We start from the raw sequence: 60,948 nt of genomic DNA on the forward strand, positions 1-60,948 counted from the left end.
ATGTTTTTGTTAATTTCCCTATATACTAAAGTTTATACTCATTAAAGTTGTTTAAAATTTTCTAACTGCATTATAAATTTTTATTAATCTTTTATAAACTTTCTTTCATGGTACATGGGCATCTTTCTAATTTTTTAACAATTGTTTTAATAAAACTTTATATGTTGCTTAAATTAGTAGACTAACACTATGAAATCTCTATTCTTCAGGAAACGGAAACAACAAAGGTTCCAAACCTCCTTGACCATTATCCTATTTTAATTTATAATGAAAATATGCATTAAAACAATATTTTAAATTTTTTGATTTTTTTCTCAAAATCTGTGGGTTAACCCCTACGAAAATATTGAGTTTTATTTTAAATGCTTTATATTTTTAAGTTTACACTCATTAGTGTTGTTTAAAATTTTCTAATCACTTTATACATTCTTATCAATGTATGATAAACTCTCTTTCATGGTACATGGGCATCGTTCTAGCTTTTTAACACTTAAGTTAGTAAAACTTCATATTATTCCTAAATCATTGGACTTACCACTATGAAAATTTTATTCTTGAGAGAAACGGAGACAACAAAGGTTCCAAACCTCTTTGACCATCATCCTATATCAATAAGGGATGCAACTATAATTTAAACAAGATTTTCTTATATTTTTATTTTTTTTTCAAAATTTGTGGGCTAACCCCTACGAAAATATAATATTTTTGTTAATTTCTCTATATACTAAAGTTTATACTCATTAAAGTTGTTTTAAAAATTTTAATCACTTTATACATTCTTATTAATGTATGATAAAGTCTCCTTCATGGTATATGGGCATCGTTCTAATTTTTAACAATTAAATTAGTAATACTTAATATGCTGCCAAAATTATTGGATTTACCAATATGAAAATTTTATTCTTGAGAGAAACGGAGACAACAAAGGTTCCAACCCTCTTTGACCATCATCCTATGTCAATAAGGGATGCAACTATGAAATTAAACAAGATTTTCTTATTTATTGAATTTTTTGAAAATTTGTGGGTTAACCCCTACGAATATATATTTTTTTTTTGTTAGTTTCTCTATATACTGAAGTTTATATTCATTAAAGTTGTTTAGAATTTTCTAACTGCATTATAAATTTATATTAATCTATGATAAAATTTCTTCCATGGTACTTGGGCATCTTTCTATGTTTTAAACAATTGTTTTAATTAAACTTTATATGTTGCTTAAATTAGTAGACTAACCACTACGAAATCTCTATTCTTTAGAGAAACGGATACAACAAAGGTTCCAAGCCTCCTTGACCATTATCCTATGTTAGTTTATGATGCAAATATGCATTAAAACAATATTTTCAAATTTTTGATTTTTTTATTTTTTTCTCAAAATCTGTAGGTTAACCCCTACGAAAATATTGAGTTTTAGGTTAAATGCTCTATATTTTAAAACTTATACTCATTAGTGTTGTTTAAAATTTTCTAATCACTTAATAAATTCTTATCAATGTATGATAAACTCTCTTTCATGGTAAATGGGCATCGTTCTAATTTTTTAACAATTAAGTAAGTAAAACTTCATATGCTGCTTAAATCATTGGACTTACAACTATGAAAATTTTATTCTTGAGAGAAACGGAAACAACAAAGGTTCCAATCATCTTTGAGCATCATCTTATGTCAATAAGGGATGCAACTATGAATTTAAAAAAGATTTTCTTATATATTTATTTTTTCAAAATTTATTGGCTAACCCCTACGAAAATATAATGTTTTTTGTAAATTTCTCTATATACTAAAGTTTATACTCATTAAAGTTATTTAAAATTTTTTAACTGCATTATAAATTTGTATTAATATTTATAAACTTTCTTCCATGGTACATGGGCATCTTTCTAATTTGTTAACAATTAGTTTAATAAAACTTTATATGTTGCTTAAATTAGTAGACTAACCACTATGAAATCTCTATTCTTTAGAGAAACGGAAACAACAAAGGTTCCAAACCTCATTGACTATTATCATATGTGAGTTTATGATGCAAATATGCATTAAAAGAATATTTTCAAAATTTTGATTTTTTCTCAAAATCTGTGGGTTAATCCCTACGAAAAGATTGAGTTTTATTTTAAATGCTCTATATTTTCAAGCTTACACTCATTAGTGTTGTTTAAAATTTTCTAATCACTTTATACATTCTTATCAATGTATGATAAACTCTCTTTCATGGTAAATGGGCATCGTTCTAATTTTTTAACAATTAAGTAAGTAAAACTATATATGCTGCCTAAATCATTGGACTTTCCACTATGAATTTTTTATTCTTGAGTGAAACGGAGACAACAAAGGTTCCAATCATCTTTGAGCATCATCCTATGTAAATAAGAGATGCAACTATGAATTTAAAAAAGATTTCCTATATATTGATTTTTCAAAATTTGTGGGCTAACCCCTACAAAAATATAATGTTTTTTTGCTAATTGATATCTCATGATTTTCATTGTTTTTATCTTCTCATTTTAGTTCATATAAGTCATTTTAGATTGCATTTATATGTGTATAGTGCACACATTTGTCCATTTGCATATACAGGGTTGGATTGCACATTTGAGAAGTTTGGGGCCAAATCACAAAGTTATTCTCGCAAATCACAAAGTTTGTGGTCGATATGGAAACCATCAAGAGTCAAGGGATCATTCTGCAAATATGCTGGGTCTATTCTGCAAATTAAAAGTTCAAGCCTTGATTCGGGTGGACCTTGTTGTAACTTCAATAGTTTTGGGGCCGTTATTTAGAGAACAAGAAGTTCAGGGACCTGTTCAGCAAAATTTGTAAACCAGCCATTGTTGTTGTTCGATCTTCTTCTCCGGTTAACGCCGACGACTCTGACGGCCACCACGACGGCTTGAAGCTCGACGAAATGTGCGTAACACTATCAGTTCCTCTGATGAAACAGAAACGAGAAGAAAAACAGAGGAAGATGTAGTGGGCCTGGAAAATATGGGCTTCGGAAGTAAGTTGAACCAAAGCCCAAACATGAAGGCGGTAAAAGGAAACAACACAACAACTTATTCAAAATGCAGTACGGAGAAGATGAGGTCATCGACAGGCTGTGAAGTGGTCCTGAGCAACCAGCCTCTCCTCTTATCATCCAAGGGCTAAGATCATACCACTTGTATAGAGATTAGATGAGAGACCTAGGGTTTACACTTTACCATTCACCTATATAAGTTGTAAAGAGTAGAACTTGTAAAAGTGTCCAAGAAAGTGTTAATAAAATACAAGTTCAGATCTTGAGTTTGCACATGGTATCAGAGCTCTAGGAACCTTAACAGGTCGCTGTAATGGCAGAGCCCCAGAACACCTACCCGTTTCCGACGTCTCTTCATGTTCTCAACTCCGTAACCCTCAAGTTGAATGAGAACAACTATTTGTTGTGGAAGACCCAATTTGAAGCTCTGTTAAGTAGTCATAAGCTACTAGGGTTTGTCACTGGTCAAGTTGAAGCTCCAGCTGCTACGGTCACTACCATCGTCGATGAAGTACCGGTTGTCTCCCCAAACCCTGACCTGGAAGCTTGGAAGTGTACGGACCAGCTCGTTAAGTCTTGGTTGTTTGGCACTCTCACAGAAGAAGTGCTTGGTTATGTTCACAACTTAGCCACCTCACGTGAGATGTGGCTGTCTTTGGCGGATAATTTCAACAAAAGTTCAGTTGCAAGAGAGTTTGACCTGCGCCGTCGTCTTCAGCTCCTCTCTACACGCGGTAAGGACTTTGCTGTCTACTGTCGCGAGTTTAGAGGACTCTGTGACCAACTTAGCTCTATCGGTAGGCCAGTGGATGAGTCGATGAAAATCTTCACCTTTTTGAATGGCCTTTCTCGTGAATACGACCCTATCTCCACAGTGGTGCAGAGTTCCATGGCACGCTACCCTCCACCTACCTTCAGTGACGTCTTGTCGGAAGTCACTGGCTTTCACACTCGCCTGCAGTCTTATGAGACCCAGGCAGATGTGACTCCATTCACTGCCTTTCAAACTCAGACTACCGGTTACAACAGTGGGCAGCGAGGTCGTGGAGGGTCAGGTCGCTTTGGAAACAGAGGACGTGGAGGTGGTTACAACACACGAGGACGCGGCTTCACTCAGCAGGTCAACACGTCTGGTTGGAATCAAGCACAGTCTGGCTCCAACAACCGCCCAACTTGCCAAATCTGTGGACGCATTGGTCATAGTGCCTTGAAGTGTTACAATCGCTTTGACCATGCCTATCAAAGCACTGATGTACCAAAGGCTCTAGCTGCAATTCAGGTGTCTGACGATACAGGGCAAGAGTGGTACCCTGATTCTGCAGCTACAGCTCATATCACCTCTGCAGCATCATCTCTTCAGAATACAGCACCATACCACGGGCCAGAGTCTGTTCTTGTGGGCAATGGTGAACAAATGCCTATCACTCATGTCGGGTCTACCGTGCTCACTACTCCTCAAGGTAGCTTACCTCTCCTTGATGTTCTTGTGTGTCCTGGTATTCAAAAGTCATTGCTTTCCATATCTAAATTTTGTGATGACTATCCCTGTGGTGTGTTTTTTGATGCTAACTGGGTGTATGTGATTGATCTTCGAACTCAGCGAGTAGTGACCAAAGGACCTCGAAATGAGAACCTTTATATGCTGAAGAATGCCGATTTTGTTGCGTTTTACTCCAACAGACAGGTCGTTGCTAGTGAACTCGTGTGGCACCGACGTCTCGCGCATGCAAACACTCAGGTTCTTCAGCATCTCCGAAGCAGCAAGGCAATCACAACAAATAAGAGCAACACTCCCTCCATTTGTGAGCCTTGCCAGATGGGGAAGAGCTCCAAGCTACCTTTTTTTACTTCTTTGTCAAAGTCTGTGGCACCCCTTGATCGAATACACTGTGATCTTTGGGGACCATCACCGGTTGTATCGAATCAAGGCTTTAAATATTATGCTATTCTTGTGGATGACTTCTCTCGTTTCTCTTGGTTGTTTCCACTGAAAACTAAGTCTGATTTTCACCAAGTCTTTGTCTCCTTCCAAAAATTGGTTGAAACTCGCTATGGTCTCAAAATTAAAACATTCCAGAGTGATGGGGGTGGAGAATTTATGAGTCATGCGTTCCGCAGTCACCTGTCTACTCATGGCATCCATCATCAAGTGTCATGTCCATCCACACCTGAACAGAATGGTCTAGCCGAGCGTAAGCATCGCCACCTAACTAAGCTGGCTCTCTCCATGATGTACATGAGCAAGACACCGTTCAAATATTGGGTTGAAGCTTTTTATACGGCTAACTACGTGAGCAATCTGCTCCCTTCCTCAGCGGTTGAGTTCAAAACACCTTTTGAGCTATTGAACAAGAAGAAGCCTGATTATTCTTACCTACGAGTATTTGGGTCTGCATGCTATCCATGTTTACGGTCCTATGGGAGCAACAAGTTCGACCCTAAATCTCTCCAGTGCATCTTCTTAGGCTATCATGCCCAATATAAAGGCTATAGATGCTTGTACCCACCCACAGGGCGAATCTACATATCTCGTCATGTCATTTTCGATGAAGATTTGTTTCCTTTTGAGCGACGTTACAAAGATTATGTGGATCCTCTGTCCACTCCTCTGCAGCAAGCTTGGCAATCTGCTCCTTTGATGCCTCCTCTGCTTCCTACAGTTCCACGTCCTCCTCCTGTTGCGCCTCATGTTCCACCTGTTGTGTCTGATGAAGAGCCTGGTTCGCCTTTAGTCCTGGATATTGAGCGTCCTGAGGTACTGGTTGAGGTTGCAGAACCTGAGGCTCCTCCAGTTCCTAGGACCCATCCTATGACAACTCGTCTGCAGAGTGGTATTCGGAGACCCAATCCTCGATATGCCCTTCTCACCCGAGTAGAAGTCCCTCCGATTCCTAAGACGAGTTTGCGGGGGGGGGGGGGGGGGGTGTGCGTAACACTATCAGTTCCTCTGATGAAACAGAAACGAGAAGAAAAACAGAGGAAGATGTAGTGGGCCTGGAGAATATGGGCTTCGGAAGTAAGTTGAACCAAAGCCCAAACATGAAGGCGGTAAAAGGAAACAACACAACAACTTATTCAAAATGCAGTACGGAGAAGATGAGGTCATCGACAGGCTGTGAAGTGGTCCTGAGCAACCAGCCTCTCCTCTTATCATCCAAGGGCTAAGATCATACCACTTGTATAGAGATTAGATGAGAGACCTAGGGTTTACACTTTACCATTCACCTATATAAGTTGTAAAGAGTAGAACTTGTAAAAGTGTCCAAGAAAGTGTTAATAAAATACAAGTTCAGATCTTGAGTTTGCACACGAAAGGGATAAAACGCAAGGAAGAGAAGCTTGAACCAGCGTTCTCATGGTGAATTGTCGCAGATCTAAGCCATGGCCGTGGAGGACCATCACGAGGGAGACGACGAAGCTCCAGAGGTCGCAGAGGATGATAGCTCGAGATTAGGAGACGGAACTGTTGCGGTGAGGAGCTTTGATTCCTGCGGGTTGCGTGGAGGAGCTGAGCACCGGTGCTTCTGGCCGGAGCACAAGATCAAACACCACCACGAGCGAAGTCTGAGACGAAGAAGGTGACAACTTTGCAGCGTTCGATTCCAAAGCTTCAGAGCGGTTTGATGTAATGAGGGAAGGAGATCGCTGGGAAGTGGGCGTAGTTCACAACGACCAAGGGCAGCGGGGACGAGACATCGCTCGCAAAGACGGGGAACTCACCAGCGACTTGATGGAGCGACTCGAACATGTCGCTGTGGAGAGGACAAGAAACGTTATTTTGAGTTTGACCCGGTTAATTCTGGGTTGACCCGGTTTAATGTGTCCAAACCAGCACGACCTCTACTTCTCTTTAAATAGATTTTGACCTAAAAATATCAGATTTATCTCATTTTTCTCTCTAGACTTTGCTTCCATTGTAAAAGCTTGAATCTTTTTATCAATCTAAGAAGTACTTCATCATATATTTGTGTTTCTCTTGCTCATTAACATGATTTGCCTTGAATCTCATGTAGATTTAAGGTTTCTCATGGAGATTATGGAGTAGACATTATTTTGGATTCATGGGTTAAGGTAGATTATGGTGATTAGATTAGTTCTAGGATGTTTTAGTGTAGATCCTTCTTAATCCTTGCTAATAGAGTATTCATAATGCATCTTCTGAGTTGGCCACTCAAAAGTTGATCTTTAGGCATTTCCCACCCAAAAGGTGTTTCATGAAATGTCTAAGAAAACTCTCCTAGGCTTTTAGTACACTTTGCCAAAGACATTTGTTGTTAAAGGTGCTAAGATAGCTAATAGACTTGTTAGTAATGATTGTTTTCATATTATTCAACCAAAGACATTTGATGTTTGAGATATGTTAGCAAATGAGCATTCATCTAGACATAGAGCTTGCTTAGAATTGTGTCTAGGCTTAAGGTTGATAGTTTGATTGATCATTTGCATTCCTTAGTTCGAAACCTGATCACCTTATATCAATTATCCTTACCCATGGATCCATCCCTAGCTTTTGATTGAGTTCTTGTATTTGTTTCTTGATTTGATTTGAGATCACTTTGTTTTTATTTTTAGGATCTTAGCTTGTCACAAATCATCATCCATCTTCTTGTTTGCTTAGATTAGGAAAGCTTGTGTATTCTTGGTGTTATAAGTCTCTAGTTCTCTGTGGTTCGACAACCTTTCTATACTATCATTTGACTTGGGAGCCTTGAAAACTCCCACCATCACTAATTTCTCTATATACTAAATTTTATACTCATTAAAGTTGTTTAAAAACTTTTAACTGAATAATAAATTTGTATTAATCTTTTATAAAATTTCTTCCATGGTACATGGGCATCTTTCTAATTTTTTAACAATTGGTTTAATAAAACTTTATATGTTGCTTAAATTAGTAGACTAACCACTATTAAAATTATTTTCTTTAGAGAAACGGAAACAACAAAGGTTTAAATCCTCCTTGACCATTATCCTATGTTAGTTTATGATGGAAATATGCATTAAAACAATATTTTTAAATTTTTGATTTTTTCTCAAAATATGTGGGTTAACCCCTACGAAAATATTGAGTTTTAGGTTAAATGCTCTATATTTTTAAGCTTACACTCATTAGTGTTGTTTAAAATTTTCTAATCACTTTATACATTCTTATCAATGTATAATAAACTCTCTTTCATGGTACATGGACATCGTTCTAATTTTTTAACAATTAAGTTAGTAACACTTCATATGCTGCCTAAATTATATGACTTACCCGTATGAAAATTTTATTCTTGAGAGAAACGGAGACAACAAAGGTTTCAAACCTCTTTGAACATCATCCTATGTCAATAAAAGATACAACTATGAATTTAAACAAGATTTTCTTATTTATTGAATTTTTTCAAAATTTGTGGGTTAACCCTTATGAAAATATATATTTTGTTAGTTTCTCTATATACTGAAGTTTATATTCATTAAAGTTGTTTAAAATTGTCTAACTGCATTATAAATTTGTATTAATCTATTATAAACTTTCTTCCATGTTACATGGGGATCTTTCTATTTTTAAACAATTGTTTTAATTAAACTTTATATGTTGCTTAAATTAGTAGACTAACCACTATGAAATCTCTATTTTTTAGAGAAACGGAAATAACAAAGGTTTCAAACCTCCTTGACCATTATCCTATGTTAGTTTAGGAAGCAAATATGAATTAAAACAATTTTTTCTTATTTTTTTTTCTCAAAATCTGTGGGTTAACCCCTACGAAAATATTGAGTTTTAAGTTAAATGCTCTGTATTATTAAGCTTATAATCATTAGTGTTGTTTAAAATTTTCTAATCACTTTATACATTTTTATCAATGTATGATAAACTCTCTTTCATGGTACATGGGCATCGTTCTAATTTTTTAACAATTAAGTTAGTAAAACTTCATATGCTGCCTAAATCATTAGACTTACCACTATGAAAATTTTATTCTTGAGAGAAAAGGAGACAACAAAGGTTCCAATCCTCTTTGACCATCATTCTTTATCAATAAGGGATGCAACTATAATTTAAACAAGATTTTCTAATATTTTTTTTTTTTTTCAAAATTTGTGGGCTAACCCTACGAAAATATAATGTTTTGTTAATTTTCTATATACTAAAGTTTATACTCATTAAAGTTGTTTAAAAATTTTTAACTGCAATAAAATTTTGTATTAATATTTTATAAACTTTCTTCCATGGTACATGGGAATCTTTCTAATTTTTTAATAATTGTTTTAGTAAAAAATTATATGTTGCTTAAATTAGTAGACTAACCACTATGAAATCTATATTCTTTAGAGAAACGGAAACAACAAAGGTACCAAACCTCCTTGACCATTATCCTATGTTAGTTTACGATGAAAATATGCATTAAAACAATATTTTAAAATTTTTGATTTTTTGATTTTATCTCAAAATCTGTAGGTTAACCCCTACGAAAATATTGGGTTTTAGGTTAAATGCAACTATAATTTAAACAATATTTTCTTATATTTTTATATTTTCTCAAAATTTGTGGCTAACCCCTACGAAAATATAATATTTTTGTTAATTTCTCTATATACTAAAGTTTATACTCATTAAAGTTGTTTAAAAAATTTAAGTGCATTAAAATTTTTTTATTAATCTTTTATAAACTTTATTCCATGGTACATGGGCATCTTTCTAATTTTTTAACAATTTTTTTTAATAAAACTTTATATGTTTCTTAAATTAGTAGACTAACGACTATGAAATATCTATTCTTTAGAAAAACGAAACAACAAAGGTTCCAAACCTCCTTGACCATTACACTATGTTAGCTTATGATGCAAATATGCATTAAAACAATATTTTCAAATTTTTGATTTTTTTATTTTTTTCAAAATATGTAGGTTAACCCCTACGAAAATATTGAGTTTTAGGTTAAATGCTCTATATTTTAAAACTTATACTCATTAGTGTTGTTTAAAATTTTCTAATCACTTTATACATTCTTGACAATGTATGATAAACTCTCTTTAATGGTACATAGGCATCGTTCTAATTTTTTAACAATTAAGTAAGTAAAACTTCATATGCTGCTTAAATCATTGGACTTACCAGTATGAAAAATTTATTTTTGAGAGAAACAGAGACAACAAAGGTTCCAAACATCTTTGAGCATCATCATATGTCAATAAGAGATGCAACTATGAATTTAATGTTTTTTGTTAATTTCTCTATACTAAAGTTTATACTCATTAAAGTTGTTTAAAAAATTTTAACTGCATTATAAACTCTCTTTCATTGTACATGGGCGTCGTTCTAATTTTTAAACAATTAAGTTAGTAAAACTTCATATACTGCCTAAATTATTAGACTTACCACTATGAAAATTTTATTCTTGAAAGAAACGGAGACAACAAAGGTTCCGATCCTCTTTGACCATCATCCTATAGCGATAAGGGATACAACTATAATTTAAACAAGATTTTCTAACATTTTTATTTTTTTCAAAATTTGTGGGCTAACCCCTACGAAAATATAATATTTTTGTTAATTTCTCTATATACTAAAGTTTATACTCATTAAAGTTGTTTAAATTTTTTTAACTGCATTAAAATTTTGTATTAATCTTTTATAAACTTTCTTCCATGGTACATGGGAATCTTTCTAACTTTTTAACAATTGTTTTAATAAAAATTTATATGTTGCTTAAATTAGTAGACTAACCACTATGAAATCTATATTCTTTAGAGAAACGGAAACAACAATGGTTCCAAACCTCCTTGACCATTATCCTATGTTAGTTTATGATGAAAATATGCATTAAAACAATATTTTAAAATTTTCGATTTTTTTTTTTTCTCAAAATCTGTAGGTTAACCCCTACGAAAATATTGGGTTTTAGGTTAAATGCTCTATATTTTAAAACTTATACTCATTAGTGTTGTTTAAAATTTTCTAATCACTTTATACATTCTTATCAATGTATGATAAACTCTCTTTCATGGTACATGGGCATCGTTCTAATTTTTTAACAATTAAGTAAGTAAAACTTTATATGCTGCCTAAATCATTGGACTTACCACTATGAAATTTTTATTTTTGAGAGAAACGAAGACAACAAAGGTTCCAAACATCATTGAGCATCATCATATGTCAATAAGAGATGCAACTATGAATTTAAAAAAGATTTTCTTATATATTGATTTTTTTCAAAATTTGGGGGCTAACCCTACGAAAATATAATGTTTTTTGTTAATTTCTCTATACACTAAAGTTTATACTCATTAAAATTGTTTATTTAACTGCATTATAATTTTTTATTAATCTTTTATAAACTTTCTTCCATGATACATGGGCATCTTTATAATTTTTTAACAATTGGTTTAATAAAACTTTATATGTTGCTTAAATTAGTAGACTAACCACTATGAAATCTCTATTCTTTAGAGAAACGGAAACAACAAAGGTTCCAAACCTCCTTGACCATTATCCTATGTTAGTTTATGATGCAAATATGCATTAAACAATATTTTCAAATTTCTGAATTTTTCTCAAAATATGTGGGTTAACTCCTGCAAAAATATTGAGTTTTACGTTAAATGCTCTATATTTTTAAGCTTACACTCATTAGTGTTGTTTAAAAATTTCTAATCACTTTATACATTATACATTCTTATCAATGTATGATAAATTCTCTTTCATGGTACATGGACATCATTCTAATTTTTTAACAATTAAGTTAGTAACACTTCATATGCTGCCTAAATTATTGGACTTACCAGTATGAAAAATTTATTCTTGAGAGAACGGAGACAACAAAGGTTTCAAACCTCTTTGAACATCATCGTTGTCAATAAGAGATGAAACTATGAATTTAAATAAGATTTTCTTATATATATTAAATTTTTTTAAAATTTGTGGGTTAACCCCAACGAAAATATATATTTTTGTTAGTTTTTCTATATGCTGAAGTTTATATTCATTAAAGTTGTTTAAAATTTTCTAACTGCATTATAAATTTGTATTAATCTATTATAAACTTTCTTCCATGTTACATGGCCATCTTTCTATTTTTTAAACGATTGTTTTAATTATACTTTATATGTTGCTTAAATTAGTAGACTAACGACTATGAAATCTCTATTCTTTATAGAAACGGAAACAACAAAGGTTTCAAACCTCCTTGACCATTATCCTATGTGAGTTTATAAAGCAAATATGCAATAAAAGAATTTTTATATTTTTTATTATTTTTTCTCAAAATCTGTGGTTAACCCCTACGAAAATATTGAGTTTAAAGTTAAATGCTCTGTATTTTTAAGCTTATAATCATTAGTGTTGTTTAAAATTTTCTAATCACTTTATACATTTTTATCGATGTATAATAAACTCTCTTTCATGGTACATGGGCATCGTTCTAATTTTTTAACAATTAAGTTAGTAAAACTTCATATGCTGCCTAAATCATTGGACTTACCACTATGAAATTTTTATTCTTGAGAGAAACGGAGACAATAAAGGTTCCAGACCTTTTTGACCATCATCCTATATCAATAAGGGATGCAACTATAATTTAAACAAGATTTTCTTATATTTTTATTTTTCTCAAAATTTGTGGCTAACCCCTACGAAAATATATTTTTTTGTTAATTTCTCTATATACTAAAGTTTATACTCATTAAAGTTGTTTAAAAACTTTTAACTGCAATAAAAAATTTTATTAATCTTTTATAAACTTTATTCCATGGTACATGGGCATCTTTCTAATTTTTTAACAATTGTTTTAATAAAACTTTATATGTTGCTTAAATTAGTAGACTAACGATTATGAAATCTCTATTCTTTAGAAAAACAAAAACAACAAAGGTCCAAACCTCCTTGACCATTATCCTATGTGTTTATGATGAAAATTTGCATTAAAACAGTATTTTCAAATTTTTAGTTTTTCTTATTTTTCCTCAAAATCTGTAGGTTTACCCCTACGAAAATATTGAGGTTTAGGTTAAATGCTCTATATTTTAAAACTTATACTCATTAGTGTTGTTTAAAAATTTCTAATCACTTTATACATTCTTATCAATGTATGATAAACTCTCTTTCATGGTACATGGGCATCGTTCTAATTTTTTAACAATTAAGTAAGTAAAACTTTATATGATGCCTAAATCATTGGATTTACCACTATGAAAATTTTATTCTTGAGAGAAACGGAGACAACAAAGGTTCCAAACATCTTTGAGCATCATCCTATGTCAATAAGAGATGCAACTATGAATTTAAAAAATATTTTCTTATATATTGATTTTTTTTCAAAATTTGTGGGTTAACCCCTACGAAAATATATATTTTTGTTAGTTTCTCTATATACTGAAGTTTATATTCATTAAATTGTTTAAAATTTTCTAACTGCATTATAAATTTTTATTAATCTATTATAAACTTTCTTCCATGTTACATGGGCATCTTTCTATTTTTTTAAACGATTGTTTTAATTAAACTTTATATGCTGCTTAAATTAGTAGTCTAACCACTATGAAATCTCTATTCTTTAGAGAAACGGAAACAACAAAGGTTCCAAACCTCCTTGACCATTATACTACGTTAGTTTATGATGCAAATATGCATTAAACAATATTTTCAAATTTTTGATTTTTTCTCAAAATATGTGGGTTAACCCCTGCGAAAATATTGAGTTTTACGTTAAATGCTCTATATTTTTAAGCTTACAGTCATTAGTGTTGTTTAAAATTTTCTAATCACTTTATACATTCTTATAAATGTATGATAAACTCTCTTTCATGGTACATGGACATCATTCTAATTTTGTAACAATTAAGTTAGTAACACTTCATATGCTGCCTAAATTATTGGACTTACCAGTATGAAAATTTTATTCTTGAAAGGAAAGGAGACAACAAAGGTTTCAAACCTCTTTTAACATCATCCTATGTCAAAAAGGGAGGCAACTATGAATTTAAACAAAATTTTCTTATTCATTGAATTTTTTTCAAAATTTGTGGGTCAACCACCTACGAAAATATATATTTTTGTTAGTTTCTCTATATACTGAAGTTTATATTCATTAAAATTGTTTAAATTTTTCTTACTGCATTATAAATTTGTATTAATCTAGTATAAACTTTCTTCCATGTTACATGGGCATCTTTCTATTTTTTAAACAATTGTTTTAATTAAACTTTATATGTTGCTTAAATTAGTAGTCTAACCACTATGAAATCTCTATTCTTTAGAGAAACGGAAACAACAAAGTTTCAAACCTCCTTGACCATTATCCTATGTGATTTTATGATGCAAATATACATTAAAACAATTTTTTCATGATTTGTTTCTCAAAATCTGTGGGTTAAACCCTACGAAAATATTGAGTTTTAAGTTAAATGCTCTGTATTTTTAAGCTTATAATCATTAGTTTTGTTTAAAAAATTTTGATCACTTTATACATTTTTATCAATGTATGATAAACTCTCTTTCATGGTACATGGGCATCGTTCTAATTTTTTAACAATTAAGTTAGTAAAACTACATATGCTGCCTAAATCATTGAACTTACAAACACTATGAAAAATTTATTCTTGTGAGAAACGGAGACAACAAAGGTTCCAAACCGCTTTGACCATCATCCTATGTCAATAAGGGATGAAACTATGAATTTAAACAAGATTTTCTTATTTATTGAATTTTTAAAAAATTTGTGGGTTAACCCTACGAAAATATAATTTTTTGTTAGTTTCTCTATATACTGAAGTTTATATTCATTAAAGTTGTTTAAAATTTTCTAACTCGATTATAAATTTGTATTAATCTATTATAAACTTTCTTCCATGGTACATGGGCATATTTCAATTTGTTTAACAATTGTTTAAATTAAACTTTATATATTGCTTAAATTAGTCGACTAACCAGTAACCACTATTAAATCTCTATTCTTTAGAGAAACGGAAACAAAAAGGTTCCAAACCTCATTGACCATTATCATATGTGAGTTTATGATGCAAATATGCATTAAACAATATTTTCAAATGCTCTATATTTAAAACTTATACTCATTAGTGTTATTTAAAATTTTCTAATCACTTTATACGTTCTTATCAATGTATGATAAACTCTCTTTCATGGTACATGGGCATCGTTCTAATTTTTTAACAATTCAGTTAGTAAAACTTAATATCCTGCCTAAATCATTGGACTTACCTGAAAATTTTATTTTTGTGAGAAATGGAGACAACAAAGGTTTCAAACCTCTTTGACCTTCATCCTATGTCAATAAGGGATGCAACTATGAATTTAAAAAAGATTTTCTTATATATTGATTTTTTTTCAAAATTTGTGGGTTAACCCCTACGAAAATATAATGTTTTGTTAATTTCTCTCTATACTGAGGTTTATACTCATTAAACTTGTTTAGAATTTTCTAACTGCATTATAAATTTGTATAAATCTTTTATAAACTTTCTTCCTTTGTACATGGGCATCTTTCTATTTGTTTAACAATTTTTTTAATTAAACTTTATATGTTGTTTAAATTAGTAGACAAACCACTATGAAATTTCTATTCTTTAGAGAAACGGAAACAATAAAGGTTCCAAATCTCATCGACCATTATCCTATGTGAGTTTATGATTCAAATATGCATTAAAAAATATTTTCATATTTTTTATTTTTTCTCAAAATCAGTGGGTTAAATGCTGAGTTTTAGGTTAAATGCTCTATATTTTTAAGCTGACACTCAAATGATGCAAATATACATTAAAACAATTTTTTCATATTTTTTTCTCAAAATCTGTGGGTTAAAACGAAAATATTGAGTTTTAAGTTAAATGCTCTGTATTTTTAAGCTTATAATCATTAGTTTTGTTTAAAATTTTTTGATCACTTTATACATTTTTATCAATGTATGATAAACTCTCTTTCATGGTACATGGGCATCGTTCTAATTTTTTAACAATTAAGTTAGTAAAACTACATATGCTGCCTAAATCATTGAACTTACCACTATGAAAATTTTATTCTTGTGAGAAACGGAGACAACAAAGGTTCCAAACCTCTTTGACCATCATCCTATGTCAATAAGGGATGAAACTATGAATTTAAACAAGATTTTCTTATTTATTGAATTTTTAAAAAATTTGTGGGTTAACCCTACGAAAATATAATTTTTTGTTAGTTTCTCTATATACTGAAGTTTATATTCATTAAAGTTGTTTAAAATTTTCTAACTCGATTATAAATTTGTATTAATCTATTATAAACTTTCTTCCATGGTACATGGGCATCTTTCAATTTGTTTAACAATTGTTTAAATTAAACTTTATATATTGCTTAAATTAGTCGACTAACCAGTAACCACTATTAAATCTCTATTCTTTAGAGAAACGGAAACAAAAGGTTCCAAACCTCATTGACCATTATCATATGCGAGTTTATGATGCAAATATGCATTAAACAATATTTTCAAATGCTCTATATTTTAAAACTTATACTCATTAGTGTTATTTAAAATTTTCTAATCACTTTATACGTTCTTATTAATGTATGATAAACTCTCTTTCATGGTACATGGGCATCGTTCTAATTTTTTAACAATTCAGTTAGTAAAACTTAATATCCTGCCTAAATCATTGGACTTACCTGAAAATTTTATTTTTGTGAGAAATGGAGACAACAAAGGTTTCAAACCTCTTTGACCTTCATCCTATGTCAATAAGGGATGCAACTATGAACTTAAAAAAGATTTTCTTATATATTGATTTTTTTTCAAAATTTGTGGGTTAACCCCTACGAAAATATAATGTTTTGTTAATTTCTCTCTATACTGAGGTTTATACTCATTAAACTTGTTTAGAATTTTCTAACTGCATTATAAATTTGTATAAATCTTTTATAAACTTTCTTCCTTTGTACATGGGCATCTTTCTATTTGTTTAACAATTTTTTTAATTAAACTTTATATGTTGTTTAAATTAGTAGACAAACCACTATGAAATTTCTATTCTTTAGAGAAAGTGAAACAATAAAGGTTCCAAATCTCATTGACCATTATCCTATGTGAGTTTATGATTCAAATATGCATTAAAAAATATTTTCATATTTTTTATTTTTTCTCAAAATCAGTGGGTTAAATGCTGAGTTTTAGGTTAAATGCTCTATATTTTTAAGCTGACACTCATTACTGTTGTTTAAAATTTTCTGATCACTTTATACATTCTTATCAATATATGTTAAACTCTCTTTCATGGTACATGGGCGTCGTTCTGATTTTTTAACAATTAAGTTAGTAAAAATTCATATGATGCCTAAATCATTGGACTTACCATTATGAAAATTTTATTCTTGAGAGAAACTGAGACAACAAAAGTTCCAAACCTCTTTGACCATCATCCTATGTCAATAAGGGATGCATCTATGAATTTAAACAAAATTTTCTTATTTATTAATTTTTTTCAAAATTTGTGGGTTAACCCCTACGAAAATATAATTTTTGTTAGTTTCTCTATATACTGAAATTTATATTCATTAAAGTTGTTTAGAATTTTCTAACTGCATTATAAATTTGTATTAATCTATTATAAATATCTTCTATGGTACATGGGCATTTTTCTATCTTTTAAACAATTGTATTAATAAAACTTTATATGTTGCTTAAATTAGTAGACTAACCACTATGAAATCTCTATTTTTTAGAGAAATGGATACAACAAAGGTTCCAAAACTCCTTGACCATTATCCTATATGCAAATATGCATTAAAACAATATTTTCATATTTTTTATTTTTTCTAAAATATGTGGGTTAACCCCTACGAAAATATTGAGTTTTAAGTTAAATTATGTTTATTTTTAAGCTTATACTCATTAGTGTTGTTTAAAAATTTCTAATCACTTTATACATTCTTATCAATGTATGATAAACTCTCTTTCATGGTACATTGGCATCGTTCTAATTTTTTAACAATTAATTTAGTAAAACTTCATATACTTCCTAAATCATTGGACTTACCACTATGAAAATGTTATTCTTGAGAGAAACGGAGATGACAAAGGTTTCAAACCTCTTTGACCATCATTTTATGTCAATAAGGGATGCAACTATGAATTTAAACAAGATTTTCTTATTTATTAAATTTTTTCAAAATTTGTGGGTTAAAACCTACGAAAGTATAATTTTTTGTTAGTTTCTCAATATACTTGAGTTTATATCATTAAAGTTGTTTAAAATTTTCTAACTGCATTATAAATTTGTATTAGTCTATTATAATTTTTTTCCATGGTACATGAGCATCTTTCTATTTGTTTAACAATTGTTTTAATTAAATTTTGTATGTTGCTTAAATTAGTAGATTAACCACTTTGAAATCTCTATTCTTTTGAGAAACGGAAACAACAAAGATACCAAACCTCCTTTACCATTATCCTATGTGAGTTTATGATGCAAATACGCATTAAAACAATATTTTCATATTTTTGATTTTTTCTCAAAATATGTCGGTTAAACTTTACGAAAGTATTGAGTTTTAGGTTAAATGCTCTATATTCTTTAAACGGAGGCGTAACTCTCGTTCTCTTTGAACTCCACATCGTACTTCACACGAGTGTGGTTCATGTTGAACCTCCAGGAACCTTGTCTTCCTCATTCCCAATCTCCGACAACCATCCTTATTAGATGTCCCATTCTCTGTAACCCAAAAAAAATAGGTTTCATAGTCAATAGAGAACAAAGAGGATTAAAAAAAAATCGGAGATCGATCCTTACCTTCTCACAAGAGAAAACGATTGCTGTCAATCGAGTTTTTAGTTTGTCAAACTCCTACTCACAGTTTTCGTTCTAACTCGTTTTCTTCTCCAAATTTCTCTCTGGAGAGCTAAGTTTCAAATTGATGTTAATATATAAAGTTATTTTTATCTTTTTAGATATGTCTGTTTTTTCACTTTTCCAACGCAATTTGGCAGTTAACATTCACTATGTCGTCACACAAAACAAAGGAAATATGTGGAGGAGAATAGAAGTAGCTGCCGCCTATCTCGGTGAACAGAAACCTACGATATCTCCTCAAGTATATTCAGGTGTCCGAAACAGCTGCATGTTGCATTTAACAGGGACATGCCCCAAGGACTCTATCGCCATTTCTCCTCTCTAATTGTATGTTTTGGACTCAATCCATCACTTCAAGTGTGGATCTCCAATTTAGGCTTCCTAAGTGGGCATATGGCTAATTGCCCCTTGTGTTATATCTCCAATTTAGGCTTCCTAAGTGGGCATATGGCTAATTGCCCCTTGTGTTATTGGAATCATAGTTTTATTAATCGATTTTTACCATGACCGGTAAAAAGTGTTCTGTATAACACCACTTCTTTCAATTTCTTTTGCCCTTTTCTCGTGGCTGGGCAACCAACGGGCATTGTCTGCTTAATATGTAAAGCTCATATTGTATTTATTATTTATTTGAACCAAACCCCTATAGTTCTCTCACTTTGGCGGATTCTCCGGCATTGTGAGGCACTATGGTGTTTCGTTGACTTATTTAGCTTCTAATTGGGTTTGTTTGACAATAACCATAAATTTACTTAAGATTTATTATTTGAGTTGTTTGGCATTTATATTATTTTTCTTTATTAACATTGCAGATTTCATTAAATACAATCAAGTAATATTAATAGCACATCTATATTGGGCTATTTTTTGGATCCATCCCACTACCCACATCCGATCTCTCTTGAACCATTTGGGTCGATTAAGAAATCAGATCCAATTCTCACATTTTTTTTTTCATTTGAGTTATTGAGTCCAACTTCAAATAACATTTTTTCAACCATTCTTAATATTTTGTGTATTATTTTGTGTAGTGAACAAAAATTAAACACTTAATTATTATGTTTTTTTATTTATATAATTTAAGCATTCATAAAAAAATTGAATTTTTTCATTGAAAAGTATAAATATTTATTAAAAGTATATTTTATTAAAAAATTAGCCACATAATAAAATTAATTTATCAGAGTTATACCAACTTAATTCATTAAAAATAAATACAAAGGAATATCCTTAATTAATACAAAGAAAATGCTCCTCAGTAAGAGTTAAAAGAGTTAAAATACTAATATGCTTCTGCTTTAATAGTATATATAAAATTATAAAATAGATTATTAGCGATGAACCAAACCTTCATAAGAATAGTTACAAAAAAAAATTATAATGTTATTTGCACTAAATTGTTTTCTTTATATCATCTGCAAGGATATTCACACTGACAAACCTTCCACTTGTTTTGTTTCATCATTCTTGTGGTGGTATTAAAGGGTCTCGTTGTAATGCCTGTAGTATTCTTGTTCTCACAATGGCATCGAAAAGGTTTTACTCCATACCTATTGGTTCTCGTGTCTGTTATGTTTGACTCTGCAATGCATTTATTAGGATTGCTGCAAGTTCCTTTGTGCCACTCGGTGCCATAACACACTGGCTTGAGCTTAGCTTGCACATCTAGAAATTGATAACATCCGTAAACATTTAGTAGCACAAACAAAAAAAAAATTGTTACTCATAATAAACTGTACTAGAAACCATGATCACAATACCAATTCAATATAAATTTATAGAAGTTTTCTTTACTTGGAAAACGTTAGGTTCAGTTCGTCAATTCCATTATGTTCGATTTTTGTTTTTCATATTTTCAAAAATTGGAACCAATTTTTTCAAAATGTTTCAGTTTGGTTCGAATTTGGTTCTGATCGAATTAGCTAACCATTTGGCATTTGTTTTGGATGTTTTTGGGTATTAATAGTTATTTTCGAATGTATTCAAATATTTTCGTGTATATTTCTAAGTATTTTGGTACTTTTGTTTTTTTCCGGTTATACGAGATATTGCTCTTCTTGGTTCACTTCCAGTTTTTTGGTTCTTAAAAGATGAAACCATTAAGATATTCTAAGTTCAGTTCAGTTTTGATTCTGTTTTTATTATTCAACTCAGCTTGGTTCAGGTTGATATGTTTACCATTAGAAGAAACTTAGTATTCGCTTAGTTTTTGTAAGAGATGTGTTTTCTTCCTATCATCTCTTTTGTAGTAAATCTCTGTTATACAATCTGAATATAGGGGATTCAATAAAACCAACAAAGATATTGGTAACCAAGTCAAAAATCATACAGTCTGAATATAAGCGATTTAGGGTTGTGTCGAAATATTTTTATTCATTATGGATATTTCATATTCATATAGTTGACCAAGTAAAAAATAAATACGAAGAACCATTTGGTTGCATAAAAATGAGTTATTCAACTAAGCTTATAAAATACTCCCTCCCCCTCCAAAAAAAATGATTTACTTGCATATAAAATAGGGAAAAATTAATATCAAATGAAATATATTAAAAAAGAAATAGAATATTAAAGAAATAGCTAAAGGAAACCACTTCGAGAATTATATATTTATTCAAAACTAGTGTTATCGTAATTGCGTACTTTAGTAAGATTAAAATATAAATGATACTTCCTCTGTTTTTAATTGTAAGTAGTTTTGCCTAAAATCTCAAATATTTAGAAAGTTATTATTGTTTAAAAAGTATCAATTAATTAATTAATTCAACCAATTATAAAAAAACATAATATTAATTCATTGGTCACATAATATCCTATAAATGAAAAAGATGTATTGAAATATGTAAACTACCTATATTGTGAAACAAACATTTTTTACTAAAATACTAACAAATAGAAACAGAGGGAGTATATTTTTGGCTCTGAAAATTATAAATGATGTTGTAGTTTTTGATTCAGTTAATGTAATAATAATTTCGAAGAGCCAAGATTGAATTTTAAACCACATCGTTTTTTCAATCACAAAACAACGCTCTTGGTTAAGTAAAAAAAATATCTTAAATTATAAAAAATGGTATATTACCTTGAACATGACTCAAAACAAGGGATATGCATATACAAGAAACCATGAACAAAGTACCAGGCCTCATGATTCACTGTAGATTCTAGAAACTAGTTTTTTTTTTTTACTTTTTTGTAACTGATGTTTTTTTGTTCTAATTCTATCACCCCCCCCTTTTTATATGCAATACACTCTAAACATAGGCAGTTCAATAAACCAAAAAAAAAAGATTGGCCATTCATTTTTATAGAAATTTTAATTTTAGTAAAGAAATATTACGAATTCATATAGCTAATTGAGCAAGTAGAAAAAATCACAAGAACCTCGTACTCGTGCCCATTTCAGGTTGGAGAAAATACAGTAAAAATAGAAAATAAATTAGCAAAAAAGTGGTTCCAAGATGGGACAATTATGGACGAAATTGGACCAGTCTCTCCTTTTGCCGCGCGTGATACTGCAGAGAGGAAGATTGTACAAAAAAATACTATACTATATTTACTAAACAAGTAGTATAAAAAAATGGATTCATATTAATAGCATAAATAATAATATAATACTTACAATTATATTATGTATGCCTATTATAGAATAGTATAATCATTTATTTATTAACTGCACTAGTTAACCCAAACAAAAATAAAACACTTAACCCTCTGAAACATAGCGAGGCCTAAACCATACTACAATCCCTCATTATCAATTGAGGTAGTCAACCCAAAACAAAAGAAAGAGAGAGAGAAAGCGGGAAGGAAAAAATGTGGATGCTGAAAAGATGAGAAAAAAATAAGAAGAATGAGAAAACAAGAAGGAATGAAGAGAAGAAAAATGTGGAGAAAGATGCAAAAAATGACACATATTGTGATATATTGTAATATATTTGTAAAGCAAAATCTCTTATATATTAATTGATGAGCATTACAGCTTTTGAGTGTAACCACGTGTTATCACCATATTGATATTCTGAGAATTCTTAGAAAAATAGATTGATCCATATAGATATATATTATACGGTTTATTAAAGGGCAATTCTCCATAATAGCACTTTTAAAGTTTTTATCACCAAAATAGCACCAGTGGAGAAAAATCACATAAATAACATTCATTTATTGATTAAAAGACTACAATACCCTCACTAATTTAATACTTTATTTACAAAAGAAAATACATAATAATAAAAAATTGAACGTCGGCTTCAAGCTGCCATGGACATCGTCATCGAGCTCTGTCATCGCCGGAGACAAATCGCCAGGACTCGCCGTGGACGTTCCAAATCGATGATCGGCAAAAGCCCATGGGTCTGAAGAGGTTATTGCATTTCAGGATCATTTCGTTTGATTTAGACAATCTGAACCGACTAAAATTCCCTCTGAGACACGATGACTCCGCCACTGCTGAAGCTCGCCAATGGATACCGAATTTCTCCGAACCTTAGATCGCCAGATTCTCTTGGGCGTCTTCGTCGCTTTCGTCGCAGTCAGTGCCAGTGCTGCTTATTGTCTCTCCTCCTCCAAGAAACGCAGAGGTTTGATCCCAAAATTGGAAACTTTTCAATTCATTATTCTCTGGGTTCCAATTTCAATCTACTTAAGGTCAAGATTTGTGTAGAGATTTGTCTCTGTTTGAAAGGTTGAATAAAGATTGAGCCTTTGTGGTACTTATTTAATGTAAGTTGAAGATTTGAGTAAAGCTTGTGTCTTTGTTGGGTTTGTAGGGTGTTTAGATCCAGAGAATTTCAAGGAGTTCAAGCTTGTAAAGAAGCAGCAACTTAGTCACAATGTCGCCAAACTCGTTTTTGAACTCCCTTCTTCTACTGCTGTTTTGGGTCTTCCCATTGGACAACACATCAGTTGCAGGTTTTGCTCTTCAATGTCCTCTTCATTGGTTTATCTCTGTTTCGTACTCGTCTCTGTAAGTTTATTTCTATGTTACTCATCCTAAACCATGCATCTTAATATGACATTTAATCCTAGAAAATGAAAGATATCTCTGTGTATTTATAACGTGAAAGCTAAACCCGAACTGTGTTCTTAATTGATAGTTGACCTTTTGTATTGTATCATCTAGAAAATTCAATTTTTAATAAAGTAATCTTGCTTTGTATGTACGTGTTGGAAAGGTCTCATTCTCATAAAACTCATGATTACATAAAGTTGTACTGTTTCATCAACCATATTCTTTTAACGTACAGTTGATATATGTGTTTAGCAACGGGCAACGGTCCCTTGTTGGAGATCTCTTTGGGCTTCTCTCTGCAGTCTCATGTGGACTATTTACAGGTTAGAAAAATTCTCTTACCAGTGCCTTACTCTTTACAAACGTGATATTGTCAAAGAGTAATTCCCTTATTGAGATTGTTTGGTCCAACAGTTCCTCCTTCCTTTATGTGAAGTTTGGGTTGAAGGTGTTGAGTTACAGTGATCCATAAGAAACGAATGACAAGGAAGAAGAGGCGGGGCCAAGTGTGCTTAGGCTCCTTCTTCAGCTTCACTTGTTTATTGTCTCAGCTGCATCAGAAGACTCCAAGAAACCCTCTAGAAAATTTAGCGTGAAGAAGACATTGAAGCTCAATTAACTAAAGAACAAAGGTAACTCATTGAGTTTTTTAACTTTGATGTTGTCTTGGACAAGTAAAAAGTTTATAATGAATGATGACGACGTTTGTTTCATTTATGTTGTATTAAAGAAATTCTTGGAAGTCTTGAAGCATATTGATATTTTTGGTAGGCTCATGAATTTGCTTATGACATTTCTAGTCGCTTGTTTTTGTGAAATTGTGTGGTTTTGTTAATTTCAGGAAGGATTTGTGTAGTTTCAGGAAAACTTTCCAGAACATTTCATATTAGCATGTTTACAAAACATTTTACTTGGAAGCATTTAATTCATTGTTTACAAAACAGAGAACACATATGAAAGAGTGAACATGGAAATATGATAGCTTGAAGCCTTTTCAGTAATTCTATAAAGAAAATGTTAAATGTGGTATGATTATAAAAGACATATGTTATCTAAAATAGCTTTTGGAACTTTCAGGATGGGTTTCCGGAAAATAAAATGAGTATATTTTATTACATAAATCTGTTTTCGAAGAGAATAAAAAAGCGTGTAAAAAATGTTAGACAATTCTTGTTCTGGATGTCTATCCTGAATTGGAACTTAATCTTCAGAACAACAAAAAAAACAACATAATCAGAAATTAATTGGCTATAGAAATCTCCAAATATAGAACAAATATAAAAGAGAGAACATGGAAATATGATAGCTTGAAGCCTTTTCAGTAATTCTATAAAGAAAGTGTTAAATATGATATGATTATAAAAGACACATGTTATCAATGATAGTTTTTGGCACTTTCAGGATGGGTTTCCAGAAAAATAAAATGAATGTGTTTTCTTATATAAGTCTGCTTTCGAAAAGAATCAAAAGCGTGTAAGAAATGTTAGACAATCTTTGTTCAGGATGGATATCCTAAATTGGAACTTAATCTTCCAAAACAAAAAAAAACATAATCAAAATCTATAAGAAAATTCAGTGGCTATAGAAATCACCAAATTGAGTTCATTGTCTACAAAATCTAGAAAACATTTCAAATAGAGAACATTAAAATTGGATAGCTTGAAGCATTTTCAATAATTCTATCGAGAAAATGTTAAATGTGGTATCATTAAAAACATATATGTTATATAGTATAGCTTTTGGCACTTTCAGGATGAGTTTCCAGAAAAATAAAATGAGTGTGTTTTCTTGCATAAATCTATTTTAGATGAGAATCAAAAGCGTCTAAGGAATGTTAGACAATCCTTGTTCAGGGTGGCTATCATAAATTGGAACTTAATCTTCCAAAATAAAAAAAAAACATAATCAAAATTTATAAGAAAATTCATTGGCTATAGAAATCACCAAATATAGTTCATTGTCTACAAACTATAGAACACATATCAAACAGAGAACATTCAAATTGGATAGCTTGAAGCATTTTCAATAATTCTATCGAGAAAGTGTTAAATGTGGTATCATTAAAAACACATATGTTATATAGGATAGCTTTTGGCACTTTCAGGATGGGTTTCCAGAAAAATAAAATGAGTGTGTTTTCTTGCATAAGTTTGTTTTAGATGAGAATCAAAAGCGTGTAAGGAATGTTAAACAATCCTTGTTCAGGACGGCTATCCTAAATTGGAACTTAATCTTCCAAAACAAAACAAAAAACATAATCAAAATCTATAAGAAAATTCATTGGCTATAGAAATCACCAAATAGAGTTCATTGTCTACAAACTATAGAACACATATCAAACAGAGAACATTCAAATTGGATAGCTTGAAGCATTTTCAATAATTCTATCGAGAAAGTGTTAAATGTGGTATTATTAAAACACATATGTTACATAGTATAGCTTTTGGCACTTTCAGGATGAGTTTCCAGAAAAATAAAATGAGTGTGTTTTCTTGCATAAATCTATTTTAGATGAGAATCAAAAGCGTGTAAGGAATGTTAGACAATCCTTGTTCAGGACGGTCATCCTAAATTGGAACTTAATCTTCCAAAACAAAACAAAAAACATAATCAAAATCTATAAGAAAATTCATTGGCAATAGAAATCACCAAATAGAGTTCATTGTCTACAAACTATAGAACACATATCAAACAGAGAACATTCAAATTGGATAGCTTGAAGCATTTTCAATAATTCTATCGAGAAAGTGTTAAATGTGGTATCATTAAAAACACATATGTTATATAGGATAGCTTTTGGCACTTTCAGGATGGGTTTCCAGAAAAATAAAATGAGTGTGTTTTCTTGCATAAGTTTGTTTTAGATGAGAATCAAAAGCGTGTAAGGAATGTTAAACAATCCTTATTCAGGACGGCTATCCTAAATTGGAACTTAATCTTCCAAAACAAAACAAAAAACATAATCAAAATCTATAAGAAAATTCATTGGCTATAGAAATCACCAAATAGAGTTCATTGTCTACAAAATATAGAACACATATCAAACAGAGAACATTAAAATTGGATAGCGTGAAGCATTTTCAATATTTTTATCGAGAAAGTGTTAAATGTGGTATCATTAAAAACACATATGTTATATAGGATAGATTTTGGCATTTTCAGGATGGGTTTCCAGAAAAATAAAATGAGTGTGTTTTCTTGCATAAGTTTGTTTTGAAAGAGAATCAAAAGCGTGTAAGGAATGTTAGACAATTCTTTTTCAGGATGACTATCCTAAATTGGAATTTAATCTTCCAAAAAAAAACATAATCAAAATCTAAAAGAAAATTCATTGGCTATAGAAATCACCAAATAGAGTTCATTGTCTACAAAATAGAGAACACATATCAAACAGAGAACATTAAAATATGATACCTTGAAGCATTTTCAATAATTCTATAAGAGAAAGTGTTAAATGTGGTATCATTATAAAACATATATGTTATATATGATATCTTTTAGCACGTTCAGGATGAGTTTCCAAAAAAAAATGAGTGTGTTTTCTTGCATAAGTCTGTTTTGAAAGAGAATCAAAAGCGTGTAAGGAATGTTAGACAATCCTTGTTCAGGATGGCTATCCTAAACTGAAATTTAATATTCCAAAAAAAATCAAAATCTATAAAAAAATTCATTGACTATAGAAATCACCAAATAAAGTTTATTGTCTACAAAATAGAGAACATATATCAAACAGAGAACATTAAAATATGATAGCTTGAAGCATTTTCAATAATTATATCGAAAAGTGTTAAATGTGGTATCATTATAAAACACATATGTTATATAGGATAGCAAGTAAAATATTTAGGAAGACCTTCCTGAAATTGTAATATTTAATTAAAATTAAAATGTTAGGATAACAAATAAAATATTTAGGAAGGATTTTCTAGTAAAATATCTAGGAAGACCTTCCTGAAAATGTAATATTTAATTAAAATTAAAATGTTAGGATAACAAATAAAATATTTAAGAAGGATTTTCTAAAAATATAATTTAATTAAAAATTGTTAGAATAGCAAATAAAATATTTAGGAAGGACTTCCTGAAAATTTAATATTTAATTAAAAATAAAAATGTTATGATAGCAAGTAAAATATTTATGAAAAGCTTCCTCAAAATTTAATATTTAATTAAAAATAAAATATTAGGATAGTAAGTAAAATATTTAGAAAGTGCTTCTTGAAAATTTAATAAAGAAAAATGTTATGATATCATATATTAACAAGCTTACATATATATCATATTTATGATAGTATGTAAAATATTTAGGAAAGACTTCTTGAAAATTTATTATTTAATTAAACAGAAAAAATTGTTAGGATAACAAGTAAAATATTTAGGAAGGGCTTCCTGAAATACTTAAAAAGGAAAAAAATGTTAGGATAGTAAATATTGAACATTTATAGTAAATAATGTTGGTTATTGAACATTTCAAGTTGACTTAATCCATCTGTCGAAAACCTGTTAAAAATATCAAAATCAGAACAATTCTATAAAACGCGTAAGAAATCCTAAGGAATTATTTTTTTCTGGATAGCTATCCTAAATTTGAACAAAACATTCCGAAAAAATTCAAAAAACTAACGAGAAAATCTTAAAACAATTCTTGTTCTGGATTGTTATCCTAAATTTGAGAAAAGTCTTATAAAACAATTCAAAAATAATTTACAAAACAATTCAAAAATAATTTACAAGGCAATCTTAACGCAATTTTTGTTAATGATGGCTATCCGTAGATCCACTTCTCAGCGTTGTTGGTGTAAGAGACAAGTTCTTGAGGCATAAACCACAGATTAATCTCATCCTTTGCAGTCTCTGGTCCATCACTTCCATGGATTATGTTCCTGATGCAAATTCACATTTCAGTTACCAAACCAAATCTCGATAATGTCCTAATACGAATACCAAGAAAAGAAAAACGAACATACCTCCCAACAACAACTCCAAGATCTCCTCTGATTGTCCGAGGCTCAGATTTCTGAGGATGGGTGGCTCCAATCAGTTTACGTCGTATCTGATCACACCTTCTCCTTCCCATACCTACAACGAGCCAGTGTTATGTTAATCAAATTATTCTCTGAGTTTGTTATCAAATTACACAAGTTTGAGGAGAGAGTTTTTCTTTACCATGGCGATAACAGGACCAGAGCTAAGGAAGACACACAAGCCATTGAAGAAAGGTCTTTCCTTGAGATCGTGGTAATGCTTCTGTGCGAAATCTTTGGAAGGAACAACAATCTTGAACCCCTTGCGTTCGAATCGAGAAATGATATCTGATATCTGTTGGTTCACGAGATAAGATTTGCACACATATGAATAACAAACTATACATATATACACATGACAAGACCAATTCAAGACTAACTAGAAACCGATGTATATCATAATACTCTTTATCTTGCAATGTAAACTCAAAAGTCATAATGAAACTCTTATCTAACACAAATTAAACTCAAACTCAGACCCATCAATCACTAAACACAAGAGCAAAGCAACACTAATATAGGAACACCAAGTAAGCTCAAGCAAGGGCAAAAGAAGACGAACCACAATCTTCTCGTTCAGCGTATCTCGTTCCACAAACGCCGGAGTCAGAACCCGAATCTAATGTTCCTCATCTCGCCGCTACCGTCCAGAAAGTCATCACCCAAGAGCTCTTCGCTGTCTTCGTTCTCTTCTCCATCATCAGAGGCGTAGATGATGCAGATCGAGGACGATGCGGATCGAGGATGCCTCCGACGGCGACAGACGGCGATACGGAGGCGAGAAAGAGACGACGGACTGCGCTACGGAGACGACGGCAAAACTTACGAAAGGTTTTCAATCTTTTTTTCTTTTGTTATTTAATAATTAGATTAAATTAAGAATGGGGTAAGCTGGTAATTTGATCACTAAATGAAACCTATTTTTGTGACTTTTGATCTTGACTGCTAGTTTGGGAACAAAAACTTGGTTTAGTGTCATTTGACTCATTTTCTCTTTATTAAATGAACCATCAAATTGATTAGTAATGCATTAAAATATATTCTCAATTATTTCCTTAAATAAAAGCTACGAAATTACCTAATATAATTAACATATAGATGACAATTAATGATTTTGAAAAATAAAGTTATAATCATAATTTGTGTATCCTCCATCGTTTTTGTTTAATTTATATTATTAAAAATCTATACTATAGAAAAAAATTTTGAAAACAAAAACTAATATTTTATTTTTTAACAGATTTCAAAATTTAGTTACTTTTGTTCATGAAAATTAAAAAAAAAAATCAGAAATTTAATGTTAATATTTTGGAGAGAAAATGAAAGAATCAAAATTGTAACGCTTCATTAAAATGTAAGAATCGTAAGCTTCAACGCTTCATTAAACCATAAAATTTAAAGAATCAAAATCTTGGATTTTTTGGATGAATATGGAGAGAAAATGAAAGAGAAGTTGTTTGTAGTTGATAAAAATGAATAAAGAATGAGTAGAGTAACGATTTTGGTGTATTGAGAGCTTCAAATTGGTTGTTTATGGTGGTTGGTGTATTGATGGCAATGTCAATTTTGTAAATACATGAAAGTTATGAGGTTGAGAGAGTAAAATAGTTATTTTAGAAAAAAAAAAAAACAGTTGTATTTTCGTAAATAATGTTAACTTGTGGGCTGAATATGACAAAAAAATTCAAAAAAAAAACATATGTTAGTTTTGTAGTTGATTTTATGTTATTTATGAGTCACTTTTGCAAAAGCCTAATTAACTTTTAGTAAAATAGATATGTTTATACAAATATGATATATAAATTGATGTAAAAAATTATATTATTATTTATATTTAGCTTACTTTTATTAATGTAATATATATACCAATTGAATAGTGATATATAAGTTATTAATATATTTACTTGTCTTGCCTCTAATATTTATATAAAAAATTACATTAATGATAATGTAAAATTTAATAGTTACTACCTTATTTAAAAAAAATTACCAAAAATATAAATTTTTATAAAGAAAATTATATATGTCACAATTAAATTAGTGTCATGTTATTTGTTTTGTTGAAATTAAATGTCATGATGACACTTATACAAATCATTTCACGAATAATAACTATATACAGGATGGTATCATGTATTATTTGATGATCAGTAAGCACCAAACATTTATAAATACTGCAAGCGTTTCCATATACGTATACTGCAAGCGTCCACAAGCTCTCCCTCTCTAAATAACTCCCTTATGTTGACATACGTCTCATATAATTAATTTTATACATTCATTGTGTTGACAAGAACATGCTCTCATACAAGAACATGCTCTCATAAAATTAATTTTATACACTCATTGTGTTAACATGCTCTATTTCTCTTTCTTGCTTTTTGAATTTTTTATATTTTTAATCTTCAGAACAATGGTGAGAGTACGACACCATTGTGCATGCTTTTAGGATGACTGCAAGAAAACACTAGTTAACGAGCCAATACCTTCTAAGAGAGCTTCTCATTTCTTCATCTTCCAGTAGGCACCATCCCTTTTTCAAGATCTGGACAAACAACTTAGGGAGTCCTTTAGTTGATCCTATTATTATAGGTAAGATCATCAATCTTTGTTTATATGTAGAACTTGTTTTTACTGATCCTCCGTTATAATAATAGGTTCAACGATTTTTTTTTTATTTTTTTTTTTTGAATAATACCATATATTATGTTAAATAAATGATTATAAGGCTTCAAACACTTAATCAAACAGATCACACACGACATGTATCCAAAAACAAAAGAAGATCCAAAACAAGTCAATGGAACACGTAGCAAAAAAGGTGCTTGTATAAAGCGAATGAAGTGATCTCAATACATCCATGACAAGTCTTGCCTAAAAGATACAGACGTTGCAGCACCATTAACACCTTTTCTTGAAACCTGAGGACAATCTTCAAGCACAAGCAACTCCAGTTTGCGAGTCTTAGCAAGTGCTCTAAGTCCATCGTCAGTGACTCCCAAACACTTTGATAGTTTCAACACAGTGAGGGAGGGAAACTGGGTCACCAGAACCAACCCCTCGTCGCTCACTTCCTGACAGTGTACAAGCTCCAAGATCTCTAGATTCTGAGCCGTACACAGAGCTTCCATCCCCACGTGGTCAAGAGAAAGCTCTCGAATGGGGCATTTCTGGATCAGATTGATTATCCCTTGAGGGTGAAAGAGAAGAGAGAAGGAAACTCATCGTCTGAGAAAGACCTTGAAGGATTCGAGCTTTGAGCAGTGTTGAGATATGGCAATGAGGCTTTCATCGGTTAATCTCAGGGCGACGTTGTTCAAGAGAGGCAGAGTGAAATCAGACGGAACACGCAATGAGATGCACCTTAGGTGTTTAGCTTTCTCGACCAATGCTATGATGTCCAGATAAAGCTTCTCCAGGTTCTTGCATTTTCTCAGCACACAAGCGAGCCCTCTCCCTCTCCCTGGAGCTACGACGCAGATTATCACAAGGAACCGACTGTTTCCGCCATCTCTCCACAGCTACCTGATCATAATAAACCTTCATGTTCCTGTAGTTTGCATCTACCTCGAACTTCAGAACACGAAGCTTCCTCCAGCTAACTCCCAGCTTCCCCAACCCCTCTGCAGTTCCTGATACAAAGCTCTTCAAGCTTTCCGAAATACTACAACCACTCAACGCTCGCCACGTTTAAGCATCGAATGAGATGAAACCTCCTGAGTTTCTTGCACCCTACAGCTAGTGACAACAACGCCGCAAGTGTTGATAAGTATGTAATTATTTAGAGATAAATATGTGTTTATAAAGTCGGTTAGAGTTAGTTAGAGATAAGCCTTATCGGCATCTCTTGAGTTGTATATATTTGACGTAAAGGTTAATGAGAAACACACAGAAACATTTACACAAAACTTGCTTTACATGTTTTTACTCGCATGTTTAACTTTCTCAGACCCAGAGGAAGTGGTAGTACTATTGGCTGATATGGGCAACACTGTACCGTCCTTCACCTCCTCTTTTAACTCTGATCCTTCACTCTCACCACCATCCATCTGGGCCATTAGCTTTCCTAGCTGTTAGTCTCAATTAAACACATTTAGTAATTATGTCTTTATACGACACAGCAGGTTGTATACATGTTTCTTTACCTGTTCTTCCAAGCGCTCAATCTTTTCATCCTTCACCTGAACCGCCTTCTTCTCTCTACAAATCCAACCTCAGTTTCATCAAATGACGAATAAACAATTCAATCCTTAGTTCCTCATGCAACATACCTTTCTTCCATTTCGGTAATCTTGGTGCCTCATACGTCCTTATTTTTCATCAGATTTTCGTTCAACTACAAATAAGCGAGAACATCAAGTCAGTCCTCTACTGAAAAAACTACCTCTGCACAAAACCTATATATGTATACTCACATCTTCAAGAAATTCCTTCTCTTTGAAACATCTGTCACGTCTGGCTTGCAGCTTCTGCAGTCTCTGGCTTATTGCCTTGCTCGCAGCCTCTGAGACTTTCTGTTCCGTTTCCTCCTTTCATTTTGTAGCAATTTTTCAAAATACTAACGGGAGAGGAAACGATGAAAAAACACAAGGGTCAGTAAACAATGTAAGTGAGTCCAAAGCACGGGAAAAGGTCGGGTGGTGATTGTAGGGTCAGTAAACAATGATTTCGAGCTTTGGAAAAATTAATGACCGACTGTCGGATGGGATGGGGCCCACGGGCCGAGAGAGCGGGCGTGGGTGGCCCATTAGCCGTGGGCGGTCGGGGTGTTACAAGTGGTATCAGAGCCAGGTTAGCCGTCTCAGTTCTGACCTGAGAGGCATCTTGAGACATGTCGTGGGACGCAACGCCCTCGTTGCGTTCTTTGAGATGGAGTGAATTGTAACATCCCGAGTTGTGATATGTGAAAAGGCTTAAGAGAATTGATTTGACTACCTATGTCACCAAAGTTGACTTACCTTTTCCGTCACACATCCGTTTAGAACTCCAGAGTTAAGCATGCTCGGGCTGGAGTAGTGAAAGGATGGGTGACCTATCGGGAAGTGATTCGCGATACCGTGTAAGTGAGGCCAAAGCACGGGAAAAGATCGGGTGGTGATTGCAGGGTCAGTAAACAATGATTTCGAGCTTTGGAAAAATTAACGACCGACCGTCGGATGGGATGAGGCCCACGGGCCGAGAGAGCGGGCGTGGGTGGCCCATAAGCCGTGGGCGGTCGAGGCGTTACAGAAAGACCAGTAGTTATGGAGACAAGAAATGCAAAGGGAATCGTGCTTACTTGTTTTTGGTTCTCTAGTTGTGCTTGGAGGAGTTCGTTGTACTCACTGATGATCTATGGTTTGAAAATGAAAAGAAAATGAGAGAGAGAGAGAGAGAGAGAGAGAGAGAGAGAGAGAGAGAGAGAGAGAGAGAAAGCAATAAAGTAACTTAAGAGTTGCAAATTTGAACATGAAACAAAAGTAGTACCATGTCCGAGCTTTGGAAAAATTAACGACCGACCGTCGGATGGGATGGGGTCCACGGGCCGAGAGAGCGGGCGTGGGTGGCCCATTAGCCGTGGGCGGTCGGGGCGTTACAGAAATACCAGTAGTTATGGAGACAAGAAATGCAAAGGGAATACGTGCTTACTTGTTTTTGGTTCTCTAGTTGTGCTTGGAGGAGTTCGTTGTACTCACTGGCCTCCTTGTTCCGAAGCTTACTCGAATCGTTCCTCGTCGAGTTTTGCCCCGCGGATAGTTTCCGACCTCTTCCTCCGATGACCGGCGACGGGAGAGCCGTCGATCTGTTTAATCTTTTCCTCAGCGTGAGTCGCAGAGGCGATGCCGTTTCGTGGGATGAAGTTGCTCGAGAGTGTGGATTAGGGTTTAATAACGCATCTTCTGCGAAGTTGATCTATGTTAAGTATCTTGATGCACTTGCTAGGTGGTTGAACAGAGTTGGTTACGATAGCGTTGAGTTGTGTGGAGTCTCGGATGGTTTGATGGCTAGTCTTAAGGATTTTTTATGTGAGGTTAAGAGGAGGTATGGTACTACTGCTTCGAGGGAGTTAGGAGCTGAGCTTAAGTGGTTTGTATCAAAAGCTAAGAGAAGTTGTGGTGATGATGATGATGATAAGAAGGTGGATAAAGTTATGAGACTTGACTGCTCTTTTTCGCCTGGGAAGAGGAAACGGGAGTGTCCTTTGGAGACGTTGAAATGGTTAAGAGAGGCTGCTAAGGATCCATGTGATACTTGTTCTATTGGTTCTTTGCCTGATAGATCAAAGTGGGAAGCTTATGGAAGGGAAGAGCCGTGGAAGGAGCTTCTTCTGTTTAGGGCTTCAAGAACAAACACTGATCCGTCTTGTCAAAAGATTTGGCAGGTGTGTATATATATATATAGTTAGTTATTCAACAAGTTTGCATTTGCACTTGTTTTGAAAAAGGCCCATATGATTTTAATTAAATGCACTAACTTTTTATTATTCAATGTTTGAGTTTAATCGTGAAGATGAGATTTGAGTCTTGAATAGCATGTTTTAAAGCTTTTTAATAGGAATTTTTAGTAGCAACTTAGGAAATGAGAATGCTTTAGCATTAGGCAATGATAATGCTTTAGCACCTGGTTGTGAATGTTTTCTCTCTGATTTCACCACTCTTATTCCATGTTTATGCCATTTCAAGTCTTGTGATCATTTGCTTGTACGTTTCAGAAAATCCAGAAGATGCATCCATCTCTGTATGAGGATAGTACTGGACCTAGTTACAATCTGAGAGAGAGACTCAGATTTGATGGGAGTGGCTCGGCTTCAGATAGTTCATCAGATGAGGAGGATAGACCATGTGCTCGAGTTGGCTCACAGTTTCAGGCTGAGGTACCTGAGTGGATTGGCCTCAACACCGAAAGCGATGCAAAGTGGTTGGGCCCTCGGGTCTGGCCGCTGAGCAAAGAACAAAGCAACAGTAATCTTCTTATCGAAAGAGATCCTATTGGGAAAGGAAGACAAGATCCATGCGGCTGCCAAAACTCAGATTCTGTTCAATGTGTCAGATTCCATATCAACACAAAACGGGAGAAACTGAAACTTGAACTTGGTCCAGCTTTCTACATGTGGTGTTTTGATAGTATGGGTGAAGGTACTCTGCAGTATTGGACAGACTTAGAACTGAAGAAAGTAAAGCTTTTGATGGCATCTCCACCTACACTTAGCCCATCTTTCTTCAGTGAGCTGAAGAGTATCCTTTCTTCAAAGAGCAGAGAAGAGATTGTGAGCTACTATTACAACGTGCATGCTTTTAGGATGACTGCAAGAAAACACTAGTTAACGAGCCAATACCTTCTAAGAGAGCTTCTCATTTCTTCATCTTCCAGTAGGCACCATCCCTTTTTCAAGATCTGGACAAACAACTTAGGGAGTCCTTTAGTTGATCCTATTATTATAGGTAAGATCATCAATCTTTGTTTATATGTAGAACTTGTTTTTACTGATCCTCCGTTATAATAATAGGTTCAACGATTTTTTTTTTATTATTTTTTTTTGAATAATACCATATATTATGTTAAATAAATGATTATAAGGCTTCAAACACTTAATCAAACAGATCACACACGACATGTATCCAAAAACAAAAGAAGATCCAAAACAAGTCAATGGAACACGTAGCAAAAAAGGTGCTTGTATAAAGCGAATGAAGTGATCTCAATACATCCATGACAAGTCTTGCCTAAAAGATACAGACGTTGCAGCACCATTAACACCTTTTCTTGAAACCTGAGGACAATCTTCAAGCACAAGCAACTCCAGTTTGCGAGTCTTAGCAAGTGCTCTAAGTCCATCGTCAGTGACTCCCAAACACTTAGATAGTTTCAACACAGTGAGGGAGGGAAACTGGGTCACCAGAACCAACCCCTCGTCGCTCACTTCCTGACAGTGTACAAGCTCCAAGATCTCTAGATTCTGAGCCGTACACAGAGCTTCCATCCCCACGTGGTCAAGAGAAAGCTCTCGAATGGGGCATTTCTGGATCAGATTGATTATCCCTTGAGGGTGAAAGAGAAGAGAGAAGGAAACTCATCGTCTGAGAAAGACCTTGAAGGATTCGAGCTTTGAGCAGTGTTGAGATATGGCAATGAGGCTTTCATCGGTTAATCTCAGGGCGACGTTGTTCAAGAGAGGCAGAGTGAAATCAGACGGAACACGCAATGAGATGCACCTTAGGTGTTTAGCTTTCTCGACCAATGCTATGATGTCCAGATAAAGCTTCTCCAGGTTCTTGCATTTTCTCAGCACACAAGCGAGCCCTCTCCCTCTCCCTGGAGCTACGACGCAGATTATCACAAGGAACCGACTGTTTCCGCCATCTCTCCACAGCTACCTGATCATAATAAACCTTCATGTTCCTGTAGTTTGCATCTACCTCGAACTTCAGAACACGAAGCTTCCTCCAGCTAACTCCCAGCTTCCCCAACCCCTCTGCAGTTCCTGATACAAAGCTCTTCAAGCTTTCCGAAATACTACAACCACTCAACGCTCGCCACGTTTAAGCATCGAATGAGATGAAACCTCCTGAGTTTCTTGCACCCTACAGCTAGTGACAACAACGCCGCAAGTGTTGATAAGTATGTAATTATTTAGAGATAAATATGTGTTTATAAAGTCGGTTAGAGTTAGTTAGAGATAAGCCTTATCGGCATCTCTTGAGTTGTATATATTTGACGTAAAGGTTAATGAGAAACACACAGAAACATTTACACAAAACTTGCTTTACATGTTTTTACTCGCATGTTTAACTTTCTCAGACCCAGAGGAAGTGGTAGTACTATTGGCTGATATGGGCAACACTGTACCGTCCTTCACCTCCTCCTTTAACTCTGATCCTTCACTCTCACCACCATCCATCTGGGCCATTAGCTTTCCTAGCTGTTAGTCTCAATTAAACACATTTAGTAATTATGTCTTTATACGACACAGCAGGTTGTATACATGTTTCTTTACCTGTTCTTCCAAGCGCTCAATCTTTTCATCCTTCACCTGAACCGCCTTCTTCTCTCTACAAATCCAACCTCAGTTTCATCAAATGACGAATAAACAATTCAATCCTTAGTTCCTCATGCAACATACCTTTCTTCCATTTCGGTAATCTTGGTGCCTCATACGTCCTTATTTTTCATCAGATTTTCGTTCAACTACAAATAAGCGAGAACATCAAGTCAGTCCTCTACTGAAAAAACTACCTCTGCACAAAACCTATATATGTATACTCACATCTTCAAGAAATTCCTTCTCTTTGAAACATCTGTCACGTCTGGCTTGCAGCTTCTGCAGTCTCTGGCTTATTGCCTTGCTCGCAGCCTCTGAGACTTTCTGTTCCGTTTCCTCCTTACATTTTGTAGCAATTTTTCAAAATACTAACGGGAGAGGAAACGATGAAAAAACACAAGGGTCAGTAAACAATGTAAGTGAGTCCAAAGCACGGGAAAAGGTCGGGTGGTGATTGTAGGATCAGTAAACAATGATTTCGAGCTTTGGAAAAATTAATGACCGACTGTCGGATGGGATGGGGCCCACGGGCCGAGAGAGCGGGCGTGGGTGACCCATTAGCCGTGGGCGGTCGGGGTGTTACAAGTGGTATCAGAGCCAGGTTAGCCGTCTCAGTTCTGACCTGAGAGGCATCTTGAGACATGTCGTGGGACGCAACGAGGGCGTTGCGTTCTTTGAGATGGAGTGAATTGTAACATCCCGAGTTGTGATATGTGAAAAGGCTTAAGAGAATTGATTTGACTACCTATGTCACCAAAGTTGACTTACCTTTTCCGTCACACATCCGTTTAGAACTCCAGAGTTAAGCATGCTCGGGCTGGAGTAGTGAAAGGATGGGTGACCTATCGGGAAGTGATTCGCGATACCGTGTAAGTGAGGCCAAAGCACGGGAAAAGATCGGGTGGTGATTGCAGGGTCAGTAAACAATGATTTCGAGCTTTGGAAAAATTAACGACCGACCGTCGGATGGGATGAGGCCCACGGGCCGAGAGAGCGGGCGTGGGTGGTCCATAAGCCGTGGGCGGTCGAGGCGTTACAGAAAGACCAGTAGTTATGGAGACAAGAAATGCAAAGGGAATCGTGCTTACTTGTTTTTGGTTCTCTAGTTGTGCTTGGAGGAGTTCGTTGTACTCACTGATGATCTATGGTTTGAAAATGAAAAGAAAATGAGAGAGAGAGAGAGAGAGAGAGAGAGAGAGAGAGAGAGAGAGAAAGCAATAAAGTAACTTAAGAGTTGCAAATTTGAACATGAAACAAAAGTAGTACCATGTCCGAGCTTTGGAAAAATTAACGACCGACCGTCGGATGGGATGGGGTCCACGGGCCGAGAGAGCGGGCGTGGGTGGCCCATTAGCCGTGGGCGGTCGGGGCGTTACAGAAATACCAGTAGTTATGGAGACAAGAAATGCAAAGGGAATACGTGCTTACTTGTTTTTGGTTCTCTAGTTGTGCTTGGAGGAGTTCGTTGTACTCACTGATGATCTGTGGTTTGAAAATGAAAAGAAAATGAGAGAGAGAGAGAGAGAGAGAGAGAGAGAGAGAGAGTAACTTAAGAGTTGCAAATTTGAACATGAAACAAAAGTAGTACCATGTCCACTTTACTGTTCAAGAGAGCATCAGTCATTCCACTATCAGAATATTCACAGCTTCCACAACCATCCTTGCTCAAACTACCGTGAGAACTCAACTCTACTAGCTTGCCATCAGTTTTGGATTGAATAAGCCGGTGAACATAATTGTCACCAGCATAATCCCAAACACGCTGTGTTTCAAGCTCAAGTGAATAGCAATGATCCGTCTCCTCCCAGTGCGTTCTGGCATGTCCTCCCTTGTACCTTCAATGAGTAATTAACAAGGAGAAACCATTAACCTTGTACAGACGAGAAGGAAACCAAAAAATAATTGTCACTAGACTCCGTGCTAATTGCAGTCTATACCTTCCGCAGCCAACAACCCCACAAATAACACACATCCAGAGATTCTCCGTTGTTTGGCAAACACAACATACTGAATTTTCAGGCTGCTGCTGGCAATATCGACAAACCTGAAAACAAAAAAAAAACAACACCACATTAGGGAAAATTGACATAGGATCCGAAAATTGGCATGAAAAATGAAAAAGAAAAAAAGAACCGTACTGGGCAAGAAGAATCTGGCCAATTAGAAATACATGAACAATGGAAGGAGTGATTGCACATAGTTGTGAGAATACCACCAGTGTCTTGGTCCAATCTCTCTGAAAACATGAACAAATATCAAAAAAAGGTTTAAGGAGAAAACGAAACTAAATGCACAACATATTGTTAAGCTAGATGGGCTTCACACTTAAAACCAATTGGTGATAAGAGGAGTGGTCCATCCACCTTATATATTACTAAGGATCCCTTCCAACTACCGATTTGGGACAACTATGTGTCTAATACGCCCCCTCGAGATGATGGCTCTTTGAGCGTCAATCTCGGAATGTTCGGGCAAAGATCGATGGGCCAACTTTGGGCCAGATCGATGTGGATCGGGTTGGACTGCGTGGATCGGGCTCTGATACCATGTTAAGCTAGATGGGCTTCACACTTAAAACCAATTGGTGATAAGAGGAGTGGTCCATCCACCTTATATATTACTAAGGATCCCTTCCAACTACCGATGTGAGACAACTATGTGTCTAATACATATGACACTAACTACACTGTCAATCTAAACACCACCTAAAGTCTACACTTCCAGCGCCAGACGAAACCATATCAAACTTTAAGGGCTTACCAAGACAAACAGGGAAAGTAGGTTGCTCAATTGGGCCAGCAGAAGAAGGCTGAGTATGGTCAATAGATCCACTATAACCGGTAAACTGAACATCTAGAGTAAAAAGCAGGCGACAGACATCATCATGTACACAATTGGCAACAGCTAATCAATCACAAAGATAAAATGTAACTATAGACCAGCCTTAGGGTGTCTCAAAACAAAATCATACCTCAAGAGAATTGAATCGTGTGACAGGAGTATTATGTCGCTATATTTCTCAAACCGCCTTTGAAGTTTTATGATTTGGTTTTTTATATTTTTGTCTTAAGATAATTATTGGACAATTTCCATATGTGTTTTGGAAATACGTTCTAGGTTTTTGATATATAAGGCATCGCCTCTGTAAGCTTTAATAATAAGAATTCAATTACAAACTTCTCAATCTCTTATTACTTTCTGAACAAGTAACATCATTATTATCATCAACGTTCTTAGGTTCTCTGAGCTGATCCTTCTTTCTTAGTGGTCATCTCTTAGATCTTTGAATACCCTTCCTTCTAACCTGCAAGTAAGGTTACTAGTTTGGGAACCTATCTATCCATCACTTCTCCTGTCTCATTGGTATCAGAGCATAAACTCCTCAGGACCATGGAGATACAAGATCAACAACCGCTTTGAACGACATGACCAAGCAAATCGATGAGCTCCGTTCTTTGCAAACTCAACAAACAGAAGAGATCCGCAAGGAACTCCACGATAACATCAACAGACTTGAAGCACTCATGGAGAAGTACTTCGCTAATGCTCGACCTCCTGTTACTCAACGCGAAGGAAAACAAACCGAAGCACCCTCCTCTGCTGTTACGGACGGGTCGCCTCAAACCAAGGATCCACCAGACCGTTTCAACACAGAGCACAGCATATCAAAACCAACTCCCACCAACAACCCACCCGTTCATCATGGCCTATCGTCACGGCTAACAAAGATCGGTTTTCCTATGTTCGATGGTTCTGAACTCAGAGAATGGATCTACCGCTGTGAACAATTCTTCTCAATTGATAGCACTCCACCGGAACTAAAGGTTCGACTCGCTTCTCTTCACATGACGGGCAAAGCTCTCCAGTGGCACCACTCCTACATTGCAAATCGTTACAACCAATTCCCACTATGGCCCGAGTACGTTGCTGCAGTTTCTGAACGCTTCAGCGAGCTGTACGACGATCCTTTATCCGAGCTCGTCAGTCTGAAACAAGGAAATGATAAAATTGATGAGTATTTGGAAAAGTTTGACTCTGCTATGACTCGAATCACGCTTGCTCCAGCTCATGCCTTGAGCATATTTTTGACAAATATGCACCAGCACTTAGCTTTCCATGTGCGTCAATTCAAAGTCACCACAGTTCCAGAGGCAGCAAAAATAGCTAAACTACATGAGCTTTCTTTGTCGCACACGCCCACAAAGACATCTCGCCCCACCTTCAACTCTCAAAGATCCAATTTTGGCCCGCCCACCCAGAATCAACACAGCGTTTCAACATCTTCTACACCTGACACTGGTGGAAATCAAAACAATGAACCTCTACTTTCTAATAAACCACAAAAGCGGGTCTCTTTTGAGGAGATGCAAGAAAGAAAACGTAAGGGTTTATGCATGTTTTGCGAGGAGCCATTTACACCTGGTCATCATCTGAAGCACCGGCGCGCTGAATTCTTGTTCTTAGAAGCTGATACAGAGTTCGACGAGGAAATCACATTGAAGGAACAAATACGTGAAACAACTCTTGACGACACAAACGACAAGGTTCCCACTATCTCTGCACACGCCTTAAGTGGAACCCCAACGTTTAACTGTATGCGTCTAATGGGCCAGTACGGTAAACGAAAGTTGAATATCTTAATTGACCCAGGCAGCACTCATAACTTTCTTGATGTAGATATCGCTAAAGGCTTAGGATGTACTTTGATACCAATCAAACCAACGCCAGTCATCGCAGCAAGTAGAGAACTGACTACTAAGTACAAATGTAACACATTTTCTTGGAAGATGCAGGGATACATGTTTAGTTCTGAAATACGAACCTTGCCCTTGGGATGCAGCGACTTGGTGCTTGGTGTTCAGTGGCTATCTACTTTGGGAGCAATTCTGTGGGACTTTCTAAACCTGCGAATAGAATTTAACTTTAATGGTTTGAAACATGTTCTCAGAGGTATTACACCAAACAATCCCAAAGAAATGAAAAGAAGCAGTCTCGACAAACTCAACTTACAAGATCCTCAGATTGCTTCACTTAATCTTCAGGAGCTGGACAGTACGCTAGAGACACAGCACACCGTCCCTTACCGCAAGCTTCTTCTTTCATCCAATGTTTCAACTCATAACGTCTTTCCTGTGAGTCAACTTAAGCTCTGTCCTAATCCATATACCTCACCACCAGTTCTGCCTCAGTACCGTACGGACATTGGAAGCGTTAAAGAACCTGAAATAATTCTTGAGAAGAAGATGGTCAAACGCCATAACAGGGCTGTCACAAAAGTTTTGGTGCAATGGAAAGGATTTCCTCCAGACCTTGCGACATGGGAGTTCTACCAAGACTTTGCTGCTAAATATCCTGATTTTCATACTTGAGGGCAAGTATGATGTGAAGGAGGGAGTATTGTGACATGAGTATTATGTCGCTATATTTCTCAAACCGCCTTTGAAGTTTTATGATTTGGTTTTTTATATTTTTGTCTTAAGATAATTATTGAACAATTTCCATATGTGTTTTCGAAATACGTTCTAGGTTTTTGATATATAAGGCATCGCCTCTGTAAGCTTTAATAATAAGAATTCAATTACAAACTTCTCAATCTCTTATTACTTTCTGAACAAGTAACATCATTATTATCATCAACGTTCTTAGGTTCTCTGAGCTGATCCTTCTTTTTTAGTGGTCATCTCTTAGATCTTTGAATACCCTTCCTTCTAACCTGCAAGTAAGGTTACTAGTTTGGGAACCTATCTATCCATCACTTCTCCTGTCTCAAATCGTTTCCCTCTAAAATGCTGGTAGAATGTATCGGTAGACTCTTGAGAATCAAACCTTATCAAAATGTTATACCTATTTTCAATCCCATCATTCCTGTAAAGATAAGATGAAAAGCAAATAAACAGACGATCTTTACTTCAGTACTTCCACTTGTATCACAATCTAGCAAAAGAAGGAGATTTGAACTTCTTACCTCACAGTTCGCATTTCGAGTATGTGCTGGATGAAGGAGCCGCAAAACTGGCAAAAATCTGCATACGTCATGTGGTTCGGCACTCCAAGAACGCAAACGAGAGGGTTCCTTCCAATCTAATCAAGTTGGATCTGTCGTTGTATTTCCGGCCAATCTCCGTGATTTCGTCGGTGCTTTACCCGAGCACTTGTTGCACGATGTTTATTTTCCTCTTCTAGTCATTCTTGGAGAGATGCATTCATTTCTTAAGGCACCTTGGCCTGGAGACTATGACATCGTTTCCATCGTGCATCATCCATCGTCAAAATCCAACTTTAGAGTACAGAGAAGAACTCATGTGCATGAGGAAACTCGTGTGCGTATGGGTGGATGGGATAAACAGAAGACTAAATCATCAGTCTACCGAAGTTATAAAAGGTGGTGTAGTATGGAGTCTATTTTAATACAAAGGGCACGGTGGTACTGTGTCAATGTTTCAAAGCATGTTCTGGATACAATGGGTTTTTACTGTATGATATGGAAAAGTAAAATGCTAAAGTGGCATGCCTATCATATCAGAGAAAGACGAATTCTGGAGAAGGAAAATAACAGATCACATATTCTATTAGCGTGTAAGGCTTACTGCAAAAGAAAGCAACGTCAATCTTCACTTCTACAAATAATTTGTCTTCAGCATATGTCGCATATTTCTGCTTATGTAATAAATAATTGTATCTTATTGCTTTGTATACGATTCTGTAACTATGTTTGTACTTCGGTATATCAATAAAATTGAATTAGATGTTTAAAAAAAAATTTGAATATTGTAAACAACTACTGTTTTATCTTTAAATAATATATAACGAGAGTTTATGTAGCACGCCAAACGCGCCATTCGACTCTAATTTATTATTATAGATTTTATCCGTTGAGAATTGCTCCGTAGAAGATAAAAAAATAAGATAAAAGAGTTTTCAAGACGACAAATAAATATGAAATTAATTTTTTGATTCAATTAAAATGGTTTTAGTTTTATATCCATAAAAAGATCACATCCATGAGGCGAGATTACATTTAGACTATCTCTCGATGTTTAGAATAAAATAATCGATGTGAATAATTTATTTTATTAATTCAATTTAATATTATTATTTAACTCGAATAGTATGAAGAAAATAACATATGATGATGAATAAATAAAATAAATCTATTCTCTTTTTCTTATATGACACTCATTTTGTTCCATCAATTTTTATCACATTTGCTTGTTGCAGCATTGAATCAATGTATAACGGAAATGGAAAGTTTCCAAGTCTCTCGCTATGTTCTTACTTCTGTCCTAAGGTCAAATAAACTAATGGATGATAACTAATATCGACTTGTTGGGATTTATAAATCTTAAATTGTATATATTACTGTATGTTATATACATCTAATATATTATTTTGTATGTTAGAAATGTTTTGATCGCTTAAATAACACTGTCATCTAATTATGTGTTTGCGTTGGATTACTGTTCGACTAGTAAATTGTTATTACTGCATTTCGGAGCCATTGTACTCTTTTTTGTTACATCGTGTACTCTTCTTATAAAGGCGATTCTGCTATTTTTTTTGGTCTAAAAAAAAAATGCGATTCTGCTATTTAATAGTACAAACTTGCTAAAACATTAAACAGACCCGCTTAGCAACTTTCAAATTTACCGAGCGTCAATAACGGAGCGAGTGATTTGGTTCACTGTCCACTCATCGTCACCCTGTTTACTTAGTTCAGGCTCAAGAGGACCTTTCCCAACGCAAAACGCTGGCTGTTTCGGCTCAGGAAGAGTCGTAGTTTCGCTTCCAAGCATCACCGTTACAGACGACATCTCTGGTCTGTCTTCAGCACGGTCTTGAACACACAAGAGACCAATATGTATGTATCTTGAGGCTTCATGTGTCTTGAACGTTGACGATGACGACGTAGAATCTATTATGATTGGATCTATGATGTCTAGCGTTTTTCCTTCCTTCCAGTTCCTCCACACCTGTCCATAATTATGATGGAATCTTTTTTTTTATATATATATATAATAATCGTGCAGAAAAAATCAACTTTAAGAGGGTCTCAAGCTTACCCAACCGTGGAGACTAAGGCCACCATATGAGTTGTAAAATCCTGTACTCCTCTTGCCACTTATAATCTCAAGAAGTAAGATCCCGTAACTGAAGACATCTGATTTCACCGAGAATATCCCATTCATTGCATATTCCGGAGACATGTAGCCACTGCATGGTGAAGATTAAATTCACATATAAATCAGGGTTTTTTTAGTTTGGATTTAATTGATAAAAGCTCATAATTTCTTACTAAGTTCCAACCACCTTCCGGGTTTTAACTTCTGTCTCATCCCGTCCAAAAATCCTAGCCATGCCAAAGTCAGAGATCTTTGGAATCATATTTTTATCAAGCAAAACGTTACTTACTTTCAAATCTCTATGGATGATCCTAAACCGTGAGTCCTGGTGAAGATATAACAGTCCTTTTGCAACACCATTTGCAATATCAACTCTCAGTTGCCAATTTAATTTGACGCGTCGGCTTTTGTCTACAAATTATTAGAACGTGTTAACTTATTCGTGAATATAATGAATTTAAAGGTGTTTTAGTCACAAACCAAAGAGATGAGAATCAAGGCTTAGATTCTCTAAATATTCATAGATCAACAACTTCTCCCCCTTGTCAGCGCAACAACCAAGAAGCTGGACAAGGTTAATATGCTGCAGCCTTGCAATGAGTCCAACCTCATTCTCAAACTCATCTGTCCCTTGTGAAGACGTTTTTGATAATTTCTTTACCGCAATTTCTTTCCCACCAAGTAACGTTCCCTATTACCAGCAGACATTTGACTATGCAATAATGAAATCTTGTGTCGTTATAATTCTGAATAGATTTTATGAATTACTTTTTACCTTGTAAACAATACCGAAACCACCTTTTCCAAGCTTGTTGGTGTTAGAAAAATTGTTTGTTGAGTTGGCTATAGCTTCAAAATCCATCAGTTGAAGCTCTAGATCCTCTGTTTTTATATCTCCTATTGTTCGTCTCTTGCTTGATATTACCACTTTCATTATCGAATCTTGGCCTGTCCGATGGATTAATAATCAAGACATGATTATTAAATACTTTACAGATATAATAAATAAAGGCAATGAAAGTTGTTGATTTACCTGGATTTGGAATTGCTATTGATTGCTTCTGCTTCCTTTTCCATAAGCGGAAAATTATAAAGCTTAAAAGAAGCAAAATGCTCACCCCAATACTGAAACCTATTATTTTATTTCTGTTTTTGGTTCTCTTGTCCTCTGCGACATAAACGAAGAATGTATTTTTCTGTTATGTAGATGTCGAAACAAACGAAATTAATTAAAGAAAATTATAAAGAGAAGTTTGTTATATTTAATACAACAAACAAAATACTGTTTTAGACTTTTCTATCAGAAACAACGGTAAAACCTAAATAAAATAGTTGTTATTCGATCTAACTTACACCATACTGATATTAGTTTTTGTGAATAATATAGTAATCAGATGTTTTTCTAAGCGCCTCAATTGCTATTTTTTTGTCATAACCTCAATTACTATTACTACGCCAACCTCTTGAAAACTTTAAGAAGTGTGTTAGAAGGAAAATAAAGAAAACTGAAAACATTTGATTAAATTCAAAGTTTGATAAACAATAACATTGCAATATTAACTAACTCATGTTAATAACTATATACTGAAATCAGCATTAAAACGTCTTTACTTTAGAATAAATCACTAGAAAAATGACCAAGAATCTGTTTGTTTCTCCACCCAGACGAGTCATCTAGATATGGATGAAGATGAGAATTTTGTTTGTTATGAACTAAAAGTATAACTCATCCAGATGGATCATCTAGATGACTTTCGAAAATATAGGCTTGGGTTTAAAGTACATCCAGCTGAAGCGGTAATTAAATTGAACCATTAAATGAACATATATTTAAGGAATTATTTTCTTTTTCTATTTATTAAACAGTTTCCTAAATCAATTTAACTTAATTTCGTATTTAATATGTTTCCTAAAATAAATTAGCTCATTTTTAGGAATATTCATATTTAAAATTTATTTTAACAATATTAAAATTGGATAATGTTACGATTAATTATTTTGAACGAAATTCAAGTTAAATTCGACATTAAACAATATTTTGAATATTCCTAAAATATATGATTAACTTACCATTAATTATTTTGAATAATAAAATCTATATATGCTAAGATTTTAAATATTTTAAACTACTTATAGAACAAGATGAAATATTTGTAACTCAATATTATTTTAATATAATTAAATCTCACCTAAGATTATATATTTTTTCAAGAATTTTTAAAGTATATGTTTAACTATTTTGGTTGCTATTAATTATTTTCAACAAAAAAATTAATACTGAAATTTAAATATATTTGAATTATTTGTAAATCAATGTTTAATGTTTATAACCAAATATATTTTTCTAACGTATCTAAATCTTACCATATTATCTATATTTGATCAAAATATTTAAATTCTCTTTACATTTGGCAAATAATTTTGTGTTACAAGAAATATTATTCAAACTATCAATAGGTCAATATTAATTTTTCAAAAGTTTAATAACAAGCACAGGATACTATTTTTACAGCACATAAACTATTCGATTGTTGTGTTTATAAAAATTTAGAAATATGTAAATATTTAAAAAAATAAACTGATAAACAATTAAATAATATTTATTAATATAAAAAATGAAAATAAATACCCGTTCGGTCGGACGGGTCCAGCTCTAGTTTAAATTAATTGATATGCGCATGTTATTAATAGTGTAGATATATGTTTAATTTGATTGTTAGTCTTTAAGGAAATATGATGACTCAGTAGAGTAGATTACTGGTAAGTATAATTATTAGTGGTAGGTTTTACATTTATCGACTTTTTTTTCTTTTGCCATACCTCGTACTATGGCGTCAAGTAAAAAAAAGGCTTGATTTCAAAAATTCAAATGACGTAGCTTTGTCTTAAATACCTTTCATATTTTTCACATTTATATAGGGAAAATCGCATAAAAAACCCTCAAAGTGTCACTTACTAACACTTTAAACCTTGAAGTTTTTTCACTAACACTTTTAACCTTCAAAGTGACATTTGTATCATAAAAAACCTTCAAATCAAAAAATTGACCGGTTCAGCAGGTAATTTTTTAAAAATAATTTTAATTAATAAAATAAACAAAATAAATAAATAAAAATCCAAAAAATAAATAAAAATCGAAAAGTTCTAATAATATTTACAAAAATGGAAAAAAATCAAAAAATAAATTAAAATTTTAGAAAATTAAATAAATATATTAAAAATTAAATTATTTTCTAAAAATATTAATAAAAATAACTAAAAAGTTAATAATAAATAAGATTAAATTTAAATAGAGAAAAACTAAATAAAAAGTTCACAATTTTTTTTTCAAAATGGAAAATATAAAATTCAAAATCACTAGTGACGATGATGGTTTCTCACATAACCATTAACAATGACGATAATTGTCATATCTCCAACGATAGTTTCCAACATCATCTTGAAAATGACAAAACAAAATCTTTTTCAAACTTTTGAATTTTCATTTTTTTTGAAATATATGAATTTTTATTTTTCTGTTTTTTTAATTTGATCTCATTTAGTTTTGAATTTTAATTTTCTAAATTTTAATTAATTTTCTGATTTTTTCTAATTTTCTGATTTTTATTAATTAATATATAATTATATAAGAATCAAAAAGTTAGAAAAAATCCGAAATTAATTATTATTTAGAAAATTAAAATTCAAAAATAAATGAGATCAAACTAAAAACAGAAAATAAAAAAATTCATATATTTCAAAAAAAATGAAAATTCAAAAGTTTGAAAAATATTTTTTTGTCATTTTTAAGATGACGTTGGAAACTATCATTGGAGATATGACAATTATCGTCATTGTTAATGGTTATGTGAGAAACCATCATCGTCACTTGTGAATTTTGAATTTTGAGTTTTATATTTTCCATTTTTTTTTAAAAACTGTGAACTTTTTATTTAGTTCTTCTCTATTTAAATTTAATCTTATTTATTATTAATTTTTAGTTATTTTTATTAATATTTTAGAAAATAATTTAATTTTTAATATATTTATTTAATTTTCTAAAATTTTAATTTACTTTTTTTTATTTATTTTTTTGATTTTTGTAAATTTTATTAAAATTTTTGATTTTTATTTATTTTTGGATTTTTATTTATTTATTTTGTTTATTTTATTAATTAAATAATTATTTTTGAAAAATTACCTGTTGAACCGGTCATTTTTTTGATTTGGAGGTTTTTTATGATACAAATGTCACTTTGAAGGTTAAAAGTGTTAGTGAAAAAACTTCAAGGTTTAAAATGCTAGTAAGTGACACTTTGAGGGTTTTTTATGCGATTTTCCCCATTTATATAACCAAATAATCGTTTCGTTGAAGTTTAAAGACACTAACCGACTCCGTGATCCATAGCTGCAATTCTGACATGCAGGTCATGACCGCCGAAAGTATAGTTTCGCATATCTTCGAGCTCTCCAGACCAATTCACACATATACCCTGCCCTTTTCGGCTTTCCATGAACGCATATGCGGTGCAATGGCAATCTGCAAGGCAATACTTCTCACAGACTTGTATTTGTAGACCACCACTCCACATCTCATGATCATGTCTATCATTCGGCAGTTTCATGTTATGTAGTGTAGTAAACCGATCTTGACTGCAACTCATATTAGTCCCTCTCGTACATCCGGTCCACCCATTATCCAACTTCTGATTAAATCCTTCGATACAGTTACATAGGGGCCTTGTGTATTCGGAGCAGAAGCTGTACGATTTACATGATCTACTCCAGAAGCATGAATCATTTACTGACCATGATAATTTCCATTCTCGATGATTAGGGAACCACGTGTAAACTTCATAGATTCCTTCTGGCCCTAACCTCAACCTCGAGAAGTTCCCACGGTTGGTTGTCATTACTAGTGATTGCTGTTGCGAACTCGGGTCACCTTCTACTTGAAAAATCGGTGGCATATCTCCGAACCTGAATCCATTCCATAAATCAACAAGTTCATCCTCCTTCAAATCTTTCTCCCGTAGATAAATCCAAAAGCCAATTGAATATTTAACTCCCAAAAAATAACGTCCGCGCGACGGATCATGAGGACTAGTCCAGGATCGAAGTATATTTGCCCGTTCCAGCGCGCAGCTTCATTTGTGGGATTAGACAGTCACCGGGAAAATCGAAACGATTCGTCTCGGTTGTGTTCTCCTTCACCACCAAGTTACCATTTTCGAGAAGCTTCACCACAACCTGAGGCCTTAAAGTCACTTTTATATTCGTTGACCAGACATGATTGTTATCTCGATCCAAGAGAAAGAGGTTACTGTTGGAGACTATGAGGGTTCCTTGGGATCCGAGAAGAGGACGATTTCTGTTGGCGACCCATAAAGCGGTTCTGTTGGGGTCTTGCTTCAACCAGATACCAAGATACCAGTTGGAAATTATAGCAGGTTTGAAGAAACCGAGCTCGAAGACATCTCCAGGAGATGCAAGGGTCTCATTTTTCTCGAGTGACAACAGAACGTCGTAAGGCAAAGAAGTAGAAGACAGAGGATGAACAAGTATAATGAAGAAGATTGTAATTTTGCCACTCATTTTAATTTCACTTGATTTTTTTTTCTTGTTTTCGACTTCTCTCATGTTCATCATCATCTTGTTATATACACGCATTATTTAAAAAAAACAAAAACAAAACAAGAAACCCATACCTCATAAATACACAAAAGTCTAAACCAATCTACCTCTGTGTAAAGGGACTCGATCCGGTATAGAACATGTGTTGTCTTGGCTTTTTCAGAATTTTCCCCTAACTTATAATTTCTACGATTAACTATTCAAGAAGGTTCCGTTCAGTTTCCAATGTTCGCTTACTCTAATTCAACCATCTATGGGACTACTATGCTACTGCAACTATTTTACATGTACCTTAATCACTACCAGATCTGGAAATATTGGAGGCTGTAAAATATATATATATATATATATTAATGTATTTTTTCAAATTTGATAAAATCTCTTATTTAAAGAATCATGGTTTTGTGAGAAAAGTTATATCTAAATTTCGTACAGAATATAAAATATAACCTAAAATAGTTGTAAATTAAAATTATTAATCTAAACAAAATATTTCATGACTTTGAAAGATATAGTAAATGTTTAAAAACGAAGATAACAAACAAAACTAAGGGGCATGTTATTGGTACTTGATGGGATTTAATCTGAGTTTTGATGAGTGTTAACAGTTTGTTGAATTTTAAAAAGTTCTGATAATTTTTAGATTTTCTTAAATTTTATTAAAGATTTTTGTACATTATTGGATTTTTAACTGAAGATGAAAAAAAAAGATAATCAAAACATGTTAACAAATAAGAAAAAGATGGAAATAAGAAAAAGATGGAAATAAACACGAAATAAATACATGGAATTATATTTTCCTTTTTCAAACATGTTTTCTATTTCTTTTCTGAGAAAATTTTATAATATTAATTTGTAATCAGGTAAATAATGAATAATTATATTATTCATTAAAGATATCAAAAAATTAATCAGTTTCATTAAAATTATTTATTAAAAATAACGATTCAGCCTAAAATCTTGAATAATATGATAAATTATGGAAAACAGGACAAATAATTTAATTTAGTTAATATTCCCAGAATACTTATTTAATAAACTTTCAAATAATAGTACATATTTAAATTGATGACTTATTAGTCAAAAGTATTAAGAACATCATAAATAATAGTATAGATTGACTTGAATTATAAAAAATGTAATATATAATCAAAGTTATCTAAAATTATAGAAAATATGACAAATGAGCCTAAAATTATAGAAAACATAACAAATAAGCAATATTACCTAAATTCATGGAAAATACGACAAATAAGCAAAATCACTTCATAAATAATAGTATAGATTAACTATTTTTAGTGTATGAAAATAATTTATTTACAATGAATCTATTTATAAATATTTAAAAAAATTAGTATGCATGTACGTACGGACAAAACACCTAATCTATTTTATATTTCTTTAATAAAAACTTGATCTATCAAATATGTTGGGATGTTAATCTTGTTATAATTAGTTAACTAGATTTTGACCCGCGCTTCGAAAGCGCGGGTTTTATTATTCACTTTTGTGAAATATATTATTTGTTTGTAGCTATTGAATGTATTTATCTTAGTGAAACTTTCTTTATAATAAATTCGACACACACTCTCACTGGTAAACTATATGTTTCTCTGACTTTGTTTTATTCTTTCTCCAATCAACATATTTATTTGACTTGTTGTTAAAATAAATGATTTTTAGAACGCAACTGTACAATATTTTTATATTAATATTTTGTTTAAACAATGTGACATATTTCTATATTATTAAATATTTACATTGTAATTTAAAATAAATTTTGACCCGCATGCCCGTGCGGATGTATATTTCAAAAATATATTGCTAATGGTATTTTTGGCAATTTCTCATTCATGGGGAATTTTCAAAAATACCACTTTTAAGGTACCATTATTCATCTTTAGCACCACTAAAGACACATTTTCAATAATACCTTATTTATTAAAATGGTAAAGACTCTTATATCTTTGTTTTTATATGTTTTTCAAAATTCTAATCCCAAATTCTAATTCCTAAACCTCCAATTCTAAACCCTAAACCCAAAATCTTCAACTCTAAACCCTAAACCCTAAACTATATACCCTAAATTCAATATCCTAAACCCTAAACCCTAAAGTCTAAACTATAAACCCTAAATCCTTAACTCTAAACCCTAAATCTTAAACTCTAAACCCTAAACTATATACCTTAAACCCTAAAACATCAAATCTAAACCCTAAATCCTAAACCTTTAAATCTAGACCCTTCATTAAAAGTAGTGGTAAAAGTGATTAGTGTAAACATGAAAAATGGTACTATAAAAATGGTATTTTTGGCAATTTCTCATTCATTTTTCATGTCAATATATATATAATCATATAAGTAATAGTATTTTATATGTACCATCTTATAAATAATCATCTATATTATATTCTTAAAGTTTAATGTGAAATATAAAAACCTTAATTTAAGTTGGTATATAAAATTAATCCTTTTGTTGTATTTTTCTTATATATATTGAAAATATTTTTAATAACGGTTATTGGAAAATATTTTAGTAAAAATAAATTTTGAATATATGCATATTTTAATATGTATATAAAATTTAAATTTAATTTATGATTATTTTAGACAAAACAATGTTTTTAGGTAATTAGATTAGTCCATTTTGTATATTTTAAAAATGATATAATGGATTTCCAATTTTTATTAATAACATAAGCAATTTTTTTTTCTTCTTGACATACATTTATCTATGTTTCAAAGTTTTAATTTTTTTGCATCAGTTTTCTATGAATTATAATTAATTTTATGATATTTTTTTTTGAAAATTGAAATCTTGAAATTTTTATATTTGACTAAACTAAATAAGGTAATAATACTGTTTTTAATTTTTTTATATAATATACTATTTATATTTCAGTTTGTGTTTTTATTTTTACCATAAAGAATTATAAATATAGCGACACAATTGTAAATAAAAAGAAATATAGAAAGAAGGTTGTTTAATTTATTATAAAAACAATGGCTAAATGTTTAAATAAAAAGAAGTATTAAATGTGTTATTCATGTTTCTAAGCAATTCTCATTTGTTATTAATTTATTGAAAATACAATGGCTAAATGTGTAAATAAAAGAAAGTACACATATCTACTATCCATGTTGCCAAACATATCTCATTTATCCTACTATCCTTGTTTCCAAACATCTCCAATTTGTATTTCAACTTTAATAATATAGATAATTCATGAAGTTAATTTCCATTATATATTTTTAGTACAATTAGCTTTCTTTCAACTATGTTCTTCTATTTTTTTTTTTTTGCAGTGTTACCTACATATATAAGTGTTTTATGTCTCACTTCATTCCAGTGCATTAAATTTGGTTGCAACTGAACCAATTTACACTATGAGGTCCAGGGTGCTTAAGTGATCCCTTGAGTACTAAATCTCAGTTGGGAAGCATATCTTTTTTTTTTTAAACTCTGAGTGACTTGTATTCAAAATAGTAAGAACTTCCAAAATAATGGTCTCTATAGAAAAACCACAAAGAAATAAAAGAAAGGACCCCATAAAAGAAATAAAACTGAAGCTTAAATGTAAAGAAAGAGATGATAAGATCCCATGCTTAGTAGGAAACGAGGTAGGTGCAGGTCCTCCAAGTAAATAGAACTGAATGTACTTATTACGTTCAAGGAAATGTGAGGTATTGAGCCACACAAGATAGGAGTCTCTTCGGTTGAGTCAAACCGGTGGTCCTCTAGCTACATGAGATTGCAGCCGATGGTCCTGAGTAACACTGTTGGCAATTGCACTGGCGCATCTATTGCACTCTGGAGACGTATAAGCAATGATCCAAAGGTTTTAGCTTCGAGAGGTGTTCCTAAATCAGTGAACACACCAGCAGTATCCGGATACAGTATTGTCTCTCCAGCCAAGTAAGTATTTGATCCGAACACCACTCTATCTATACATTGAAACATAACAACTCTGCCGGTAAGCTCTTTTGCTGTGAGACAAAGGAGTAGCGTAATGATCCTAGTGAGCTTAGTTTCCTCCACCCACGTTGCATTTTGACAAAACTAAAGGACGGAGCTTGCCATCTGCCATATTGGATGCGCCAGCAGAGACACATGATATGTCCCGATGAATTTCACCTCCATCCATGCTTCTGCGTGGATTTTGAGATTTTTGACCTAATATCCGCTCTTGCAAAAAGCTTTGGAAGTGTCAGATTTACAAATGATTCCGATGCAGAGCCTCTTCCGAGAAGGAGAAGCCTCCGCCGCCTGCAACGCTGCACCTTCTCACATCACTCGATTGCTGAGACGGTCGTAAGGTTGGATAGATTCCCGAACTAGAAACCCTACTTGCGGGTTCGAAGAATGGAGACACGTAAACTTAGAAGATGATCGTGTAGCAAGAAAGATCTTCTTAGAAGCCTTACGTTTGTATGAAAAGCTCGTGTAGGAGCTTTTTATGAGATAGCTTGAGAAATAAGTAAGATGAGAGAAAAGTAGTTTATTGATTGTGTGTTCTAAAAGTTGCCATAAGGCTTACAATATATAGTAGATGAAACCGACTGTGAAAAAGGAAATAGATAAACCCATAGTAAAAAGGAAAACTAACATAAGAATTAGATATGACTCGTGACTCGGAGTGACTCGTAGACTCGTGACTCGGAGTGACTCGTAGACTCGGAGACTCGTATGACTCGTTGACTCGTGACTCGACCTGTTACAATACTCCCTCCTTCAGAACATTCTTGGCCTCAAGGATGAAAATCATGAAATTTGGCAATGAAATCTTGATAAAACTCCCAGGTTGCTTGTTGAGGCGTTGAACCCTTCCATTGGACAAGGACTTTAGTGACTGGTTTGTTTTGCCGATTTACCATTTTCTTCTCCAAAATAAGTTCAGGTTCTTTGTCTGTCCCAACGTCATTCAGGTATTGAGGCAGCGTAGGAGTCGAGCTTGGAGGGTTAGGACACAACTTGAGTTGACTTACGTGAAACACATTATGGATTGAAGAAGTGGAAGGAAGTTCCAGCTTGTAAGCTCTTGTACCAACACGATCTTGTATGCGGAAAGGGCCGTAGTAGCGAGGTGAGAGCTTATGAGGTATGTGTCGACCTTTGAGCGAATGTTGGCGATACGGCTGAAGCTTCAAGTAAACATAATCACCATTTGTAAATTCACGATCAGAACGGCGAGAATCTGCATATTGTTTCATTCTGTTTTGAGCCCGTAGGAGGTGAAACTTCATCATATCAATAACTGCTTCTCGTTTCTGAAGCGTCCTGTCCACAGCTGGGGAAGAACTTTCTCCAGGTAGGTAAGGCATGTGAAGCGGAGGCGGTTGTCCGTAAATGATCTCAAAAGGCGTACTATGAATGGCCGAGTGATATGTTGTGTTGTACCACCATTCTGCGAGGGGAAGCCAGGAGCTCCAAGAGCGTGGAGAGTCAGATACCATACACCGTAAGTATGTTTCCAGAGTCTTATTAGTAACCTCTGTTTGGTCATCGGACTGAGGGTGATAGGCTGTAGAGAAGTTGAGGTCGACTCCATGAACTCTAAACATTTCTCTCCACACATCGCTCAAGAAGGTTGGGTCACGATCACTGGTTATGTCCTTAGGCATTCCGTGTAGGCGGAATACTTGATCCATGTATAATTTTGCAACATCCATAGCAGTATACGGGTGTGATAGTGCCAAGAAGTGGGCGTTTTCAGTGAGCCTATCAATGACCACAAGGATGCAATGTTTTCCTGCAGAAGGAGGGAGACCTTCTATGAAATCGAGCCTAATTGATTCCCAGACACCTGCAGGGACTGGAAGAGGCTGGAGAAGACCAGGCTTGGCAGCTAAATCATACTTATTCTTCTGGAAAGTAAGACAATTACGAACATAATTTTGAGTTTCAGAATTCATCTTAGGCCAAAAGAACAATGTTTTGATGCGTTGCAAAGTTGAATCGCGGCCTGAGTGTCCTCCTATTGCGGAATCATGGAGCCATTTAAAAATGTGGAGCTTGACTGATTGATCATTGCCTACTACAAGTTTTCCTCTGCGACGTAACTCACCGTTTATGAACGAGTACGCTGGATGAAGAGACTTGTTTACCTGCAGCTCTGAGATGAGATTTTTAAGAACTAGATCAGTTTCCCACAAAGCTTTCAATTTCTCATAGAACCCATGATGAGCCTGAGATAATGTGAGCTGAAGCAACTGAGAACCAGAGACTCGAGAGAGTGCGTCTGCTGCGACGTTTTCTTTGCCCTGTTTGTAGTAAATTTCAAACGTGTAACCCATCAATTTTGATAGCCACATGTGTTGAAAAGGTGTAGTTCGGGAATCTATGATACCGCAAGTAGGGTTTCTAGTTCTTGGCTTTATACTGAGACGGTAGTAAGGTTGGATAGATTCCCGAACTAGAAACCCTACTTGGGGGTTCGAAGAATGGGGATACGTAAACTTAGAAGATGATCGTGTAGCAAGAGAGATCTTCTTAGAAGCCTTACGTTCGTATGAAAAGCTCGTGTAGGAGCTTTTTATGAGATAGCTTGAGAAATAAGTAAGATGAGAGAAAAATAGTTTATTGATTGTGTGTTCTAAAAGTTGCCATGAGGCTTACAATATATAGTAGATGAAACCGACTATGAAAAAGGAAATAGATAAACCCATAGTAAAAAGGAAAACTAACATAAGAATTAGATATGACTCGTGACTCGGAGTGACTCGTAGACTCGTGACTCAGAGTGACTCGTAGACTCGTATGACTCGGAGACTCGTATGACTCGTTGACTCGTGACTCGACCTGTTACAAAACTCCCTCCTTTAGAACATTCTTGGCCTCAAGGATGAAAATCAGGAAATTTGGCAATGAAATCTTGATAAAACTCCCAGGTTGCTTGTTGAGGCGTTGAACCCTTCCATTGGACAAGGACTTTAGTGACTGGTTTGTTTTGCCGATTTACCATTTTCTTCTCCAAAATAAGTTCAGGTTCTTTGTCTGTCCCAACGTTATTCAGGTATTGAGGCAGCGTAGGAGTCGAGCTTGGAGGGTTAGGACACAACTTGAGTTGACTTACGTGAAACACATTATGGATTGAAGAAGTGGAAGGAAGTTCAATCTTGTAAGCTCTTGTACCAACACGATCTTGTATGCGGAAAGGGCCGTAGTAGCGAGGTGAGAGCTTATGAGGTATGTGTCGACCTTTGAGCGAATGTTGGCGATACGGCTGAAGCTTCAAGTAAACATAATCACCATTTGTAAATTCACGATCAGAACGGCGAGAATCTGCATATTGTTTCATTCTGTTTTGAGCCCGTAGGAGGTGAAACTTCATCATATCAATAACTGCTTCTCGTTTCTGAAGCGTCCTGTCCACAGCTGGGGAAGAACTTTCTCCAGGTAGGTAAGGCATGTGAAGCGGAGGCGGTTGTCCGTAAATGATCTCAAAAGGCGTACTATGAATGGCCGAGTGATATGTTGTGTTGTACCACCATTCTGCGAGGGGAAGCCAGGAGCTCCAAGAGCGTGGAGAGTCAGAAACCATACACCGTAAGTATGTTTCCAGAGTCTTATTAGTAACCTCTGTTTGGCCATCGGACTGAGGGTGATAGGCTGTAGAGAAGTTGAGGTCGACTCCATGAACTCTAAACATTTCTCTCCACACATCGCTCAAGAAGGTTGGGTCACGATCACTGGTTATGTCCTTAGGCATTCCGTGTAGGCGGAATACTTGATCCATGTATAATTTTGCAACATCCATAGCAGTATACGGGTGTGATAGTGCCAAGAAGTGGGCGTTTTTACTGAGCCTATCAATGACCACAAGGATGCAATGTTTTCCTGCAGAAGGAGGGAGACCTTCTATGAAATCGAGGCTAATTGATTCCCAGACACCTGCAGGGACTGGAAGAGGCTGGAGAAGACCAGGCTTGGCAGCTAAATCATACTTATTCTTCTGGCAAGTATGACAGTTACGAACATAATTTTGAGTTTCAGAATTCATCTTAGGCCAAAAGAACAATGTTTTGATGCGTTGCAAAGTTGAATCGCGGCCTGAGTGTCCTCCTATTGCGGAATCATGGAGCCATTTAAAAATGTGGAGCTTGACTGATTGATCATTGCCTACTACAAGTTTTCCTCTGCGACGTAACTCACCGTTTATGAACGAGTACGCTGGATGAAGAGACTTGTTTACCTGCAGCTCTGAGATGAGATTTTTAAGAACTAGATCAGTTTCCCACAAAGCTTTCAATTTCTCATAGAACCCATGATGAGCCTGAGATAATGTGAGCTGAAGCAACTGAGAACCAGAGACTCGAGAGAGTGCGTCTGCTGCGACGTTTTCTTTGCCCTGTTTGTAGTGAATTTCAAACGTGTAACCCATCAATTTTTATAGCCACATGTGTTGAAAAGGTGTAGTGATCTTCTGCTCCAATAAAAATTTGAGGCTCCTTTGATCGGTTCGAATGATAAACATGTTGTGAGCCAAGTATGCGTTCCATGTTTGAACTGCATGGACCACTGCAAGAAGTTCCTTTTCGTAAACTGAGAGGTTCTGGTGTCGAGGCCCTAATGCTCTACTGATGTAGCATATCGGGTGGTTGTCCTGCATAAGTATTGCGCCTATACCGGTCTGAGATGCGTCGGTTTCAACGATGAATGGCTTGGAGAAGTCTGGCAGGGCGAGGACAGGGGCTGTTATTAAGGCGGTTTTTAGAGCTTGAAAGCTGTGTTTGCCTCAGAGCACCAAGAGAAGCCATCTTTTCGGAGTAGCAGAGTAAGTGGGCGTGCGATTATACTATAACCTTGTATGAAGCGTCGGTAGTAGTTTGCAAGACCTAAGAAGCTGCGTATATGCTTCTGGTTACGAGGAACATGCCAACCTTCGACTGCTTTTATTTTATTTGGGTCAGTACTTACGCCTGCTGCAGAGATGAAGTGACCGAGATATTCAATCTTTGTAGCTCCAAAGGTACACTTAGATCGTTTAAGGTAGAGCTGGTGGTGACGCAAGATTGCAAAGACCATATCCAGATGCGCGAGGTGATCCTCCCATGTATTGCTATATATTAAAATATCATCGAAGAAGACGAGTAGAAACTTTCGAAGAACTGGTTCAAATACGTGATTCATCAAGCCTTGGAAAGTGCATTGAGCATTGGTAAGACCGAACGGCATGACGAGATATTCATAATGACCAGAGTGGGTCTTAAATGCTGTTTTATATACGTCTTCAGGTGACATACGTAACTGATGGAAACCTGCACGTAAATCCAGTTTTGAGAAAAATTTGGCGCCACCCAACTCGTCTAAGAGGTCTTCCAGTA

The 60,948-nt window shown here is 33.9% G+C and overlaps 4 protein-coding genes, 1 long non-coding RNA gene and 4 pseudogenes across 8 annotated transcripts; 3 read left to right on the forward strand and 6 right to left on the reverse strand.

Moving 5' to 3' along the window:
- Positions 1-2,460: 2,460 nt before the first annotated feature.
- LOC130498485 (uncharacterized) lies at positions 2,461-6,978 on the forward strand. Its single transcript, XR_008937379.1, has 2 exons — positions 2,461-2,909; positions 6,334-6,978. It is a non-coding gene; the product is annotated as an uncharacterized LOC130498485 (long non-coding RNA).
- Positions 6,979-23,051: 16,073 nt separating this feature from the next.
- On the forward strand, positions 23,052-24,601 carry LOC108839992 (NADH--cytochrome b5 reductase 1). Of its 4 annotated transcripts, none has more exons than XM_018612804.2 (4): positions 23,052-23,417; positions 23,607-23,803; positions 24,101-24,171; positions 24,263-24,601. In XM_018612804.2, the coding sequence occupies exons 1-4, from the start codon at positions 23,300-23,302 to the stop codon at positions 24,318-24,320; spliced, it is 444 nt and encodes a 147-aa protein (XP_018468306.2). In that variant the 5' UTR covers positions 23,052-23,299; the 3' UTR covers positions 24,321-24,601. The 4 variants fall into 4 exon arrangements, with proteins under 4 accessions (XP_018468306.2, XP_056857690.1, XP_018468307.2 ...); XM_057001710.1 differs by having other exon boundaries at positions 23,053-23,417; positions 23,607-23,786; XM_018612805.2 differs by having other exon boundaries at positions 23,054-23,417; positions 24,084-24,171.
- Positions 24,602-28,458: 3,857 nt separating this feature from the next.
- LOC108830586 (nucleoside diphosphate kinase III, chloroplastic/mitochondrial-like) lies at positions 28,459-29,309 on the reverse strand (annotated as a pseudogene).
- A 2,297-nt stretch (positions 29,310-31,606) lies between these two features.
- Positions 31,607-33,154, reverse strand: LOC130494731 (F-box/LRR-repeat protein 14-like; annotated as a pseudogene).
- A 1,136-nt stretch (positions 33,155-34,290) lies between these two features.
- LOC108850056 (AT-rich interactive domain-containing protein 1-like) lies at positions 34,291-36,376 on the forward strand. Its single transcript, XM_056998787.1, has 2 exons — positions 34,291-35,233; positions 35,564-36,376. Exons 1-2 carry the CDS (start codon positions 34,478-34,480, stop codon positions 36,170-36,172), a joined length of 1,365 nt encoding a protein of 454 aa, XP_056854767.1. The 5' UTR covers positions 34,291-34,477; the 3' UTR covers positions 36,173-36,376.
- Positions 36,333-44,155, reverse strand: LOC108830578 (BRAP2 RING ZnF UBP domain-containing protein 2-like; annotated as a pseudogene).
- On the reverse strand, positions 36,439-37,599 carry LOC130508741 (F-box/LRR-repeat protein 14-like; annotated as a pseudogene).
- A 1,204-nt stretch (positions 44,156-45,359) lies between the features above and the next one.
- On the reverse strand, positions 45,360-50,960 carry LOC108839968 (receptor-like serine/threonine-protein kinase SD1-8). Its single transcript, XM_018612761.2, has 7 exons — positions 50,385-50,960; positions 47,006-47,171; positions 46,787-46,959; positions 46,492-46,702; positions 46,185-46,422; positions 45,952-46,102; positions 45,360-45,861 (listed from the first exon to the last, which is right to left on the reverse strand). The coding sequence occupies exons 1-7, from the start codon at positions 50,958-50,960 to the stop codon at positions 45,535-45,537; spliced, it is 1,842 nt and encodes a 613-aa protein (XP_018468263.2). The 3' UTR covers positions 45,360-45,534.
- Positions 50,961-51,093: 133 nt separating this feature from the next.
- Positions 51,094-51,585, reverse strand: LOC108830569 (S-locus-specific glycoprotein S13-like). The gene has a single exon (XM_018604173.1). The coding sequence runs from the start codon at positions 51,583-51,585 to the stop codon at positions 51,094-51,096; it is 492 nt and encodes a 163-aa protein (XP_018459675.1).
- Positions 51,586-60,948: the final 9,363 nt, after the last annotated feature.

This window comes from Raphanus sativus, chromosome 2, assembly GCF_000801105.2.
Source record: "Raphanus sativus cultivar WK10039 chromosome 2, ASM80110v3, whole genome shotgun sequence".
Lineage (NCBI taxonomy): Eukaryota > Viridiplantae > Streptophyta > Magnoliopsida > Brassicales > Brassicaceae > Raphanus > Raphanus sativus.

Excerpts from the sequence above, each read along its gene's own strand:
- LOC108850056 (XM_056998787.1), top strand. The coding sequence starts at position 34,478 with ATGCAAAGGGAATACGTGCTTACTTGTTTTTGGTTCTCTAGTTGTGCT. Across the intron at positions 35,234-35,563 it reads CTTGTCAAAAGATTTGGCAG|AAAATCCAGAAGATGCATCC; the intron begins GTGTGTATATAT and ends TGTACGTTTCAG.
- LOC108839968 (XM_018612761.2), bottom strand. The coding sequence starts at position 50,960 with ATGCCACCGATTTTTCAAGTAGAAGGTGACCCGAGTTCGCAACAGCAA. Across the intron at positions 46,703-46,786 it reads GTTTCGGTATTGTTTACAAG|GGAACGTTACTTGGTGGGAA; the intron begins GTAAAAAGTAAT and ends TGCTGGTAATAG. Across the intron at positions 46,103-46,184 it reads CGGAAGGTGGTTGGAACTTA|TGGCTACATGTCTCCGGAAT; the intron begins GTAAGAAATTAT and ends TTCACCATGCAG.
- LOC108839992 (XM_018612804.2), top strand. The coding sequence starts at position 23,300 with ATGGATACCGAATTTCTCCGAACCTTAGATCGCCAGATTCTCTTGGGC. Across the intron at positions 23,418-23,606 it reads CTCCTCCAAGAAACGCAGAG|GGTGTTTAGATCCAGAGAAT; the intron begins GTTTGATCCCAA and ends TTGGGTTTGTAG. Across the intron at positions 23,804-24,100 it reads TCTGTTTCGTACTCGTCTCT|CAACGGGCAACGGTCCCTTG; the intron begins GTAAGTTTATTT and ends ATATGTGTTTAG.
- LOC108830569 (XM_018604173.1), bottom strand. The coding sequence starts at position 51,585 with ATGAGTGGCAAAATTACAATCTTCTTCATTATACTTGTTCATCCTCTG.